At 44.1% G+C, this 66,413-nt stretch overlaps 2 protein-coding genes across 6 annotated transcripts; one reads left to right on the forward strand and one right to left on the reverse strand.

Moving 5' to 3' along the window:
* Nucleotides 1-8,127: 8,127 nt before the first annotated feature.
* FHIT (fragile histidine triad diadenosine triphosphatase) lies at nt 8,128-21,323 on the reverse strand. 5 transcript variants are annotated; one of them, XM_056523719.1, is made up of 2 exons: nt 21,186-21,323; nt 8,128-8,912 (listed from the first exon to the last, which is right to left on the reverse strand). In XM_056523719.1, exon 2 carries the CDS (start codon nt 8,662-8,664, stop codon nt 8,224-8,226), a length of 441 nt encoding a protein of 146 aa, XP_056379694.1. In that variant the 5' UTR covers nt 8,665-8,912; nt 21,186-21,323; the 3' UTR covers nt 8,128-8,223. The 5 variants fall into 5 exon arrangements, with proteins under 5 accessions (XP_056379694.1, XP_056379692.1, XP_056379693.1 ...); XM_056523717.1 differs by having other exon boundaries at nt 21,097-21,232; XM_056523718.1 differs by having other exon boundaries at nt 21,078-21,199.
* Nucleotides 21,140-52,517, forward strand: SLC25A17 (solute carrier family 25 member 17). The gene is made up of 9 exons (XM_056523716.1): nt 21,140-21,394; nt 27,100-27,160; nt 28,768-28,834; nt 36,207-36,358; nt 37,468-37,584; nt 42,128-42,273; nt 44,701-44,796; nt 47,169-47,251; nt 51,117-52,517. Exons 1-9 carry the CDS (start codon nt 21,293-21,295, stop codon nt 51,253-51,255), a joined length of 963 nt encoding a protein of 320 aa, XP_056379691.1. The 5' UTR covers nt 21,140-21,292; the 3' UTR covers nt 51,256-52,517.
* The last annotated feature ends 13,896 nt before the right edge of the window (nt 52,518-66,413 follow it).

A 66,413-nucleotide genomic window follows, 5' to 3' on the forward strand; every position in this document is an offset into this window, starting at 1 on the left:
TTGAAGCAGATTTACTGTCCTTGCCGCAGAGGCCTGGCTGTAAATTACCGTTCCTGAGCCAGCGTCGGCACCATCCGAATGATGTAACTATGTTGAGTCACAGGTAGCCCCTTAGGGTCTATTCACATTGCAGAATTTCTGCTTGCGGAACTCCGCCTCAAATGAAAGCTCAATAGACTTCTATGGGATTTCACACTCCCATTCACACTTCTGAATTCCTGCATGCGGAATTTCCGCACGGATTCCGCATCAATGCCAAAATCCGTACAAGCCAGAAACCACCCGAGGAAGCGGTAGTGGAATTGGTGTGGAAATTCTGCCAATTGAATAGACCCTTAGGCTAGGTTCCCACTGCAGAGTCTCCGAGTGCAGCCAGTGCCAATTGAATCAGTTGGCGCTAGGACTGCATGCATTCCAGACTGATTCGGACGAAAGAATGAGCAAGATAATTCTTTTGGTGGTGGAACGTCTGCTGCTGAAATTCAATAGTTGTGCGCTGTGCAGTGGAATCCCATTGCTGTCAATTGGACTATGCTGTTCTGGAATTTCTGTGTGTAATTTCTAAGCAGAATTACACTTGAAAATTCTGTAGTGTGAACCTAGTCATTGGCTAGGTTCACATTGTGGAAATTCTGGTGCTGTGGAGTCCCATTGTTTTCAATGGGATTCTGCTGCACCGTGATCACGGCTGAATTTTTCCGGCAGGAACATTGGTTACGAAAATGTTGATGCCCACCTCCACAGAAAGAATTCAACTTTATGCTGAATCTGCTCAGAAATACATTGTCATTTTTGAGCGGTTCCGCCGGTATGTTCTGCATTCTGCCATGCGGACATAGCATTAAAGTGGTTGCTCCACACTATTTGGTCACTGTCTCTACAATGGGAAGTATCGGCTCGGGCAATCACTACATGAGGTGGGTCACCACTGCGGCCACTTCTTGCAGTTGAGCTGTGTTTCCCAAGCAGGGTGTCTCCAGCTGTTGAAAAACTACAACTCCCAGCATGCCCGGAAGGCCAAAGGCTGTCTGGGCATGCTAAGAATTGTAGTTTTGCAGCAGCTGGAGGCACCCAGCTTTGAAAACACTGGTGTTGAGACAGGGACCAGAAAGTGTGGAGCATTGCGAACCAGGCACTATTAAAATGGCAAGGAATTTGGCAAGGGTGTACACTTTTTTTTAAATGTTATTAACCTAAACTAGCCAGATTTTGGCTATGATTTGACCAGGCTCTTTAACCCCTTAAGGACCAGGCCCATTTTGGGCCTCTTCTTAAAAGGGGTACTCCGGTGAAAAACTTTTTTTTTTTAACCCCTTAACGACGCAGGACGTATATTTACGTCCTGCGCCGGCTCCCGCGATATGAAGCGTGATTGCGCCGCGATCCTGCATCATATCACGTCGGTCCCGGCGCTCATCAACGGCCGGGACCCGCGGCTAATACCACACATCGCCGATCGCGGCGATGTGCGGTATTAACCCTTTAAAAGCGGTGGTCAAAGCTGACCGCCGCTTCTAAAGTGAAACTGAAAGTGACCCGGCTGCTCAGTCGGGCTGTTCGGGACCACCGCGGTGAAATCGCGGCGTCCCGAACAGCTGACCGGACACCGGGAGGGCCCTTACCTGCCTCCTCGGTGTCCGATCGACGAATGACTGCTCCGTGCCCGAGATCCAGGCAGGAGCAGTCAAGCGCCGATAATGCTGATCACAGGCGTGTTAATACACGCAAGTGATCAGCATAGGAGATCAGTGTGTGCAGTGTTATAGGTCCCTATGGGACCTATAACACTGCAAAAAAAATGTAAAAAAAAAAGTGTTAATAAAGGTCATTTAACTCCTTCCCTAATAAAAGTTTGAATCACCCCCCTTTTCCCATAAAAAAAATAAAACAGTGTAAAAAAAATAAATAAATAAACATATGTGGTATCGCCGCGTGCGTAAATGTCCGAACTATAAAAATATATCATTAATTTAACCGCACGGTCAATGGCGTACGCACAAAAAAATTCAAAAGTCCAAAAAAGCGCATTTTTGGTCACTTTTTATACCATTAAAAAAATGAATAAAAAGTGATCAAAAAGTCCGATCAAAACAAAAATCATACAGATAAAAACTTCAGATCACGGCACAAAAATTGAGTCCTAATACCGCCCTGTACGTGGAAAAATAAAAAAAGTTATAGGGGTCAGAAGATGACATTTTTAAACGTATAAATTTTCCTGCATGTAGTTATGATTTTTTCCAGAAGTACGACAAAATCAAACCTATATAAGTAGGGGATCATTTTAACTGTATGGACCTACAGAATAATGATAAGGTGTAATTTTTACCGAAATATGCACTGCGTAGAAACGGAAGCCCCCAAAATTTACAAAATGGCGTTTTTTTTTTCGATTTTGTCGCACAATGATTTTTTTTTCCGTTTCGCCGTGCATTTTTGGGTAAAATGACTAATGTCACTGCAAAGTAGAATTGGCGACGCAAAAAATAAGCCATAATATGGATTTTTAGGTGGAAAATTGAAAGGGTTATGATTTTTAAAAGGTAAGGAGGTAAAAACGAAAGTGCAAAAACGGAAAAACCCTGAGTCCTTAAGGGGTTAAATCAACTGGTGCCAGAAAGTTAAACATATTTGTAAATTACTTCTATTAAAAAATCTTAATCCTTCCTGTACTTATTAGCTGCTGAATACTACAGCGGACATTCTTTGCTGACATCACGAGCACAGTGCTCTCTGCTAACATCTCTGTCCATTTTAGGAACTGTCCAGAGCAGCATATGTTTGCTATGGGGATTTCCTTTTACCCTGGACAGTTCCTAAAAATGGACAGAGATGTCAGCAGAGAGCACTGTGGTCGTGATGTCAGCAGACCGCTCTGTGTTTCAAACGAAAAAGAATTTCCACTGTAGTATTCAGCAGCTAATAAGTACAGGAAGGATTAAGATTTTTTAATAGAAGTAATTTACAAATCTGTTTAACTTTCTGGCACCAGTTGATTTAAAAAAAAAAAAAAAAAGTTTTCACCGGAGTACCCCTTTAACCCCTTAAGGGCGCAGGACATAAATGTACGTCCTGGTGAGGTGGTACTTAACGCACCAGGACGTACATTTATGTGCTCGTGTCATGCGCGGCTGATCCCGGCTGCTGATCGCAGCCAGGGACCCGCCGGCAATGGCCGACGCCCGCGATCTCGCGGGCGTCCGCCATTAACCCCTCAGGTGCCGGGATCAATACAGATCCCGGCATCTGCGGCAGTGCGCGATTTGAATGAATGATCGGATCGCCCGCAGCGCTGCTGCGGGGATCCGATCATTCAGAACGCCGCACGGCGGTCCCTTCTCCTTCCTCCGTCCGGCTCCCGGCGTCTCCTGCTCTGGTCTGAGATCGAGCAGACCAGAGCAGAAGATGACCGATAACACTGATCTGTTCTATGTCCTATACATAGAACAGATCAGTATTAGCAATCATGGTATTGCTATGAATAGTCCCCTATGGGGACTATTCAAGTGTAAAAAAAAATGTAAAAGTAAAAAAAAATTGAAAAATCCCCTCCCCCAATAAAAAAGTAAAACGTCCGTTTTTTCCTATGTTACCCCCAAAAAGCGTAAAAAACATTTTTTATAGACATATTTGGTATCGCCGCGTGCGTAAATGTCCGAACTATTAAAATAAAATGTTAATGATCCTGTACGGTGAACGGCGTGAACGAAAAAAAAAAAAGTCCAAAATTCCTACTTTTTAAATACATTTTATAAAAAAAAAATTATAAAAAATGTATTAAAAGTTTTTTATATGCAAATGTGATATAAAAAAAAAGTACAGATCATGGCGCAAAAAATGAGCCCCCATACCGCCGCTTATACGGAAAAATAAAAAAGTTAGAGGTCATCAAAATAAAGGGGTTATAAACGTACTAATTTGGTTAAAAAGTTTGTGATTTTTTTTTAAGCGCAACAATAATATAAAAGTACATAATAATGGGTATCATTTTAATCGTATTGACCCTCAGAATAAGAACACATGTCATTTTTACCATAAATTGTACGGCGTGAAAACGAAACCTTCCAAAATTAGCAAAATTGCTTTTTTCGTTTTAATTTCCCCACAAAAAGTGTTTTTTGGTTGCGCCATACATTTTATGATATAATGAGTGATGTCATTACAAAGGACAACTGGTCGCGCAAAAAACAAGCCCTCATACTAGTCTGTGGATGAAAATATAAAAGAGTTATGATTTTTAGAAGGCGAGGAGGAAAAAATGAAAACGTAAAAATTAAATTGTCTGAGTCCTTAAGGCCAAAATGGGCTGAGTCCTTAAGGGGTTAAGGACCAGAGTGTTTTTTGAACATCTGACCACTGTCACTTTAAGGATTAATAACTCTGGGATGCTTATACCTTTCGTTCTGATTCCGAGATTGTTTTTTCGTGACATATTCTACTTTATGTTAGTGGCAAAATTTCATCAATACTTGCATTATTTCTTGGTGAAAAATTTCAAAATTTTATGAAAAAAGTGAAAATTTTGCATTTTTTTAACTTTGAAGCTCTCTGCTTATAAGGAAAATGGACATTTCAAATAAATTATATATTGATTCACATATACAACATGTCTACTTTATGACTGAATCATAAAGTTGACATGTTTTTACTTTTTGAAATCATCAGAGGGCTTCAAAGTTCAGCATCAATTTTCCAATTTTTCACAAAATTTGCTAAATCAGAATTTTTCAGGGACCAGTTCAATTTTCAAGTGGATTTGAAGGGCCTTCATATTAGAAATACCACACAAATGACCATTATAAAAACTGCATCCCTCAAAGTATACAAAATGACATTCAGTAAGTGTGTTAACCCTTTAGGTGTTTCACAAAAATAGGGGGCAAAGGGGTAAAAGGAGAAAAATCTTCCTAAAATTTGGAACAATTTCTCTCGAGTAAGGAAATACCTCATATGTGTATGTCAAGTGCGCTGTGGGTGTACTACAAGGCTCAGAAGGGAAGGAGCGACAGTGGGATTTTGGAGAGCGAGTTTTTCTGAAATGGTTTTTGGGGTGCATGTCACATTTAAGAAGCCCCTATGGTGCCAGAACAGCAAAAAACAAAAACAAAAAAAACACAAGGCATACTATTTTGGAAACTAAACCCCTCAAGGAACGTAACAAGGGGTACAATGAGCCTTAACACCCCACAGGTGTTTGACGACTTTTCGTTAAAGTTGGATGTGTACATGATTTCTTTTTTTTTTTCTTCACTAAAATGCTAGTTTTCCCCCAAATTGTTTACAAGGGGTAATAGAAGAGATGGGGTTACAAATTTTGGGGGGCATTTTCTCCTATTACACCTTGTAAAAATGTAAAATTTGGGCAAAAAACTGCATTTAATTACATTTTTTTTTCTTTCATTTGCACATCCAACTTTAACAAAAAGTCCTCAAACACCTGTGAGGTGTTAAGGCTCCCTGTACCCCTTGTTACATTCCTTGAGGGGTGTAGTTTCCAAAATAGTATGCCATGCGTTTTTTTTTGCTGTCCTAGTACCACAGGGGCTTCCTAAATGGGACATGCCCCAGAAAAACCATTTCCTTCTCTTCTGAGCATTGTAGTGCGCCCGCATTGCACTTGACATCCACACATGGGATACATACTCAGACGAGATGGGGTTACAAATTTTGGAGGGCATTTTCTCCTGAGTATGGAAATACCCCATGTGTGGATGTCAAGTGCACTGCGGGCGCACTACAATGCTCAGAAGAGAAGGAAATGGTTTTTCGGGGGCATGTCCCATTTAGGAAGTGCCTGTGATGCTAGGACAGCAAAAAAAAAAAAACGCATGGCATACTATTTTGGAAACTACACCCCTCAAGGAATGTAACAAGGGGTACAGGGAGCCTTAACACCTCACAGGTGTTTGAGGACTTTTTGTTAAAGTTGGATGTGCAAATGAAAGAAAAAATAATTTCATTAAATGCAGTTTTTCCCCCAAATTTTACATTTTTACAAGGTGTAATAGGAGAAAATGACCCCCAAAATTTGTAACCCCATTTCTTCTGAGTATGGAAATACCCCATATGTGGATGTATAGTGCTCTGCTGGCGCACTACAATGCTCAGAAGAGAAGGAGCGCCATTGATCTTTTGGAAAGAGAATTTGTTTGGAATGGAAGTCGGGGGCCATATGCGTTTACAAAGCCCCCCGTGGTGCCAGAACAGTGGACCCCCCACATGTGACCCCATTTTGAAAACTACACCCCTCACAGAATGTAATAAGGGGGTGCAGTGAGTATTTACACCCCACTGGTGTTTGACAGATCTTTGGAACAGTGGACCGTGCAAATGAAAAATTTAGGGTAACACCAGCATTTTTGTGCAAAAAAAATGTTTTTTTTTCATTTTTCCCATCCAAATTTAATGAAAATTCGTCAAACACCTTTGGGGTTACATTCCTTGAGAGGTGTAGTTTCCAAAATGGGGTCACATGTGGGTATTTATTTTTTTGCGTTTATGTCAGAACCGCTGTAAAATCAGCCACCCCTGTGCAAATCACCAATTTAGGCCTCAAATGTACATAGTGTGCTCTCACTCCTGAGCATTGTTGTGCGCCCGCAGAGCATTTTACGCCCACATATGGGGTATTTCCGTACTCAGGAGAAATTGCGTTACAAATTTTGCATTTCCCATTCACATGGGAGTGGTAAACCTCCAGCTGTTTCAAAACTACAACTCCCAGTATGTACTGACAGACTGTGCATGGTGGGAGTTGTACTTTTGCAACAGCTGGAGGCACACTGGTTGGAAAACCTTCAGATCGGTTCTGTTACCTAATTCAGTATTTTCCAACCAGTGTGCCTCCAGCTGTTGAAAAACTACAACTCCCAGCATGTACTGATCGCCGAAGGGCATGCTGGAAGATGTAGTTATGCAACAGCTGGAGGTACGCAACTACAACTCCCAGCATGCCGAGACAGCTGTTTGCATATGCTGGGATTTGCAGTTTTGCAACATCTGGAGGTCCACAGTTTAGAGACCTCTGCATAGTGATCTCCAAACTGTGGCCCTCCAGATGTTGCAAAACTACAAATCCCAGCATGCCCAGACAGCAAACTGCTTTGTGGGCATGCTAGGAGTTGTAGTTTTGCAAGATCTAGAGGGCCACAGTATAGAGATCACTGTGCAGTGATCTCCAAACTGTGACCCTCCAGCTGTTGCAAAACTACAAATCCAAGCATGCCCAAACAGTTGTCTGGGCATGCTGGGAGTTGTAGTTTTGCAACATCTGGAGGGCCAAAGTTTAGAGAACACTGTATAGTGGTCTGAAACTGTAGCCCTCCAGATGTTGCTAGGCAACTCACCGTCTTCCGTAGGATCCAGGGAGCTGCATCGCCGTTCTCTTCTGCCGCTGATCACCGCTGCCGCGATGGGTAAGTGGACTTCGGCGCCAGTCCTCGTCGGTTTCCCGTTCTGCCCAGCCTACAGTGGGTGGGCAGAACGGGGAAACCGAAAGTTAACCCCCGATCTGCTATTGGTCGTTGCTTCTATACGACCAATAGCAGGGATAGGAGGGGTGGCACGTGAGGTAGGAGTGAGTCCTATCCTTTCAGGGGGATTGTGGGTGTCTTGGACAACCCTGATCCCCCTTATTTTCTGGGTCACCGGAGACCCGTATGACCCGGAATTGCGGCAAATTGATGGAATGAATTTACCGGCTATTTGTGGCTATCACCGACATGGGGGGGTTCTAAGCAGACGGAGCAAAGAGGTGATGTTAGCCATCAATCAAGCCAAGGGGGCGGGACCACGGTCGGAACGATTAATGCTGGTAAGTATAATTTCCCACCCAGGGGACTACTTGCAAGGTGGCCGGGGGGACTTTATAACTTCATATCCTCACCATCTCTGGGGGCAAAAACTTCCCCCGGGTAAGGTAAGGATACGGATTTTACCATATATATATATATATATATATATATATATATATATATATATATATACATACATACATAGCATTTCCAAGTGTTATATATGGTAAAATGTAATGATTGGCTCCCTTTAAAGGGCCAGCACATCCCCTCTACTGCTCTCCTAATAGCGAGGGATATAAAATCAGAAATACCATTCACATTCAGCGGCTGCTTATCACATCAGTTTAATGGTTTAATGACATTACGACTATGTTGAGATACAATCTGAAATGTAAAATCTGAAGCAGAAATGTCCTTTTTTTTTTTTTTAGAAATACTTCCGGAGTTCAGCAGCTTCTGCCTCCATCTCTTCCTCAGATCTCCACTTCTCTGAAGCTTCTTCCTTGTCGTGGTCCTGCAATACCTCATAGATTGTGTCATTCTTTTTAAAATCCCCCGTCCTCCTGGGTAAGATGTGCACGTGAACGTGAGGAACAGTCTGCCCGGCCTCTGGACCATCCTGGATGGAGATGGTTAGGGAGGTGCCACCAAAGTGTTTCTCCACCACCGTGGACACGCTCTGTACTGTGCTGAAGAGGTCACTTACTTCTTCGGGCATCAAGTCTTTGAAACGTTTGACAGGCCTCAGCGGACAGACTAGGACGTGTCCCGGTACAACCGGCTTCCTGTTCACGAGAGCAAAGGACAACTCCGTCCTTAGGAAAGTGACCGTGGGCTTAATAAGATTCTTACCGAAACTCAAAGCCATGGTGGGGAAAAAACACAGCGATGCTATTGTGTACAGTGCGCGAACAAGGACTGAGCCGTTATACAATGTAGAATAAAAACTTTTTTTTTGTGTTTTTCCGTCTATTTTATATTGGTACGGCAGGAAACAGAGAGTGAGATCAAGACTTGGAAAAATCGTGCCTTAAGGTGTCCCCTATCGTCAAATATTCAAGTTCTAGTTATTCCAGAACCTGATCCGGCAACAGAATGTATAATGGTAGCTTCATTCTGAAATAAAACAAAATGTTATTTTTATTTTTAATTGATTAATCAGAAAAACTAAACCTGCATTGTGCTAGTAATTATATTACTAGGATCAGATCAGACATGTGGACTACTATCTGGGTCCCTATGGCTAGGTTCATACTGTGGAATCTCCACAAGAAAAATTCCAGCCGCATATTCCGAGTGCAACCAGCAGATTCCCCATAGACAGCAATTTCAGGCAGAGTCAGCCGAAAGAATGACTAATGACAGCATAATTTCAGGGGGGGGGGGGGGGGGGGGGAATTGCGCAATTTGCACTGTGCAGTGGAATTCCACATTTCGTCAATGGAAATCCTTCAGTCACATGATAAAAGAATAATGAGAAGAAATGCAGGTGGTGCAATTCCCATCAAAAATGCCTACACTTAAAAGGGTACTCCACTGGAAGGATTTTTTTTGTAATCATCTGGTGCCACAAAGTTAAACAGATTTGTAAATTACTTCTATTTAAATATCTTAATCCTTCCAGTATTTATCAGCTTCTGTATGCTACACAGGAAGTTCTTTTCTTTTTGAATTTCCTTTCTGTCTGACCACAGTGCTCTCTGCTGACACCTCTGTCCATTTTAGGAACTGTCCAGAGTAGGAGCAAATCCCCATAGCAAACCTATCCTGCTTTGGACAGTTCCTGAAATGGACAGAGGTGTCAGCAGAGAGCACTGTGGTCAGACAAAAGAAATTCAAAATGAAAAGAACTTCCTGTGGAGCATACAGCATAAGATTTTTAAATAGAAGTAATTTACAAATCTGTTTAACTTTCTGGCATCACCTGATTTAAAAAAAATAATGTTTTCCAGCAGAGTACCTTTTATAAAAATGCCCTCTGGGAGTGCAAAATAAGATGGTAATTTTTGTGCCATTTTAAATAAAATAAAGAAAAACAAAATTTGCTGCATTTTTTAGCTGGGAGTCAATAGGGAAATGTAACACGCCAGGTGGGTTGCTGAGAGTTGTAATTTTGCAACAACTGGAGACCCACAGCTTCTTCGGCTATGTTTCCACATACATATTTCTTTTTTTTTTTATATAAAAAGACTACATTGACTACTCTATATAGATATTACTGTAGAGCAGTGTTTCCCAACCAGGGTAACATAGTAACATAGTTCATAAGGTTGAAAAAAGACCAGAGTCCATCAAGTTCAACCTATATCCCTAATGAGTCCCTACTGAGTTGATCCAGAGGAAGGCAAAAAACCCTCATACTAGAGGTAAAAATTCCTTCCTGGCTCCAAATATGGCATCAGAATAAATCCCTGGATCAACGTTCTGTCCCTATAAATCTAGAATCCATAACCTGTAATGTTATTATTCTCCAAAAATGCATAAAGACCCGTTTTGAACTCTTTTGCAGAGTTCACCATGACCACCTCCTCCGGGAGAGAATTCCACAGTCTCACTGCTCTTACAGTAAAGAACCCCCCATCTGTGCTGGTGTAGAAACCTTCTTTCCTCTAGATGTAGAGGATGCCCCCTTGTTATAGATACAGTTCTGGGTATAAATAGATCATGGAAGAGATCTCTGTACTGTCCCCTGATATATTTATACATAGTTATTAGGTCTCCCCTAAGCCTTCTTTTTTCTAAACTAAATAACCCTAATTCTGATAATCTTTCTGGGTACTGTAGTCCTCCCATTCCCCGTATTACCCTGGTTGTCCATCTTTGAACCCTCTCCAGCTCCACTATATCTTTCTTGTACACTGGTGCCCAGTACTGTACACAGTATTCTATGTGTGGTCTGACTAGTGATTTGTACAGCGGTAGAATAATTTCCTTGTTGTGGGCATCTATGCCCCTATTGATGCACCCCATGATTTTATTTGCCTTGGCAGCAGCTGCCCGACACTGGTCACTACAGCTAAATTTACTATTAACTAAGACTCCCAAGTCCTTTTCCACGTCAGTCATCCCAAGTGTTCTCCCATTTAATACATAATCCCAGCCCGGATTTTTCCTCCCCATGTGCATTACCTTACATTTATGAGTGTTGAACCTCATCTGCCACTTCCCAGCCCAAACCTCCAACCTATCCAGATCCATTTGTAACAGTGCCCTGCCCTCTATAGTGTTTACCAATTTACAGAGTTTAGTATCATCTGCAAAGATTTCTACTTTACTATTCAACCCCTCTACAAGGTCATTAATAAATATATTAACTAGAACAGGACCCAAGACCGACCCCTGTGGCACCCCACTAGTAACAGTCACCCAATCAGAATAAGTACCATTAATAACCACCCTCTGTTTCCTATCACTGAGCCAGTTACTTACCCACTTACACACATTCGCCCCCAGCCCAATCCTTCTCATTTTATGCACCAACCTTTTATGTGGCACCGTATCAAATGCTTTGGAAAGAATCCAGATATACGACATCCAGCGATTCCCCCATGTCTAGTCTGGAGCTCACCTCCTCATAAAAGCTGATTAGGTTAGTTTGACAGGACCGATCCCTCATAAAGTCATGCTGATATGGGGTCATACATTTATTTTTGTCAAGATACTGCAAAATAGCATCTCTTAGAGAACCCTCAAACAATTTACATACAACCGAGGTTAACCTCTTAAGGACACAGGGCGTACCTGTACGCCCTGCGCCCGGTCCCGGTATATAACGCAGGGTCACGCCGTGCGCTATTAACCCTTTAAACGCGGCGATCAAAGTTGATCGCCGCATCTATAATGAAAGTAAAAGCTTCCTGGCAGCTCATTCAGGCCGATCGGGACCATCACGATAAAATCTAGCACGCGAGCAGAGGTCCCCTCACCTGTCTCCGTCGCGTCAGATCGGCGATTGATTGCTCCAAACCTGAGATTCAGGCTTGAGCAATCGACTGCCTATAACACTGATCAATGCAAAGCTATGGCTTTGCAGTGATGAGTGTAAAAGATCAGTGTGTGGAGTGTTCTAGCCCCCTATGGGAGCTATAACACTGCAAAAAAAAAAGTGAAAAAAAAAGTTAATAAAGGTCCTTTAACTCCTTCCCTAATAAAAGTTTGAATCACCCCCCTTTTCCCATAAAAAAAAAAAAACTGTGTAAATAAAAATAAACATATGTGGTATTGCCGCGTGCGGAAATGTCTGAATTATAAAGATATATCGTTAATTAAACCGCATGGTCAATGACGTACGCGCCAAAAAATTCCAAAGTCCAAAATAGCGTATTTTTGGTCACTTTCTATGTCATGAAAAAAGGAATAAAAAAGTCTGATCAATACAAAAATGGCACCGATAAAAACTTAAGATCCCCGCGCAAAAAATTATCCCTCATACTGGCCCATATGCAGAAAAATGTAAAAGTTATAGGCGTCAGAAGATGAGAATTTTTAACGTATAAATTTTCCTGCATGTAGTTATGATTTTTTTCAGAAGTGCGACAAAATCAAACCTATATAAGGTATCATTTTAACCGTATGGACCTACAGAATAAAGAGAAGGTGTAATTTTTACCAAAGCCCCAAAAGTTACACATTTTTTTGTTCAATTTTGTCGCACAATGAATTTTTTTTCCGTTTTGCCGTGGACTTTTGGGTAAAATAACTAATGTCACTGCAAAGTAGAATTGGGGCACAAAAAATAAGCCATAATATGGAATTTTAAGCGTTATGATTTTTAGAAGGTGATGAAGAAAAAAATTAAAATGCAAAAATGGAAAAACACCGAGTCCTTAAGGGGTTAAACTAACAGGTCTATAATTCCCGGGGTCACCTTTTGTCCCCTTTTTAAATATTGGCACCACATTTGCCATGCGCCAGTCCCGGTTACTATAGAGTCCCTGAATATAAAAAATAGGGGCCTGTCTATTACATTACTTAATTACTTTATAACACGGGGGTGAATGCCATCTGGACCTGGTGATTTGTCTATTTAGATTTTTTGCAGGCGGCACTGTACTTCTTCCTGGGTTAGACAGGTGACCTGTACTGGGGAGTTTACCTTATATTGCTGTATTCCACCTGGCATTTCATTTTCCTCGGTGAATACAGTAGAGAAGAATTAATATATTTGCTTTTTCCTGATCCCCGTTTATAATTTCTTCTTTATTGTTTTTTTAAAGGGCCAACACTTTCATTTTTAATCTTTTTGCTATTTATATAGTTAAAGAACATTTTGGGGTTAGTTTTACTCTCTTTGGCAATGAGTCTTTCCGTCTCTATTTTTAAGGCTTTTGTCAGGTTTTTTTTTTACATATTTTAAATTTTTCTCTATAGCTTTTTCATGTTTCTTCACTGCTGTATTGTTTTAGTAGTTTAAATGCTTTATTTTTGTCATTTGTTGCCCCCTTAACATTTTTGTTCATCCATATTGGTTTTCTATTATTTCTGACCCTTTTATTCCCATAAGGTATATACATCTTACAGTGAGAGTTCCAAATATTTTTTAAAGTTTCCCATTTAGTGTCAGTATTCTTGTTTTTGAGGACATTATCCCATTTTATATTGTTAAGGGTCTCTCTGAGTTGATCAAACTTTGCCTTCCTAAAGTTCATTGTTTTTGTGGCCCCTCGAGAGATTCCCTTATTGAAGAACAAGTTATAATGTATTATATTATGATCACTATTTCCTAGGTGTCCTTCTACTTGCACATTAGTTACTCTATCAGATCTGTTGGTTAATATTAAGTCTAGTAGGGCGCCCCCTCTGGTCGGGTCCTGCACCATTTGGGACAGATAAAGGTCTTTAGCTATAGTCAGAAACCTGTTTCCTTTATGAGATTCACAGGTCTTGGTCTCCCAGTTTATATCATGATAGTTAAAGGGGTACTCCGGTGAAAACCTTTTTTCTTTTTAATCAACTGGTGGCAGAAAGTTAAACATATTTGTAAATTACTTCTATTAAAAAAATCTTAATCCTTCCAGTACTTATTAGCTGCTGAATGCTACAGAGGAAATTCCTTTCTTTTTGGAACACTGATGACATCACGAGCACAGTGCTCTCTGCTGACATCTCTGTCCATTTTAGCAACCATGCATAGCAGATGTATGCTAAGGGCAGCATGATGGCTCAGTGGTTAGCACTGCTGCCTCGCAGTGCTGGGGACTTGGGTTCAAATCCCACTAAGGACAACAATAAATAAACCGTTATTATTATTATAACGTCAGCAGAGAGCACTGTGCTCGTGATGTCATCATAGAGCATTCCAAAAAGAAAACAATTTCCTCTGTAATATTCAGCAGCTAATAAGTACAGGAAGGATTAAGATTTTTTAATAGAAGTAATTTACAAATATGTTTAACTTTCTGCCACCAGTTGATTTAAAAGAAAAAAGGTTTTCACCGGAGTACCCCTTTAACCCCTTAAGGACTCAGGGTTTTTCCGTTTTTGCACTTTCGTTTTTTCCTCCTTACCTTTTAAAAATCATAACCCTTTCAATTTTCCACCAAAAAATCCATATTATGGCTTATTTTTTGGGTCGACAATTCTACTTTGCAGTGACATTAGTCATTTTACCCAAAAATGCACGGCGAAACGGAAAAGAAAATCATTGTGCGACAAAATCTAAGAAAAAATGCCATTTTGTAACTTTTGGGGGATTCCGTTTCTACGCAGTGCATATTTCGGTAAAAATTACACCTTATCATTATTCTGTAGGTCCATACGGTTAAAATGATACCCTACTTATATAGGTTTGATTTGACGCACTTCTGGAAAAAATCATAACTACATGCAGGAAAATTTATACGTTTAAAAATGTCATCTTCTGACCCCTATAACTTTTTTATTTTTCCACGTACGGGGCGGTATGAGGACTCATTTTTTGCGCCGTGATCTGAAGTTTTTATCGGTATGATTTTTGTTTTGATCGGACTTTTTGATCACTTTTTATTCATTTTTTAATGGTATAAAAAGTGACCAAAAATGCGCTTTCTTTGACTTTGGAATTTTTTTGCGCGTACGCCATTGACCGTACGGTTTAATTAATGATACATTTTTATAGTTCGGACATTTACGCACGCGGCGATACCACATATGTTTATTTATTTATTTTTTTTACACTGTTTTATTTTTTTTATGGGAAAAGGGGGGTGATTCAAACTTTTATTAGGGAAGGGGTTAAATGACCTTTATTAACACTTTTTTTTTTACATTTTTTTTGCAGTGTTATAGGTCCCATAGGGACCTATAACACTGCACACACTGATCTCTAATGCTGATCACTGGCGTGCATTAACATGCCTGTGATCAGCATTATCGGCGCTTGACTGCTCCTGCCTGGATCTCAGGCACGGAGCAGTCATTCGCCAATCGGACACCGAGGAGGCAGGTAAGGGCCCTCCCAGTGTCCTGCCAGCTGTTCGGGACGCCGCGATTTCACCGCGGCGGTCCCGAACAGCCCGACTGAGCAGCCGGGTCACTTTCACTTTTGCTTTAGAAGCTTTAGAAAAAAAAAAAAAGGGAAATTCTAATTTTTGGTTGTCGTTCAGCAAAAAAAAATTAAAAAAATTATCCGCCTGTATTCTGCGCGGACAATCTCTGTTGTGGCTCGTGGTACAGGTAATATTTCGTGTGGCTTGTGGTACAGGTAATATTTCAGAAAATATTACCTTGGAGGTCCTTAAGCTTGCGGCCTAAGTCCCTGAAATAATTTTTAACCTCTTAAGGACCATGGACGTGTATACATGTCCAATGGCCCTTAACCGGGTATGACGCGGGCTCCTAACTCGAGCCCGCGTCATACCGCCCGGCCCCCAGCTGATTCTTGTAGCTGGGGGCCGGCGTTAATAGCCGACATGCGGCGATCGCCTTGCCGCTGTCAAAGTTGACAGCGGCGTCTAAAGGTGCCTGTATTCAGTCCCTGGTGGTCCAGTGGGGTGGATCGCCCCCCCGGCAGCGCAATCGCGGGGGGGGGGGGGGGGACGGGGACGATCCACTGCTGAGGTAGCCTGAGGGCTTACCTCTCCTTCCACGGCAGCTCCGGCTCTCTGAATGATACAACCTGGCAGGACCAGGCTTTATCATTCGAGCGCAGAGAACACTGATCACTATGGTTCTATACAAGCATAGTGATCTGTATGAGGAATCTAATGATGATTCCTCCTAAAAGTCCCCTAAGGGGACTAAAAGTGTAAAAAAAAAAAAAAAAAGGTAAAAAAATAGTTTAACACACACACACACACACACACACACATTAACCCCCTTCCTTATTAAAAGTTTAAATCGCCCCCCTTTTCCCAAATTCCATATAAATAATATATAAACATAATAAAAATAAACATATGTGGTATCGCCGCGTGTGTAAATGTCCGAACTATAAAAAATATATCATTAAACCGCACGGTCAATGGCGTACGCGGAAAAAAATTCCAAAGTCCAAAATAGCGTATTTTTGGTCACTTTTTATATCATGAAAAAATGAATAAAAAGCGATCAAAAAGTCCAATTAATACAAAAATGGTACCGGTATAAGTAGGGTATCATTTTAATCGTATGGACCTACAGAATAAAGATAAGGTGTCATTTTTACCGAAAAATGTACTACGTAAAAACGGAAGCCCCCAAAATTTACAAAATAGCATTTTTCTTCAATTTTGCCGCACAATGATTTTTTCTCCTGTTTCGCTGTAGATTTTTGGGTAAAATGACTGATGTCATTATGAAGTAGAATTGGTGGTGCAAAAAATAAGCCATCATATGGATTTTTAGGTGCAAAATTGAAAGGGTTATGATTTTTAAAAGGTGAGGAGGAAAAAATGAAAGTGCAAAAATGGAAAAACCCGTGGTCCTTAAGGGGTTAAGGATACTCCACCTACCTCTTACATTGTCATTGGTGGCAATATGTACCATGACTGCTGAGTCCTCTCCAGCCCCACCCAGCAACCTGTGAACCCAATGTGCGATGTGCCACCGGCGATCCCGGTCTGTGTGACAGATCGCCCTGTCTGTCCCTCTAATAATAGAGTCCCCCACTACGAGTACCTGTCTGGCCTGCCCTGCTCTCCTCCCTCCCTCCTTACTGGAGCAGACACCCCCTGGCGGTCAGAGGCAGAGTCCTGCTGCAGTTCTGCTAGTTCTGAAATGACATCCCCCTCATCTGCCAACCGGGCAAACTTGTTGGGGTGTGCCAGTTCAGGACTAGCCTCCCTGACACTTTTCCCTCTACCCCGTTTTCAAACTGTAACCCAGCTCACTGCCTGACTGTCCTGCACCTCCGTCCCACTATCCTCCCCCACCTCTACCCCAGAGAGTACTTGCTCAGTGAGCAGGAGACTCCTCTCCATGTTGTTAATGCTTCTCAGTGTTGCCAGTTGCTCCTCTAGATCCAGGATCTGGGCTTCCAAATGAGCAACTAGCACACATCTCGTACAATATGCACCCTCAAACTGTTGTTCAAGGATTGTATACATTGTGCAAGATGCACACTGGACTGCCTTTTCCAACATGGAGGCAGGGATTGCAAAAAAAAAAAAAAAATATTTCAATTAAACTCCCTGAATTTAATGTCACTCTCACTTTTATACTTACACTCACTTGTATACTTCACACTCTTGTATACACACACACAATCACTAGCTCAAGCAATCGCTTAGTATACTTTCTTTTATAGTTACCAGACATCACCTCTCTCTTCCACTGCTTGGAAGTGAATGCTGAAAGCTGTCCGGCATGCTGGGAGTTGTAGTTTTGCTGGAGGCACTCTGATTGGGAAACACTGCTGTAGAGGGACGTCCACTTACTTGTCCCCTGTCTGTTCTTTACTCTTCTGTAGCTCGGCCTCTAGTGACGTCAAGGTTGGTAGAGGCCGGACTGCAGATTACAATGAAGAAAAGATAGGAACCCGGATATGTAAATGATGCTGTTTTCAAAGCGTATTTTAATATTTTTTTTTTAAAGGCATGTTGAAAGCGTTATGTAGAGTTATATATGGACATTTATCAACGGGTTTAGTCAGGTTTTCTTTACTATAATTGTCGCAAAATTGTCGCAACTGCGACTACGCGATTTTTCGTGCGACATTTTGACTGGAAAGCGAGAAAAGCAAGTTTTCCAGAAATTAACTACGTAGTAATAATTTTAAAATGGACTACGGGTAGTCAGGTATTTATTAACTGCGACAGTCGCAACTGCGCAAAAAAAAAGTCGCAACAGGGTTAAAAATTGACTAAATTTACTCCAGCTCAAACATGGAGCAGAAAAAGCTACTACCAAAGTAAAAAAAGGCAAAATTGCTTACGTGAAAGAAAATTATCAACAGGCTGAATCCAGTTGATAAATAAGTCACACATAAGCAAAAAAAACGGAAAAAATTACTAAAAAAAAAAGAATACATAAGCAAACATTGATAAATGCCCCTCATAGAGCCTACATAACGTTATGGGCGCTCAATATATATTAGCCATTTTAAGTGTTTTCTCTTTTTACTAGTTTAAGCTACACGTATGCAGAGGATTACGTCAATGACAGGCTAAGGAAGATTGTGCGGGAGTATTTTTTGTAATAAAGTTTTATTTTCAAGTGTGTTTATTTATTTATTTTTACAGGCTAATTAGCAGAAACCATCTGATAGCTGGCATCCGCTAATAAGCCAGGGTAATAACCCCAAAAAAATAGGAACCCCTCCTAATAATAACCCCTATACCCACTGCCACAGGTGTTGCGCGAAGATCAATAGACCTTGTCCACTTGGTGTTTTTTCACTCATCTTTGGCGTTTCTCTGCGGTTTTGGGCTCAGTGGCGATTTTCCAAAATGGCAGCATGTGGAGACTATGGCAGGGTTTTATTTTATTTTTTTCCACAAATCTTGTTTTTTTTCTCTCCCATAAGATACGTTCACACTACGGAATTCCACGGTGTGAAATTAACATTAGTGTGAATGGGTCTCCGCGAGATAATTCCGCCGCTGAAACTGTTCCGCGCAAAGAAAGAACATGTTCATTCTTTGCGCGGATTCTGCGAGCACTGCATAGCAGTCAATGGTGATGTCTCAGTGCCCCGCGGCCCTAGCGCCGAAGATGGATTCCACAGTGTGAACGCACCCATAGAAGTCTGTGGGAGCATGAAAACACTAATATATACCGTATTTATCGGCGTATAACACGCACTTTTTAGGCTACAATTTTTAGCCTAAAGTCTGTGTGCGTGTTATACGCCGATACACCCCCAGGAAAGGCAGGGGGAGAGAGGCCGTCGCTGCCCGCTTCTCCCCCCCTTCCTTTCCTGGGGTCTAGAGAGCTGCTGTCGGCCCTTTTCACCCCCTGGTTATCGGCGCCGCTGCCGTTCTGTCCCCCTGACTATCGGTGCCGGCGCCGATAACCAGGGGGAGAGAAGCGGCGCCGACAGCCAGGGGGAGAGAAGGGGCAGTGGCACCCATTGCCGGCGCCGCTGCCCCGTTGCCTCCCCCCATCCCCGGTGGCATAATTACCTGAGTCGGGTCCGCGCTGCTGCAGGCCTCCGGCGTGCGTCCCCGGCGTCGTTGCTATGCGCTGAACGGCGCGGCGCATGACGTCAGTGCGCCGCGCATAGCAACGACGCAGGGTATACACGCGCACACACGCACCCTCATTTTACCATCGATATCCGGGTAAAAAACTTTTTTTACCTAAATATCCTTGGTAAAATGAGGGTGCGTGTTATAGGCCAGTGCGTGGTATACCCCGATAAATACGGTGGATATATATATATATATATTATATATATATATATATATATATAAAAATATATATATATATATATATATATATATATATATATATATATATATATATACACACACACACACACAGTGGTCCCTCAAGTTACAATATTAATCGGTTCCAGGACGACCATTGTATGTTGAAACCATTGTATGTTGAGACTATAACTCTATGGAAACCTGGTAATTGGTTCTGAAGCCCCGAAATGTCATCCAAAAATAGGAAAAAGTGAGGATTAAAGAAAAATAAATAGATAAGTAATACAGATAAAGCAAATCCTTACATATAAAAGTAATAAAGATCTGCTGGGAGCTGTAACCACTGTCTATTTCAGTGTTTCCCAAAGAGGGTGCCTCCAACTGTTGCAAAACTACAACTCCCAGCATGCCCGGACAGCCTTCGGCTGTCCGGGCATGCTGGGAGTTGTAGTTTTGCAACAGCTGGAGGCACCCTCTTTGGGAAACACTGGTCTATGTAGAGGACGGGAGCTTCTTCAGGGTCCTGTACAGTACACGTAATGTCCTAAAAAAAAGGAAAATGGAGCCGCCCTCACCTGGTGTCCAAAGGAGCAGGTAACCCTGGTACAGGTAAAGAGTACAGAACATGTAATACCTCTCTGTACTGTAGGGGGCGCTACCAGACACAAGTCAGTGCATACACTTCAGTAATACAGGTAAAGGGTACAGAACATGTTATACCTCCCTGTACTGTAGGGGGCGCTACCAGACATCAGTCAGTGCGCTTTTACAACCGGACCTAAAACCGTGGTTGACCACAGTTTTAGGTCCGGTTGTAAAAGCGCATACGGCGCAAAAATGAGCTGTCCGGACCGAACGTTTCACTCCGGCCGGCTCATTGAAATGAATGACATACGGGAGCGCATACGAAGGCATACGGGAGCGCGAGGTTTTAGCTCCCCACTGCCGTATGCGCTCCCGTATGGGAGAAAACGTAGTGTGAACCCAGCCTAATACAGGTCGGTTCTTCCTGCCCTTGACACGTTTCACAGATTCCATAGTATTGTATGTTGAGTCTGGTTTCAAGTTACAATGGTCCAGAAAAGACCATTGTATGTTGAAACTATTGTATGTTGAGGCCATTGTAAGTTGAGGGATCACTGTGTATATATATATATATATATATATATATATATATATATATATAAACACCACATGGGATTAGCATTGGCGTTTCCCCCCTTATTTATTTATTATAAATCATTGAGTCACATGATGAAAGAATCACATGACCTGGCATGACAAAACCGCAGGGGGAAAAAAGATGAAAACGTTAAGACTAAAACCCACAATTTTAGAGAAAAAACACAACTGAATACACGTGGAAACGTACACTTGATCTGTGTTATAGTTTCGAGCTTATATTGGCAGAAGTAAAATAAGTATAAGGTCCCTGTTCACACAGGATTACCGGGGCCACTGCGGTTTCTAACATTTATTTTTACAGCACGAAGAATGCAGCGATTTTCCTCACCCCCAGCAGTGTACTGTACCTTCTAAACAGTGTGTGCACTCAGCAGAAAACCGCGTGTAGTAGCCGGAGGCTGTTCACTCAGGAACCGCACATCCCGGGTGAACTCACCGGCTGCAGGAAGCGCTGACACTGCGGCTGTACGGCCACAACGAGGCTTGAATCGCAGCCGCTGGAATCCGGAAGTCATGCGGTGACTGGAGAAGCTGGTGGGAACGATGGGAGACAGCAGAGAGGAGCCGGACAGGTGGATGGTGGCCGCGGCCATGAGCTCCATCCTGTCCTACGAGAACCTGGTCCATGCGGTGTCTGGAGCTGTGGTAAGTCCCCTCATAGTTTTCCTAGTCGTGGCTCATACATTGTTAGGCGTGGCAGAGACACTACACGAGTGTTTTCCAACTTGTGGCTCTGCAGGTGTTGCAGAACTACAACTCCCAGCATGCCCTGACAGCCATATGCCTTAGCTCAGTGTTTCCCAACCAGGGTGCCTCCAGCTGTTGAAAAAAAAACACCACTTCCAGTATCCTGGCACCCTGGTTGGGAAAACACTGCTTTAGTCAAGGCATGCTGGGAGTTGTAGTTTTGCAACAGCTGGGTTGGGAAAATCACTGCCTTAATTACTAAGTCAAGGCAACCTGAGAGTTGTAGTTTTGCAACAGCTGGAGGAACCCTGGTTGGGGACAAACACTGCTTTAGGCTTTAGTCAAGGCATGCTGGGAGTTGTAGTTTTGCAACAGCTGGTTGGGAAATAGAGATGAGCGAACTTACAGTAAATTCGATTCGTCACGAACTTCTCGGCTCGGCAGTTGATGACTTTTCCTGCATAAATTAGTTCAGCTTTCAGGTGCTCTCGTGGGCTGGAAAAATGTGGATACAGTCCTAGGAGACCCTTTCCTAGGACTTTATCCATCTTTTCCAGCCCACCGGAGCACCTGAAGGCTGAACTAATTTACACAGGATAAGTCTTCAACTGCCGAGCCGAGAAGTTTGTGACGAATCGAATTTACTGTATGTTCGCTCATCTCTATTGGGAAATTCACTGCCTTAGTTACCAAGTTAAAGGATAACTCTCAGCTTGCTCCCCCCGCACTAACCAGCAGTACTGGCTGGTAGTGCGGGGCTCGCTGATCAGTTTGATGCCTACCTCTTCGATTTTTGGTATATGCTAATTAGGTGCTAACTGGCACCGGCCGGGCTAACTGGCACTCTGATGTCAGCTCGTTCGGAGCGCCGCCCAGCTCATCAATATTTCTCCCCTCCCTCCGCCTCTCCCTCCTCATTACAGAGCGGGGAGAAGAGGGATAGGGGAGGAATATTGATGAGCTGGGCGGCGCTCCGAACGAGCTGACATCAGAGTGCCAGTTAGCCCGGCCGGTGCCAGTTAGCACCTAATTAGCATATACCAAAAATCGAAGAGGTAGGCATCAAACTGATCAGCGAATCTATTAGCACTGATTTTATTTTTAATTTTATTTCATTTTTATAAATTTGTGCACAATGCAAAACCTGCTGCACAAGTGCGTCTTTTTGTTGTGTAAATATGTGGCGCATTTTGCTTCTTGAGTTTGCACAAATGACAGGAAGCCCATGTAAAACGCAAGAAGAAAAAAAGCAAAAAGATCATAAACATTATTAATGCCAGGGCTGTTACTGGGGTAAGTTTTGGCATAAAAAATAATAATTTTTGCGCAGGTGATATTCAGCTCACCCTCAAACCTGAAAACGACTAATCCGGGATAGACAACATGGAAATAGGGGAAAGTTAGATAATTATGGAATCTGCAGAATGAAAACATACAGCGCACGCAGTTTTGCAGGTAAACACCCTCCCTAGGTCTCCAAACTTTGGACCTCCAGCTGTTGCAAAACTGCAACTCCCAGCATGCCCTGACAGCTTTAAAGGAAATCTGTCACCAGTTTCACCTGCACTAACCTGTTGGTACTGACAGATGACAACGGTACTTACCTTGTCCCGTTCCGTGGCGGGGATCTTCGGTAATCTCCTCCGTTAGCTCTGGGCACCCGGCTTGGGGAATGGGCGGAGCTTAGTGACATCACCGCTGCTGTTCTCTTACAGCGGGACCCAGCAGGGAGCAGCAGCGGTGATGTCACTAAGCTCCGCCCATGCCCCAAGCCGCTGCTGCTCCCTGCTGGGTCTCGCAGCAGTGGTGATGTCACTAAGCTCCGCCCGTGCCCCAAGCCGGGTGCCCAGAGCTAATGGAGGAGATTACCGAAGATCCCCGCCATGGAACGGGATAAGGTAAGTACCGTTGTCATCAGTGTCACCATTGCACTACCTTTCGGTACCGACAGGTTAGTGCAGGTGACACTGGTGACAGATTTCCTTTAAGCAGTGTTCCCCAGCTAGTGGCTCTCCAGGTGTTACAAAACTACTACTCCCACCATGCCCTGACAGCCTTCGCCTTGCGTAATTTTGCTTATTACCAGTGTTCCACAACATGTGGTTGTCTGGATGTCGCTAAACTACAACTCCCAGCATGTCCTTACAAACTTTAAGCAGTCTTTCCCAACCAGTGGCTCCTCAGGTGTTGCAAAGTTACAACTCCCAGCATGCTCCGACAGCCTTTCTCAACCTGTGTCTGTCCGGATGTTGCTAAGCTACAACTCCCAGCATGCTTTTACAACCTTTAGGGTACGTTCACATGCGCTGATTTTTTTAGCGGGTTTTCCACTGCGCATTTGAAAGTGGGCGGGCTCTTCTCGGCTGTCCGCAGCAGATTTTCTGCTGCGGAATGTACACTGCGGAAAATCTGCCGCAATCCCCATTGAAGTCAGTAGGGACTGTGGCGGATTTTCCGCCGCAGATAATCTGCTGCGGACAGCCGAGAAGAGCCCGCCCACTTTCAAATACGCAGCGGAAAACCCGCTAAAAAATCTGCACGTGTGAACGTACCCTTAAGCAATGTTCCGCAACCTATGGCTGTCCGGATGTTGCATTACTATAACTCCTAGCTAGCTGGAGGTTGTAGTTTTGCAGAAACTGGAGAGCCTCGGTTTGGAGAACATTGCTATCTGGATGTTCCAGAACTAAAACTCCCAGCATGCCCTGACAGCCTTCAGCTTCAGTATGCTTGCTTTTAAGCTGTGTTGCAAAACTACAATACCCAGCATGCGGGCATGCTAGGTTTTGTAGTTTTGCAACAGCTGAAGACATACTAGCTAATTGTAGTACAGATATTAGTTAGTACGAATATCTGAATTTGCGCTGTCTGAAACATAAGTAACGGAAAACGGAAAAATAAAGAAAAAGCCAGAATAAACATCTGTGTTACATTGTGGAGACATACATAGATATTATGGAGAGTCTTTAGAGCTGCCAGCCATGGGTCACTCATATGGCGCCCGCCTAGGTGTATAGTGTAGTGCTGGGCGGTTAGACCAAAAATTTATATCAGTTTTTTACTAAATTATGGCGGTTTCACGGTATTTAATTGTATTTTTTTTTTATGGGAATTTTTTATTTGATTTGATTTTAATTTCATTTTTAAAATGGGAAAAGGGGGAGGGATTTTGACTTTTATTAGGGGAAGGTTTAAATGATCTTTATTCACTTTTTTTTTTCACTTTTTTTTTTTTTGCAATGTTATAGCTCCCATAGGGGGCTATAGCATTGCATACACTGATCTTTTACATTGATCATTGTTATCCCATAGGATAACATTGATCAATGATTCTGCCACCTGACTGGATCTTAGGCACTGAGCAGTCATTCAGCGATCGGACACACAGGAGGAAGGTAAGGCACCCTCCTCATGTCCTCCAGCTGTTCGGGACGCCATGATTTCGCCGTGGCGGTCTCGAACAGCCCACTGAGCTAACAGGCACTGATTAGCTTTCATTTTAGACGTGGGGATCAACTTTGAACGCGTGCTTCTTCCGGCCATACGTATGTGCGAAACGGAGCTTATTGCCTATCTGTAACCCCCCCAGGTCAATGTCCCTCTCCCCAGCATGTATTGCTAGTATATTGAATAAAGAAGTCTGAAGACACGAGATTTCATTTTCCTTTGATCTACGTATCTGTATATTACCTATAGCCAGAGCACCGCCATATGTTCACACCGCCATATGTTTACACCGCCATATGTTTACACCGAAGGAGAAGAACACCTTCCACATTTCGGTCTCCGCATACCACAGTTGCCAAACACATCTATAAACTGATTTCTAAAGAGTTAATAGCACGCGGCACTGCAATCGGTGCTGCACGCTATTAGCCACTGGTCCCGGCCGTTGCTAGGTGCTGGGTCCGACCTGGTCCTGTGTTATAGAAAGGGAGAAAAAAACACACCGGTATTCGGTATGAACCGGTATACCGCCCAGCAAGCACTCGTGTAGTGTGTAATAGTAGAATTAGGGTTAAAGCAACTAACCGTAGAAAGAGAGCAGTGAGCCAGGGATATCTTTATTTGTCTTTATTTGTTCATTAGGTTAGTAGATTGGTAGGCGATCATCAGACCCACATAGCTTCATGACCCGCACAGCACACATCCGTGTCATCCGTGTCACATGATAACGCTCCTAGGGCTTACAAAGAACAACATGCTGGAGGATGTAGCGATAGAAGGCATAAAATATTTCTTCAAATAAACCTACCCGTGGGTATGATAACCCAATATAATCTCAGCATACAAAAAGGCGACGTCAGGTAGGGAAAAAAATGCAGTGTCCTAATGTTAGCTGGGAGTAATAGTGATATATATCACTAACACCTAAAATACCTGCATTGCTTCTGACACTTTATCAGGACTCAGTATCGGAGAAGACCGAGCTTTTAAAGGGGTTCTCGGGTGCTTAAACATCTTATCCCCTATCCAAAGCATAGGGGATAAGATGCCTGATCGCGGTAGTCCCCCCGCTGGGGACCCCCGGGATCATGCACTCGGCACCCCGTTTGTAATCAGTCCCCGGAGCGTGTTCGCTCCGGGTCTGATTACGGGCGACTACAGGGCGGGCGGCGTGTGACGTCAGGCCCCCGCCCCCCGTGTGATGTCACGCTCCGCCCCGCAATGCAAGCCTACAGGAGGGGGCGTGATAGCTATCACGCCACTTCCAGTAGGCTTGCATTGAGGGGTGGAGCGTGACATCACACGCCGGCGCAGGCGTGACGTCACACGCCGCCCGCTCTGTAGTCGCCGGTAATCAGTCTGATTACATCAGGATTGATTACAAACGGGGTGCCGAGTGCATGATCCCAGGGGTCCCCAGCGGCGGGACTCCCGCGATCAGGCATCTTATCCCCTATCCTTTGGATAGGGGATACGATGTTTAAGCACCGGAGAACCCCTTTAAAGGGATACTCAAGTGCTCCAGCTTTCTGAACGTTTTGTTCACAATGCTCTGACCCGGAGGCCATGATTTGATGCCACGCCCCCTCCCATAGACTTGCATTGAGGGGGCGGGGTTCAACTGCATGAGGGGGCGGGGATATGACATCACAAGCTCCCGGCGCTGTGAGCGGAGTACCCCTTTAAATTATCGTATTCCAGCGGTAAGTGGCCCAACATAGTCACTAAAAAAAGAGGCCACCTGCAGTTGTTTTTGTAGTTCTGTAGTTTGTTGTGTAGTTCAGTAGTGTATAGTTTGTTGTTTTTCTAGTTCTGTGGTTTGTAGATTTCTTTTACGTGAACGCTGCAGTTCCAATACATAATGATGTATGTGATCTTGTGGACTGCAGCTGTTACTATGTAGTTAAAATCCATCAATAGCACTACAAAAATTCTCAGTGTAACTAAGGCCTAAAGTATCATCAGTCAAACTGATGAAGGGGTAGTTTCACCCCGAAACGCGTAATTGTTTTAATGCTGTACATCAAATAAAGTTGCTGCACTTTACCACTTTATGACCTGAATGTGACTACTTCTGCTGGGATCCTGAGCGCCTGCTGCTAAGGTCGTTATTCATTTTTTCGTATCCCTAAGGCCTAAAGTAAACTTGCACTGTGCCCGTAGTATTGTAAAAATAAAAATATTTTTTTTTTCAATCCTGTAATTCTCTTTTGTAGGGCAGCATGACTGCTATGACTGTCTTCTATCCATTGGACACGGCTCGCCTTAGATTGCAAGGTAATATATAAATGTCTGTTTAATACAGCAGTGCGATATGGTATAGAATTTGTCAAGTGTCCATGCCTCAGCTGATGTATACTTTTTGTATACACTGCTTGGCATTGCCCCTGACGGTGGCCAGTGGTAGCTCCTCCTTCACTACCTCAATCACAAACTCCTGTGCCCCTTCTTCCTATCCCGCCAGTGAACGCAGGAGGCTGCAGTGAGGCCGTAGAGTAGACAGGACTGTGACGGAGAGCGATTACTGGAGATCTGAGTAAGGGGGTTGGAAGCAGTCATCAGTAGGCGGCTGAAGGAGAGCACCCTGCACTGCTGATAACCAATTGGATGTTTTGGGGCACTCTCATGGGTGTATGAAGGGGGACTTTACACCCTGTCGGGCATCCTGCCACTGCACTGCAGCCTGCCACATGTAACAACTCCGCCCAGCCAGGCCTGGGCTCCTGCTGCACCTCCTATAACCCTCCTTCCTGCTGCACCTTCTGTCATTGCTGTCACCCTCCCTCCTGCTGCACCTTTTGTCATTGCTGTCACCCTCCCTCCTGCTGCACCTTCTGTCATTGCTGTCACCCTCCCTCCTGCTGCACCTTTTGTCATTGCTGTCACCCTCCCTCCTACTGCACCTTCTGTCATTGCTGTCACCCTCCCTCCCTGCTGCACCTTCTGTCATTGCTGTCACCCTCCCTCCCGCTGCACCTTCTGTCATTACTGGAATATTCCCTTCTGCTGCACCTCCTGGCACCCTCCTGTCACTGCTTTCACTCTTCCTTCTGTCTCTGCTGTCACCTTTCCTCCTGTTGCACCTCCTGTCACTGCTTTCACCTTTCCTCCTGTTGCACCTCCTGTCACTGCTTTCCCTCTTCCTTCTGTCACTGCTATCACCCTTCCTCCTGGTGCACCTCTTGTCACTGCTGCCCTACCTCTCAAAAAGTGTGAAGAAAAGTTTATAAATATATAAAGAAAAGTCTCTCCCACCAATAAAAATTCAAATTGCCCTTCCTCTAATTTAAAAAAAAAAAATTTGGGGGGGAAAAAGAAATGATGAAATTCACATTCCTGATTTTGCTCAGTCAATGGCGCGAAAGCCAAAATTGTGAATTTTTGATCACATCCCAGAAAAATTTTTTAATAAAAAGTGATAAACACAATACTACTCAAAACTGCTACTGGTAAAAACAGCTCATGGTGCAAAAATAGAAACATCGAGCTGGTCATTTAAAAAAAATAAATAAAAAAAAATCATGGCTCCTTACATTTTTTTCGGGCTCCTAAATACAAAGCAAATTTGTCAAGCCCTGCCTAAAAATATTACTGTCTCTAAAAACAACGTGTGACATCACATCTCCCGCAGCGGGAACCCAGCGTTATAAACATACTGTTTAGAATGCCGGGTGCAGCACGGAGATCGCGGGGTCCCAGCGGTGGGACCCCTATGATCAGACATCTTATCCCCTATTCTTTGGATAGGGGATAAGATGTCTAGGGGTGGAGTACCCCTTTAGCAAATCTACTTGCTTCAGCCTGTCTTGAAAACTTTACTACAGAGTAAAAAAGTAGAAGAAAAGCTGAGAATTTGACACACTTTGTTATACTTTTTATCTTAGTGGATGAGGAGAGAAAGTCGCGCAGTACCCCAGCTGTATTGATGGAAATCATGAAAGAAGAAGGACTGTAAGTACAATACATGTTCAACACAAACATAGACTCGGTTCACACTAGGGTCATGGTTTCTATTTGTAAAAAAAACAATGAGAACTGTACCTTAACATAGATTGTAAAAAATTTGGGTATCTAACTACCACAAATACACAGATCTCCCAATCAAGTAATTACAGAGAAAAAAAAGGGGAGTGAATAAAACTTAGCTTTTAATATGTTGCTTAAAAGATAATACATATAGGCCGGCATTTATCAGTGTAGGTGTAAGTGAAGCATTTATCATTGTAGGTGTAAGTGAAGCATTTATCAGTGTAGGTGTAAGTGAAGCATTTATCAGTGTAGGTGTAAGTGAAGCATTTATCAGTGTAGGTGTAAGTGAAGCATTTATCAGTGTAGGTGTAAGTGAAGCATTTATCATTGTAGGTGTAAGTGAAGCATTTATCATTGTAGGTGTAAGTGAAGCGTTTATCATTGTAGGTGTAAGTGAAGCATTCTCTCCACCTTTTTTGTGTGCTGTAATGTGTAGGAGCACCGAATTTATTAAATGGTCACCGAGCATTTGATACATTTTGTGCAGGTCACATTTTCTGAAATTTTACTCTTCACATACACCAAAAAGCTAAGTCTGGGCTGGTGTAGTTTTAGAGACTTTTCAGTGGCTTTGCGCTTTTATTGCGCTTTTCACAAAAAGGCGCAGTTCATAAAACCCTTCAATATCATGTGTATTGCCAAAATCAGTGGATTGCAACTCAAAATCAGCAGAAAAGTGTAAACTAAAAGGCGCAAAAAAGGCGCAAATAAACCCTACTTGCGCCTTTTTTGCACCTTTTGTAGACACAAAAAACAGTCTAAAGACAACGATAAATGTCAGCCATAGAGTGAATGTACTGTGGAGCCAGACTAGTTTACTCCTTCCACCAAAAAGATGCAATAGTCAATATAGACTCACTGTTAAACACAATGGGTACCAAGTGATATGGTGTATCACAGAGTAGTATTGGCTATCCCAGAAATTAAATCCCTTATTGCTACCCGATGTGTTTAGTGTAGGAATTCCAGCACTGGATGGCCTTCAGTGCGGTGCAGGAGTCCCCCAGTGTGCCATGCTGGATAACCAAATATTTCCACTCTCTAGGACACAGCACCAGTCACAAGGTCTGGGTTAAATACAGTAAAAACAGCTTTATTGCATCAGGGTATAAAGTGCGACGTTTCGGCTCAATAGCATTTCTCAAGCCTTTCTATAGCACATTCAGGGCTGCTGATACAGTGGAGGCCCTGAATCAAATATAATAAGCAGGTCTGGGTCTCCCCCAGTTTTTTCCTGTTTAAAATTGTCGCACAGAAAGTCGCAGTCTAAATATGTGAGACTTTTTCGCATCTTTTGCTTTAGAGGATTTTTAGAACATGATGCATTCTGGTCTATTTTAGACGGGAAAATGCATTGGTGTTGAATTTATCAATAGCGACTATTCAGCAAAAAGTCGCATTGGCCGAAAGTATGCTGAAATGTCCGACCATGCTGGAGCAGGTATAAATACAGTCTAAAGCATAGATCCCGAAGTCCGTGTGCAGAATGTACCAAGAGCCGTGCGCCTTTTGATAAATTAAGCGCACAACAGACCAGTCTAACTCTCTGTAGTTTGGTCTATATTGATGCGGGACATAGACAACTTTGATAAATCTCCCCCATTGTGTTTAACAGTGAGTCTATATTGAGTATTGCATCTTTTTGGTGGAAGGACTAAACTAGTCTGGCTCCACAGTACATTCACTCTATATAGGGGTAGCTTGTAGCTTTTGGGTCCTGATGCAAAAACTGCTACAGGGCCGAATATGCCAAATATAATACTGGTATGGGGCAGTTGTGCTTTAGGGCCCCCTTAGGCACCAGGGCCCCGGTGCGAGTGCTACCTCTATTGCTACGCCCCCGTTTTAAGCAACATATTAAAAGCTACGTTTTATTCACTCCCTTTTTTTTCTCTGAGAACTGTACCTTACTAGTGAATCCTGAAGGACCATTGTGACTATAATGGGGTCCAATTTTTTTTACTGTTGTAAGTTGCCAGGCTGGGCTACAAAACTAAAATGAAGAAAAAAAAAAAACTATCATAAGCCCCAGTCCCTTTCTCTTAATACAAGCAAGTGCCTGCTCAGTCAGTAATTTCCTAAGGCCGGTCACCACAGTGGCCAACAATTGAGCTGTAGTACCAGTTTTGTGTAGTTTCGATTTTTTGATGGCTTTTTATTGCATTTTTTCTTTGATGTGATCAAAAGTCAGCAATTTAGGCAGTGGGAATTTTTTGCGCTTTCGCCATTGATCTTACACTTTAACCCCTTCCCACCCCAGGACGTATGTATACATCCTGGCGATATCCTATTCAGTGCCATGCGCTGCAGGAGATCGCCAGCTGGACCCTGCTGTCAATCACAGCCCGGGGTCCCGCCGCAGCTGCTGAGACTAGGATGGCGCTGGTCTCTGCATCATTAAAGGGGGTATTCTGGCCATAGACATCTTATGCCCTATCCAAAGGATGTCTGATCACAGAATGCGGGTACTGCACGGAGATAGTGACCTTAACCTGTTTCCCAGTAACTATAGCATTGTTAGATACTTTTTTCTATCCTGTATTTCTGTACAGAATTTCTTTCATAGTTGTTGTTTGGGATCACACATTTTCATGTGAATATCCGTAAAGCGTACCCGTCAGATCCAACAAAATTTTTTTTCTCTATCGGCTCCATTGGGGGACACAGACCATGGGTATACGCTGCTGTCTCTAGGAGGCTTGACACTATGGCAACAGAAAAGTCGGCTCCTCCCAGCAGGTTATACCCGCCTCCAGGTCACTGAGCTGATCAGTTTCAGCTTAGTGTCTAAGGAGGATAGACACTGGTCTGGGGTTCTCCTCAGACCAGGTCTTTTATTTTTTATTTTCTTAGTTAGGGAATGTGTTAGTTCTTTTATTCCTTTTTCTTTCCCTTTTCAGGTGGGGACTCAGGAACTGCAGTTCACTGTTTCCCCATTGCGAGAGGTGGCAGGCATCTTGGATGTACTGTTAACCCCCTCTCGCCAACGGTCAGCGCTTGAGGTTGTATCTCATGGGTCCGGGTCCCCTACCTCCCTGTTCGCCTCGCTATGAGCTTGGCTTGCTGCAGGTGACAATGCTGACTGAAGACTACAGTCTGAAGACTTCTAGAGGTAAGTTCTTCAGACTAAGGTGAGTATTTTTTCCTCCCCTTAGGTCATGGACTTGCAACATCTGGAGTCCCCCAGTTTTGGGACCACTAGCTCATAATTGAGCAGTGTGAGGATGGGGCTGGACATAGGATCTTTCCCTTTATTCCCTGCAGGGGGGGGGCACCTTTATTATATTGGGGAGCAGTCTTCTGAGCAGTCAGTGTGTTTAGGGGCACAGTTACAACGCGGCTGCCTTCTCTACGGGCGCCGGCGGCTCCCTAGGCCGCTCCGTTCTCCCTGGGCGCATATGTCTTTCATGTGCGCTCGGGGCTGGGAGCGGGCACCATTATTATTTCTCAGTGGGTTCGGCTGCCAGGGTACTTTAGCTCCACCCTCCCAGGCCGCCTGAGACTCAACAGGGGCGCGAACTGGCCACCAATCAGCCCTATGCGCGTGCAGGGAGCTGCAAGGGCCAATCAGCAGAGCCCTTGCACCTAGCACGGCCCTCTTTTGCTATTGGCCAGCGTCTCTCTCTCCCTCTCTCTCTCTTCTGACTGACTTTATACACAGTTTTTCCTCACAGCAGCTGCCCTGGGGACACAGGCTTGGGTGAGATTGTTAATTTTTTACTATGTCCGTGCCCAGAACTGTTCCTCCCTCTAAACAGTTAACTGGAGTATTTATTACTCATTACACCTGTAAAAGCTGTAATTCAAAAATGCCAGGTTCAGCTGAACCCACTTGTTCTGCCTGCTCCACTGCTCCCCCAGACCCCCCTGCCATCTCTGCCCCGAATGCTTTAGCAGACCCGGTGGTTTCGGCCGCCCCTCCAACCTGGGTTTCTTCCCTCTCCCAGTCCATATCCGATTTGGCTCAGGTCTCCCGTTCTGTGGTGACTGCCTTGGAGAGGTCCACCTTGCACCGGCCCTCTAGAGGGACCCGCTCCCCCTCTCCCTATGCTTCACGCTCTCAAAAGTGTTCTAGTGGTGTCACCTCTGACTCATCCCCTGGGTCTTCTGGTAGACACGGGCGATCCCCTCGTAGGTCTCGCCTCACCGCTCCTACTGGCCACAAATGTCATTCTTCCAGAAGACGTTCCCGTGGTCACCGCTCTGGCTCTCCAGAGCCGCGCACCCGGTCGGAGTCTCCCTGCTCCAGGGCTGCCTCCACTCGTTCACACTCTCCTGGAGAACTTGCTTACGAGGACCGATCGGACACAGTGGACATGGTGAACTCATTGGTTTGGGCCATAAGAGACACCTTTCATCTAGAGGACCCAGAAACTTTGGACGTTGCTCTAGAAGTTTCCTTTCATCGTGCCCAACTGGCACCCAAGGTGTTCAGCTATCATGCTGAATTTGACGCCATTCTGGAATCTGCCTGGAGGCATCCTGATAGGAAGTTTCAGGGTTCTAAGAAAATTCAAGGGCGATATCCATTCGCCAAGGACCTCATCTCTAAGTGGACTTCCCCTCCATCGGTGGACCCACCGGTTTCCCGCCTTTCCAAGGCTACTACGCTGCCGCTGGCGGATGCGGCTGCCTTCAAGGATCCGGCAGACAAGAAGGTAGAGACCTTAGCGAAGCATGCCTTCGCAGCAGCCGGTTCCTCCCTGCTTCCTACCTTCGCTTCTGCCTGGGTGTCGAAGGCCCTTTCGGTTTGGTATTCCCAACTCCGTCAGGGTATTCTTTCAGGATCCCCTACGGAGGAATTGTCGGCTCTAGCTCTTCAATGTTCTAAAGCCGGAGACTTTTTGTGTTCTGCTTCCATGCAGTCGGCCCGCTGTGCTGCCTCTGCCACCGGGAACCTGGTAGCCCTCCGTCGCTCCATATGGCTTAAAGCATGGAACGCGGATGTCGCCTTCAAAAAGTCTCTCACTGAAATCCTGTTTGCCGATTCTCGGCTTTTTGGCAAGCGCCTTGATGAGATTATCTCAGAGGCGACGGGTGGCAAGAGTTCCTTACTGCCCCAGAACAAGGCTAGCACTTCTTTCCATAGGAAGTCCTCTTCTTTTCGGTCCTTTCGGACTTTTGGTTCCAATAAAGGGTCTAGGCAGGCGCCTTCCGGGCGCACCCCTCTTGGAAGTCGGACAACTGTTCCGGCCTTTCGGCGTCCAAATCGGGAACCCGCAAACCTACTTCTGCATGAAGGGATGCTCCCACCCGTAGTTTTTTCTCGGTTGGGAGGTCATCTCTTGTTCTTTAGAGACATCTGGACCACACACATTCAGGACTCCTGGGTCAGGGACGTGGTGTCCAACGGGTACCGGATAGAATTTGCCTCCCTTCCGAGGGACCGTTTTTTTCAGTCCTGGGCCCCCCGGTCTCGTTTTCACTAGCGAGGGAATTTGGGGGGGCTCTTCAGTCCCTTCTTATCCAGGGGGTCACTGTCCCGGTTCCTTCTGGGGAACGGTTTCTGGGTTTCTATTCCAATCTTTTTGTGGTTCCCAAGAAAGGCGGTTCTGTGCGGCCAATCTTGAATCTCAAGCGTCTCAACCAACATCTTCTAATCCGTCATTTCCGTATGGAATCTCTCCGTTCGGTGGTGGCGTCCATGCATCAAGGGGAGTTTCTTTCCTCGGTGGACATCAAAGATGCCCACCTCCATGTTCCAATATTTACTTCTCAATGAGGACATCGTCCTTTTGTCCCGCTCCTTCTCATCCCAGGGAGCGTTTACTCCACAAACTGGATGTGGTACGGGCGGTTAGGACCTATCTCTCTGTCACCTCTTCCTTTGGTCAGTGCGATTCCTTTTTCGTCCTTATGGAAGGTCGTCGTAAGGGACAACCTGCTTCCAAGGCCACCATTTCTCGGTGGATCCAATCTGCTATTTCGGAAGCTTACCGCTGCAAAGGGAAGATCCCACCCTTTTGGGTTTTGGCTCATTCCAACTGTTCTGTTGGGGCATCCTGGGCCCTCCGCAACAGGGCCTCGGCCTCGCAGATCTGTAAGGCGGCCACCTGGTCGTCTTTGCACACTTTCTCGAGGTTCTACCAGGTTCATACCTTCGCATCAGCTGATGCTAGTCTGGGCCGCAAAGTGTTGCAGGCGGCAGTGGTTCAGCCATCTGCCTTACTGATTCTCTGCCCACCCAAGGGACGGCTTTGGTACGTCCCGTGGTCTGTGTCCCCCAATGGAGCCGATAGAGAAAAGAAGATTTTTTGTGCTTACTGTAAAATCTCTTTCTCGAAGGATCTGTTGGGGGACACAGCTCCCACCCTTTCTGGTGTTCCTATTCGGTTATCTGTCCCAGGGTGTGTTTTAATAATTTTTTTCTTCTGGTTCTCGGACAGTTCATGGTTTTTCCTTTGACCTGTCGGTCTCCTCCTATTGCTCTGGGACTAAAGCTGATCAGCTCAGTGACCTGAAGGCGGGTATACCCTGCTGGGAGGAGCCGAATTTTCTGTTGCCAAAGTGTCAAGCCTCCTAGAGACAGCAGCGTATACCCATGGTCTGTGTCCCCCAATGGATCCTTTGAGAAAGAGATTTTACGGTAAGCACAAACAATCTCCTTTTTTATATATCACTCAGTACCTACTCCTGACCATGTACATCTAATTTTTATGTGTCTAGCGCCTTTATTTATTTTTTTATTACACTTTTAATTTAGCTCACTAGTCTGAATTCCTCTCAAAGGGAGGGGGCGTGGCCTCACTGTGCAGGTCTCCGCCCCCTCCCTCAGTATGCTGTCTGCTCACATCTCCCCTAGCATTAGCAAAACTACAACTCCCAGCTTGTCCTCACTGACAGTAGCGGGACACAAGCTGACAGTGGGAGGATTTTTCCTCCAGCTCTGAGCCCTGCACTAACAGCTGTCAATCAAGGAAGTGTGTCCATGACATAGGTGATGATGCATGGACACAGCAGGACTAGTATGTGTCCAAGCAGGCAGGGGAGGCAGTTGTTTGACTGGCTTTTTCAGTATGAAATATTGAAAATTTCCTAATGAAAGCAATTGCAAAACCTATTGGTTTTGTATGCTTTACATGTCAAAAGTTTTTGTATCTGACAGTGCCCATTTAAGGCTCTAGATGAATATTATTTGAGTTTTCTATCTATCCCTGAATAGTATGTCTGTATTATAGTAATTGGTATAAACCTTTTACCATGAATGACTGTGCTAAAAAAAAAAACTACAAATACCAGTGATCAGTTAACTTATTATTTTTATTTTATTTTGTTTTTTTACTTTAATTCCTAGGCTTGCACCATACCGCGGTTGGTTTCCTGTCATTTCCAGTCTCTGCTGCTCCAACTTTGTCTATTTCTACACATTTAACAGTCTCAAGTCCATATGGATAAAAGGGAATGTCCCAACCACCAGCAAGGACTTGACTATTGGCTTCATTGCTGGTAAATACAATAAATGTAAATTACTGTAATGAATACCATAGCATTCCACCACCAATAATCCTTTATTTGTGGTTCCAACAAAAAATGCTGGCACTGGGATTTTTTAAGGAAATAGCTGTAGATTAAAAAAAAAAAAAAAAATGACCCTTACCTTCCTGTAAAATTAATTGCCGCTCCAGCACTGCTGCCGTCTCACACTGTACATGGAAGCATTGCCACTAATGCCAGTGATTGGCTGTGGTATCACATGAATGATGTACATAATTTCTTCTTTGCAGGACCAGCAGGGACCACCAAAAGAGTTGTGGTTATGGGTTACAAAATTACCAGGTTTTTTTTCCAGTTCCTTCTTAAAGGGTACCTCTAATCGTGCTCCTGGTAGCAGGCTATGCCCGAAAATTACTGTGCCGGTTCTGATCCTATGAGAAGAGGAGTAGAAAAGGCCTTATCAGCAGGTGCTCAGGTATCCAGTAGAGATGACACCACCAAGTTGTGAGGGTAGATTAAACAGCAGCTTTATTGTTGTACATCCTTATGATGTATGGCAATAACGCGTTTTGGGGCTATATACCCCTTCTTCAGATTGCCATGTACAAAATTTTCCGCAGAGTGAACATGCCCCAAAGGGCACACACTGGATCCTGCGGGATCTGAAGGGAAAAGAAGAGATCGAGGCAGATTAGGAGAGACGCTGCGGACGGACAGGAAATATAGACATATATAGATTTTTCTCTCCTCTTTATACATTAGACCAGTATTTACCAACAAGTGTGCCTCCAGCTATTGCAAAACTGCAACTCCCAGCATGCTAGGAGCTGGAGGCAACCTGGTTGGAAAACACTGCATTAGACATTGGTCCAGATTTGCTAAAACTGTGCAAGAATCTTGCACAAAAGAAACAGGTTAGTAACAGGAGCTTTAAAAGTATTGATGTGTATGTTAAAGGCTGTCAGGGCCTAATGGGAGTTGTAGTTTTGCTGCAGTTGGAGAGCCACAGGTTAGGGAACACTATTTCAGAACATAGTAACTTTTATATTTATGTAACATATCTGCGCTTGATATTTGGATAATGTTGTAAGTTGTCAATGTCATTTTGTTGATTTTCTTAGGAGTAGTTAATGTCCTGCTCACAACTCCTCTCTGGGTGGTAAATACAAGACTGAAACTTCAAGGTGCCAAGTTTCGAAATGATGATATACGACCCACCACATATACTGGCATTGCAGGTAAGATTCTTAGAACTATGCTTAAGCTCTTTAGACGAGCCATACAGTGGATATAAAAAGTCTACACACCCTTATAAAATGCCAGTTTCTTGTGACCTCCACTTTAAGGGCAGGGTCACACGGATCGGATACTCAGCGGATTATGCACTGCTGATCCTCCGATGACCCGACCCTAAATTGTGCCTCCAGCTGTTCCCCTCTGTGTGCTGCTGGAGGCACAATTTAGGGCCGGTCATCGGGCGGAATGCATGATTTGTTCTGTGTGACCCTACCCTTAATGTGACCTGTAAGGTGAAAATTTCAATTGCGAAACAAACTGAAATTTATGAAAAAGAAAAACTTGAACTCTTGTTTTTGCAAACTTCAGCAGGGCTTGGATATTTTTCTTAGTAAAAAAAAAGGCTTCCTTCTTGCCACCCTGCCTCATAGCCAATTTACCTGTAGAATACAGGAGAAGGTTGGCACATGTAGCACCAAGCAGTATTTGACAGAAATTCCTGCAGTTCCTTTAGTTACAGTAGGCCTCTTGGAAGTCTCCCCGACCAGTTTTGTTCTAGTCTTTTCAGCAATTTTGGAGGGACGTAAATTTCTTGGAAATGTCTCTGATGTGCCTTGTTTTCTTCACTTGATAACGACTGTGTTCCATGGTGTATGTGATGTTTTAGAAATTCTTTTGTACCCGTCTCCTGACTGATATCTTTCAACAATGAGATCCCTCTGATGCTTTGAAAGCTCCCTGGGTACCATCAAAGAGAGATACAGCGCTCCATGGTGTATTAAACGATAAACCTGTGGGGTATATAGAATATAAATTCACCGCTCACCTATGGAGTTTGTGTTTCCACATACACAACAATGGTGAGCGCGTAGAGTGATGGTGTCCACACAGTTAAACGTGGAGATCGTTTAACTGCCTGATGAAGCTGCTGTTGCAGTGAAACGCGTTGCATGATGGGAGAATAAACTACCTTGCTTTTATCCATTCGTTTGCATCACTTGTGTCCAGCGCCACGCACAGACCGGTGTTCCTCTTTGAAGCTATCCACTCGATCCCCTGAGTACTATTGCTTAGTTGCATCTCAGAGCAAAAGCCAATGTCAGGAAAATCCTACTAGAACAGCTGAACTTTTATTTGTGGTTATACATAAGTCACTTTAAATAACGGCAGGTGTGTAATGACTTCTATTTAACATGAGTTGGAATGTGAATGGTTAATTGTGAACACAGCCACGTCTCCAGTTAGAGATGTGCACACTTATACAACCAGTTATAGTGTGTTTTTTTTTCCAATTCCATTAAGGGTAGGGTCACACGTAACATATCCGCAGTATTTTAAGCTTCAGATCCCCCAGTGACCCTATAGTGTGCCTCCAACAAGCTGGAGGCACACTATAGGGTCGGGTCACCGGCGGATCTGCAGTGTGAATTAGGCTGCGGATCCATTATGTGTGACCCTACCCTACAAAAGTTCTGCCATGATTTATCTTTGCCTCATTCTTTAACATCATAAGAACCTGACATTTTAAAAGTGTGTGTAGACTTTTTATATACACTGTACTTGCTAAATAAACTATGAAGATATGAAATTACACAAAAGTTTTATACAATGCAGAACCTTATTTAGTTGCACCCTTTTTTCACATTGGTTCCATGCATTGCTTTAGAAAAAGGCAAGCTCTAGATTTTTGGAAATTCAAAGACACAAGTGAATTTAAAGGGGTACTCCGCCCCTAGACATCTTATCCCCTATTCAAAGGATAGAAGATAAGATGTCTGATCGCTGGGGTCCCGCCGCTGGCCACCCCCGATATCTCCTGCAGCACCCTGTGTCATCTTGCTGCACGAACTTCGCTCCATGCCTGATGACGGGCGATACAGGGGCCGGAGTATCGTGACGTCACGGCCCCGCCCCTCAATACAAGCCTATGGTAGTGAGTGTGACGGTTGCCACGCCCCCTCCCGTAGGCTTGCATTGAAGAGGCGGGCTGTGACGCCACGAGGGGTGGGTGCATTACATTACGATACTCCGGCCCCTGTATCGCCCCTCATCAGGCACAGAGCAAAGTTTGCTCCATGCAGCAGATGATACAGGGTGCTGCAGGAGAGATGGGGGGGGGGGTTCCCAGTGGCGGGACCCCCGCGATCAGAAATCCTTTGGATAGGGGATAAGATATCTAGGGGCAGAGTATCCCTTTTAAGGCCTTGTGCTCCCCATTAAGGACAGAAACAGACAATATTACAAATAAATATATGTATAATTTTTTTTTTTTTTTTCTAAATAGTAAAAGTTAGAATCGTCTTGATTAGAATTCACCACATTGATGTTAAAAAATATATACAAGCCTCCAGAAACCTAAATAAATAGCCTGTAGACGAAATATATATTTCCTGCTGTGATATTTGTATGTGTATGGAGGGATACTAATATTGGTGTATATATTTACTTATATTACTTTACTTATATTTTTGCTATGTTTTTTTCTTAAACGGTAACTGAGCAGCTATGGGGTCCCCTTCACGACTGTGATGCCGGAAATCCACAATAATAGGCAAATATTTTAAAGCAATACACTTTGCTAATTCAGAATAATTAAGAAGTCTCCAAAATAACAGAGCATGTTCTATGTGGTTGCCAGTGTGAAGTCTTTAAGGGGTACTCCAGTTATGTAAAATGTATCCCCTATGTTAAATGTCTTTATTTACTTCTTAATGGGGTATTCCAGCCATAGACATCTTATACCCTATCCAAAGGATAAGGGGTTAAGATGTCTGATCGCGGAAGACCCGCTGCTGGGACCCCCCGCGATCTCCGTGCAGCACCCGCATTCTATGCTGGGCTGCTGCTCCAGTCTCGGAAACTTCTGTGTTTCCGGGACTGGAGACATGATGCCACGCCCACTCCATTCATGTCTATGGGATGGGGGCTTGACCGATAAGGGATAAGATGTCTATGGCCGGAATACCCCTTTAACTTTTGTGTTGGTGATAAAACATTAGTGTTCCTGTTTTTGTATACTGTAATGTGAATACATGAAACTTTGTATATTACACAGTGCATTCAAAAAAGCTTTAGACCCTTTCACTTTATTCACATTTTGTTATGTTGAGACCTTTAAAAATATATATAGTTTTTCCCCATCATTCTTCTTTCAATACCCCATGATGAGAATGTGAAAAAAAGGATGTTATAAATGTTTGCAAATATATTAACCCCTTAACGACCAAGGGCGTAAATTGACGTCCTGGTGCTACCTTACTTAGCGCACCAGGGCGTATATTTGCGTCCTGTACATGACCGCGAGCATCGGAGCGATGCTCGGTTCATGCGCGGCTGGTCCTGGCCTGATCGCATCCAGGGACCCACCGGTAATGGCCGAAATCCGTGATTACGCGGATGTCTGCCATTAAACCCTCAAATGCCGTGATCAATACACATCACGGCATCTGTGGCAGTGCGGTCAGAAATATGGATGATCGGATCGCCCGCAGCGCTGCCATGGCGATCCGAACACTGCCATAGCGTGCACTGAGGTCCCCTCACTTGCCTCCGCCGCCTTCCACGGGTCTTCTGCTCTGGTCTGAGATCGAACAGACCAGAGCAGAAGATGACTGATAACACTGATCAGTGCTATGTCCTAAGTGTAAAAGAAATTAAAATGAATACACATATTTGGTATCGCCGCGTGTGTAAATGTCCGAACTATTAAAATATAATGTTACTGATCCCATAGGGTGAACGTAAAAAATAAAAAAAAGTTGTAGGTCATCAAAATAGAAGGATTTTATGCTTACTTACTTGCAAAATGATGGTTTTCTTTTTAATTTCCCCACACAAATAGCATTTTTTTGGGTTGCGCCATACATTTTATGGTAAAATGAGTGATATCATTACGCAAGACAACTGGTCGCGCAAAAAACAAGCTCTGATACTGGTCTGTGGATGAAAATATAAGAGAGTTACAATTTTTAGAAGACGAGGAGGAAAAAATGAAAATGCAAAAACAAAATGGGATTGTTCCTTAAGGGGTTAAAAAGAAAAAACCTAAATGCATGGCCATAAGTATTCAGACCCTTTACTATGACACTTGAATTACTCTGGCTCCTCCCATTTCTCTTTGTCATCTGAGATGTTTCTACACCTTGCTTGGAGTCACCTGTGGTAAATGCAGCGGATTGGACAGCCATGAGGTAGAAGGAACTTCCTGTAGAGCTCAGAGACAGGATTGTGTGGAGGGACAGATTTGGAGAAGGCTACAAACATTTCTGCGGCACTGAAAGTTCCTAAGAGCACAGTGGCCTCCATAATTTTGAAATAGAAAAAGTTTGGAACAACCAACGGGTCTCTAGCTAAAGCTGGTTGCAGAATGCTAAGGGAAAACTTGAATTTTTGTTTTACCACAAGGCCACAACTTAAGAAAATGTGAAAAAAGGAAAAGTGTCTAAGGACTTTCTGAATGCATTGCATATTGTTTGGTAAAAACAGCATCTTCCATTAACCACTATTTAATGTTATTTTTTTCATCCATTTTATGTTCTATTTTAGATGCCTTTCAAAAGATACTGCAACAGGAGGGAGTGCTGGCACTTTGGAATGGTACATTGCCTTCTCTGCTTTTGGTTTTTAACCCTGCCATCCAGTTCATGTTCTATGAAGGATTAAAGCGGCAGCTCCTGAGGCAGCAGGCAGAAGTAAACTTCTATTGTGTTATTGGGATTATACTGGGATTATATTTTATATATAAAATGGAGGTAAGCTGTTTGAAACTGCACTGACCATTTGGTCAGTTCCGTTTCAAACAGCTTCCCTTCCATTTATAGCCTATGTAATTCCTAATATTTTTGTAAATTGCTTCAAGTCGCTTAAAGTCTTGGCTTCTAGTTTTTTTTTTCTCTTTCCTGCAATCTACTGTTCACTTTCCTTGCTCAGGGGAAATATGTCTCTGGTAACAGAGAAACCAGACAGAACACAGGAAGTGAGGGGCAGGTATAAGCTAATGCCATTCGTGGCAGAACTTGCAAAAGTCTGGGTTGTGTAGCTGCAATCTCTGAGCCTGTTTCTGTCATTCACAGAATCCACACTGTCCCTGAAAGGTAACCAAGGCTTTCTTCTCATAGCAGCAGCAGTTCAGTGCTTAGTGTAACCCCATCCTTGCTGTGGTGCTGCTGTTTCTTTTATTTCTGCTTACACTGCACCTTGAAAACCCAGTGCATCAGTGATCCCTTTATCCCTCCATATGTCATCTGAAGTAGTGTACCACCTCCAACACAGTGTCAGCCAGCACCATGCAGGGGACTTTCAAGGGCTTAATAACAAGAACGAGGGCCCCAAAGTTGTCCTTACTCTAAAGGGTTAATCTAACTGTTACCATGTAGTAGCTTAACCCCTTAACGACCATGGCCAGATCCCGTTATGTGTAATGCTCTTAGGAGCAGAGCGCGCTTCATACCTGGCAGGTCCCGGTTGCTATCAGCAGCCAGGACCCACTGCTAATACCGGACATCACTGATCGGGCTGATGTCCGGTATTAACCCTTTAGACGCCGCAATCAAAGTTGATCGCGGTGTCTAAAACGGGAGAAAAGCGTTGCCGGTTAGCTCAGTGGACCGAATAGCTGAGAGAACAGCAGGAGGCTTCTTACCTTGTCTCCCGCCGTCCGATCGTCGCTCTGCTGCTCCGTGCCTAGGCTGGAGCAGCAGAGCACCGATAACACTGATCAATGCTATGCTATGGCATAGCATTGATCAGTGTCTGCAATCAAGGTATTGCATGTTATAGTCCCCTATGGGGGCTATAACATTGCAAAAAAAGTGTAAAAAAATTGTTAATTTGATTTAACCCCTTCCCTAATAAAAGTTTGAATCACCCCGTTTTCCCATTTAGAAATATGTAAATAAAAATAAACATGTGGTATTGCTGTGTGCGTAAATGTCTGAACTATAAAAATATAATGTTTATTAAACCGCACAGTCAATGGCGTACACTTAAAAAAATTCCAAAGGCCAAAATTGCGTATTTTTGGTCACTTTGTATACCCTAAACATTTTTAGAAAAAGCGATCAAAAAGTCCCATCAAAACAAAATTCATACCAATAAAAACTTCAGATCATGGCGCCAGAAATGACTCCGCCTACATCCCTGTATATGGAAAAATAAAAAAGTTATAGGGGTCAGAAGATGACAATTAGAGATGAGCGAATTTACAGTAAATTCGATTCGTTACGAACTTCTCGGCTCGGCAGTTGATGACTTATCCTGCATAAATTAGTTCAGCTTTCCGGTGCTCCCGTGGGCTGGAAAAGGTGGATACATTCCTAGGAAAGAGTCTCCAGCCCACCGCAGCACCTGAAAGCTGAACTAATTTATGCAGGATAAGTCATCAACTGCCGAGCCGAGAAGTTTGTGACGAATCGAATTTACTGTAAGTTTGCTCATCTCTAATGACAATTTTACACATATTAATTTTGGTGCATATAGTTATAATTTTTTTCAAGTAGTAAAACAAAATAAAACCTATATAAATAAGGAAAAGGAATGGAATGTCCAGCGCAGAAGATCGTGCAAAAATTGAAGTTACTTTATTGATAAAAAGCCATAACAGGGGTGGCTTTTTATCAATAAAGTAACTTCAATTTTTGCACGATCTTCTGCGCTGGACATTCCATTCCCTTTTCCATTGACGTGGTGTCGCCTTGCACAGTCCGTGCGCCTTGGAGCCATCGAGGGTGAGCTGAATACTTTGTTCATTGCTTCTATATAAATAAGGTATCCTTGTAACTGTATGGACCTACAGAATAAAGATATGGTGTCATTTTTACCGAAAAGTGTACTGCCTAGAATCTGAAGCCCCCAAAATATACAAAATTGCATTCTTTTTTTCAATTTTGCCCCACAAATATTTTTTTTCTGATTTCGCTGTAAATTTTGTGGTGAAATGATTGATGTCATTTATAAAGTACAATTGGTGGTGCAACAAATAAGCCCTCATATGGGTCTGTAGGTGCAAAATTGAAAGCGTTATGATTTTTAGAAGGTGATGAGGAAAAAACAAAACTGCAAAAATGGAAAAACCTGCGTCCTTAAGGGAATAATTAATTTAGCTCCTTCTCTTTTGTCAGCTTACGTCTTTTCAAGTCTTTGTTATTGGAGCTATTGCCAAAGCTATTGCCACAACAGTCACCTATCCTTTACAAACTGTGCAGTCGGTACTGCGGGTAAGTGCTGATAAAGTATAATGGCAAATTATCATTAGTATCTGTGTGAACAAAGTGAAGTGTACTGTTCTGATGTATTTACTCTGTGCATCTGTTGTGCGATAGGGGGGAAACCCATTGATAGATTTGTCTCATATTTAAAATAATAACATATAAGGGGCAAATATGCAACCCTATTAAACTATTTAAACTTTTTTATATATATCAACTGGCTCCGGAAAGTTAAACAGATTTGTAAATTACTTCTATTAAAAAATCTTAATCCTTCCAATAGTTATTAGCTTCTGAAGTTTTCTGTCTAACTGCTCAGTGATGATATCCTGGGAGCTGTGCATGATGGGAGAATATCCCTTGCATGATGGGAGAATATCCCCATGGGAGCTGGACAGGGACGTGAGTCATCAGAAAGCAGTTAGACAGAAAACAGCAACTCAACTTCAGAAGCTAATAACTATTGGAAGGATTAAGATTTTTTAATAGAAGTCATTTACAAATCTGTTTAACTTTCCGGAGCCAGTTGATATATAAAAAAAAGTTTTTGCCTGGAATACCCCTTTAAATAGAAGGTTCCAGGTATAAACTTGGGGCTCGTTTAGACTGGTGCAAGCGCTATTTTTTTTTCTCCGCTAAACTCCTGTAAAATTAAAGGATCACTGACGGACCCCATGCAAATGAATAGGGTTGGTCGGGACCCTGCAGTAGCTGTTTGCATCCGACTTGTTTCAGGGTCTGTTCGGCCCAAGAAAAAAAAAAAAAGACCAACGGACCCTGTACGGGTCAGATGCAAACGGCAATGTGAACCTAGCCTTATGTGTTGCTGTGTTGGATCAATCAATTACTGTAGGTAGTGACATTGGTTTAGTCCACAGTTGGCTAAGAGCAAGAGTTGACAAATTTGCTTTGAGGAGGTGCAGCAGGAGGAAGGGTAACAGCAGTGACAGAAGGTGCAGCAGGAGGAAGGGTGACAGCAGTGACAGAAGGTGCAGCAGGAGGAAGGGTGACAGCAGTGACAGAAGGTGCAGCAGGAGGAAGGGTAACAGCAGTGACAGAAGGTGCAGCAGGAGGAAGGGTGACAGCAGTGACAGAAGGTGCAGCAGGAGGAAGGGTAACAGCAGTGACAGAAGGTGCAGCAGGAGGAAGGGTAACAGCAGTGACAGAAGGTGCAGCAGGAGGAAGGGTGACTGCAGGGGATACATCAGCCACTTGCTATACACCGCTTGTGCTCAGGCTAACAAACACCATGGCGCAAGGATGAAATTCTTGATCCCTGGCTATGAGACAGTTCGGAGTTAAAGAGGGGAACAATGGCTACAACGAAAAAGCAATATCATGAACAAATTGTAAAAAATGTGCAGTAAGACGTGCTGAAGAATGTGAAGGAGAAAAAGCATGTAGACTAACAAATGAGAAAATATGATGTCCTGAAAACATCTTGTGAGAGCCGCCCTAAAAGAAACACTCAAACGGTCTACAATAATAACTGAACTATTTTTTTTTACAAATCAACTGGCTCCAGAAAGTTAAACGGATTTGTAAATTAATAAAAAAAAATAAAAAATTAAAACGTTTTCAGTACTTATCAGCTGCTGTATACTAAAGAGGAAGTTGAGTTGTTCTTTTCTGCTCTCTGCTGACACCTCTGTCCAAGTCAGGAACTGTCCAGAATAGGAGCAAATCCTCATAGAAAACCTCTCCTCCTCTGGACAGTTCCTGACATGGACAGAGGTGTCAGAAGAGAGCACTGTGGTCAGACTGGAAAGAACTACACAACTTCCTCTGGAAAAGTGAGGTCTAGTATTCACCCAACTACTAGTATATAATTGTGATCCTGTACTCAAAACCATTTATATCTGTAAACTGGGTGAATGCCCAGCTTAAAGATCTAAATGGTTTTGAATAAAGGATTAGAGTACTGTCTGAAAGTTTTGGTGGGACTAGCCAACTATCCAAAGTCAGGGAGGATGGGCATCGGGATTGGGCACAGCCAAGCCAAGCGTGCATGTATATGGGCAGATTGGAAGACATAACTGTGAACCAAATGAGGGTGAGACTGACTGCTATGTGTATGGCCAGTCTTACTTCTGAAAGGATCAGCTTAGCATAGTCATTAACAAGTATTAGATCTGCTAAGGCATTAGTGCTTTAATCTTTACTTTACATTTTTTTATTTATTGAATAATACAAGTCAAATGTAACATCTTAGTGTGCGCACTTTTAATGATCTCAGCAATCCCGTATGTATTATAATGAAGTATGATAGAACATGAATTACATTTTTTTATTTTTATCATAGATAAAACTCATTATTGTGTTTATGCTGTAACATTTTCCTATCTTTTGATCCTTTTAACATTTTCTTATCTGTTTTGTAGTTTGGCCGCGAGAAACTTAACCCAGAGAAACGGACCTTAGGAAGTTTGTTCAGTGTCATTCACCTCCTCAGGCAGCGGATTAGGTACGCTTCATCCATGTTTATGTTTTAGTAACCTCTGAATGAAATGAGCGAGCTGATGAAGATAGAGTACTCAGGGAAACAAAAAACTGATCTATAAAAGTGCATGCGACGCTGCAGTACTTTACACCACTATTAGGCTACATTCACATTAGGTTTCTGGCATACGGCAGCCGGATCTGTCCGCTGCCGTATCCCTGCTGCATCCCATTCATTTAAATGAGCCGAACAGGAGGGCAAGGCACGGGAATCTCGGGGGGAGGTGGGGTTTCTGCGAGTGGGGGGGGGGGGGGTTTGTTTGTAAACTACAAAATGTTCAATAAAACTTTTCTGATTTAAAAAAAAAAATGAGCCGAACAGAGTCAGATTGTGACTCCTGTCGGCTTTGTGCATTGTACAGTGGTCCCTCAACATACGATGGTAATTCGTTCCAAATGAACCATTGTTACTTGAATCCATCGTATGTTGAGGGATCTGTGCAATAATATACAAAGTTATATTCACTTGTCCCTGCCGCTCCAGACTGTCACCACTGCCCTGGATCGTCGCTCTCCATTGCCGTCATCACGTCCCTGGGGTGTCCCCGCCGCTCCGGACCGTCACCGCTGCCCTGGATTGTTGCTCTCCAGGAAAACGGTCAGCCTGTTTACCCACACTAAACAGTGGGTGAACAGACTGACAGTTTTCCTTTTAAAGGGGTCCTCCACTGGAAACATTTTCATTTAAATAATACTGGTGCCAGAAAGTTAAACAGGTTTGCAAATTACTTCTATTTAAAAATCTTAATCCTTCCAGTACTTATCAGCTGCTGTATACTACAGAGGAAGTTATTTTCTTCTTGAATTTCCTTTCTGTCTGACCACAGTTCTCTCTGCTGACACCTCTGTCCATTTTAGGAACTGCCCAGAGTAGGAGAAAATCCCCATAGCAAATCTATCCTGCTCTGGACAGTTCCTAAAGTGGACAGAGGTGTCAGCAGAGAGCACTGTGGTCAGACAGAAAATAAATTCAAGAAGAAAAGAACTTCCTCTGTAGTATACAGCAGCTGATAAGTACTGGAAGGATTAAGATTTTTAAATAAAAATAATTTACAAACCTGTTTAACTTTCTGGCACCAGTTGATTTAACCCCTTAAGGACTCAGCCCATTTTCACCTTAAAGGGGTACTCCGCCACTAGACATCTTATCCCCTTTCCAAAGGATAGGGGATAAGATGTCAGATCACAGGGGTCCCGCCGCTGGGAACCTCCCCCCTGATCTCTCCTGCAGCACCCTTTGTCATCTGCTGCATGGAGCAAACTTTGCTCCTTGCTTGATGACAGGCGATACAGGGGCCAGAGTATCATGATATCCAAAGGATAGGGGATAAGATGTCAGATCGCCGGGGTCCCGCTGCTGGGGACCCCCGGGATCTCGGCTGCAGCACTGCGCTATCATTACTGCACAGAGCAGACTCGCTCCATGTGTAACGACCAGCGATACAGGGGCCGGAGCATCGTTACGTCATGGCCCACCCCCTCAATGCAAGTCTATGGGAGGGGGCATTCATCAGTGTTATCGGTGCTCGGTAAGGGCCCTCCCTCTGTCCTCTAAGTAGCCCGGGTCGTTTTTTTTATTATTTTTATTTTAGACACCGCAATCAACCTTGATCATGGGGTCTAAGGGGTTAATGCAGGACAATACCACAAATGGTGATGTCCGGCAATAACCACAGGTTCCGGCGGCTTTCAGTTGTCAGAAGAGAGCACTGTGGTTAGACTGAAAAAAACTACACAACTTCCGGTGGAGCATACAGCAGCTGATAAGTACTGGAAGGATTAGGTTTATTAACCCCTTAATGACCACGGACATAAATGTACGTCCTGGCTTGGTGGTACTTCGCGCACCAGGACGTACATTTACGCGATCGCGCGGATGTCCGCCATTAACCCCTCAGATGCCGTGATCAGTACAGATCACAGCATCTGCGGCAATGCGCACATTAAAATAGATGATTGGATCGCCCGCAGCGCTGCCACGGCGATCCGATCATCTGTAATGGCGGATCATCTGCCTCCTTCCGTCTCCCGGCGTCTCCTGCTCTGGTCTGAGATCGAGCATACCAGAGCAGAAGATCACCGATAATACTGATCAGTGCTATGTCCTATGCATAGCACTGAACAGTATTAGCGATCAAATGATTGCTATAGATAGTCCGCTATGGGGACACACAAAGTGTAAAAAAAAAATTTGAAAAATGTAAAAATAAAAAGTGAAAAATTACCTCCCCAATAAAAATGAAAATTGTCAGTTTTTCCCATTTTACCCCCAAAAAGCGTATTTTTTTTAATAAACATATTTGGTATCGCCGCTTGCATACATGTCCGATCTATCAAAATATAATGTTAATGATCCCGTACGGTGAACGGCGTAAACTTAAAAAATAAAAAAAGTCCACAAATGCTGCTTTTTTGTCACATTTTATTTAAAAAAAATTTATAAAAAATGATTTCAAAGTTTTATATATGCAAATGTGGTATCAATAAAAAGTACAGGTGATGGTGCAAACAATGAGCCCTCCTACCGCCCTATATACGGAAAAATGAAAAATTTATAGGTGGTCAAAATAGGGCAATTTTAGATTACTAACTTTGTAAAAAAAAAAAAAAAAAAGGTTTAGATTTTTTTTTAAGCGGTACAAAAATATAAAGGTATCTAGCCATGGGTATCATTTTAATCGTATTGATCCACAGAATAAAGAACACGTCATTTCTACCGTAAAGTGTACAGTGTGAAAACAAAACCCTCCAAAATGTGCAAAATTGTGGTTTTCATTGAAATTTCCTGCCTAAAAAAATAATTTTTGGGGTTCGCCGTACATTTTATAGTAAAATGAGAGGTTTCATTACAAAGTACAATTGGTCACGCAAAAAAACAAGCCCTTATATGTGTCTCTAGATGGAAATATAAAAGAGTTATGGATTTTAGAAGGCGAGGAGGAAAAAATGAAAACGCAAAAATAAAATTGGCCTGGTCCTTAAGGTGAAAATGGGCTTGGTCCTTAAGGGGTTAAATAGAAGTAATTTACAAAGTCTGTATCATTTTCTGGCACCAATTGGTTTGAAAACTTTTTTTCATTCCGGAGTACCCCTTTAATGGGATTTAAAGAAAGCGTTTCATAATAAAGTTTTGATATTTTTCTTCATGTAAAGCTGGAAGGTGCAGGAATCTGTTATCACTTTAATGCTGTCTGTACCACAAGTCATCAGGGTAGTCTCTGACAGATTCTGCCTGCTTTACTTGTCTTCACTTATAGATCACTCCTTATACCTAAACACTGTGAGCTATCAATCAAGGCTGGGGGTTGGTGTTAAAGGGGTACTCCGACGCTAAGACATCTTAACCCCTATCCAAAGGATTGGGGATAAGATGCCTGATCGCGGGGGTCCCGCCTCTGGAGACCCCGTGATCTTTTACGCAGCTAGCATTGAGGGGGCGGAGTGGGATGTCACACGGGGGCGGAGCCGTGACGTCACAATACTCCGGCCCCATAATCGGCAGTCATTAGACCTGGAGCGAACATGCTCCGGGGGCTGATGGTAAGGGGTGCTGTGTGAAAGATCACGGGGGACCCCCCGCGATCAGGCATCTTATCCCCTATGCTTTGGATAGGGGATAAGATGTCTTTGTGCCGGAGTACCCCTTTAAGCTAATGTGGACTGCCCTGCTGACATGTGGATTAAGTATTTAGGTAGCATGAATGTGACATTTTCCCTTTAACAAAAAAATTTAAGATTACAAAAATGTATGATTATAATGCAACTGTCTTTTGAGTTTTCAATGCAATCTCTTTTTGGTTATTGTATCACATATGTTTGTGTTCTTCTAGGCGTTTAGGCTTTTTGGGTCTTTACAAAGGTCTGGAAGCAAAGCTCCTTCAGACTGTCCTAACAGCTGCCCTTATGTTCCTTGTATATGAGAAGCTGTCCACCATGACATTCCGACTTATGGGTCTAAAAGGTCACTAAGAGCCAAAATTTGTAATCAGAAGCTGTTCCTACCTCTTCTCAGACGATCGGTTTACATGCTGAACACTACAAGTATAAGTGTTTTCTTAATTATAAAGAAAAATGTTTTTAAATTATATTATATGATTCTTCTTTTGTTCTGATTCTGTTTCTTTCACTGTACAAACCAAGGCTACATGCACAAGGTGGTATTGTGCTTCAATACTTCTAAGGCAAAACTATGAGTGTGTCCGAAGGAAGAGGCGCAATTATTTCTATTGTAGTTTTTCTTTTTGAAGGTTCCAGTTTTAGTGGATTATACTAAAATAATACAAATGTAATATAAACAGTAATCTTTTTATGCGATAAAAAAAGTGCAAAAATAAAAATACTTATTAGGTGTCTACATGACCATAATAACTTGAATGGGCACCGTCAGAATCAAAACATTTTATATGCTGTATAGGTTATATTTTTTATCTCCTTTTTATAGACATCATGGCTTTTAAAAAAAAAGTAATAAGAAAATAATCTTGTTCAACTGCAGCATCAACGTTGTCCCAGTTGAAAAACAGGCTGGGACAAAGTCCAAGAAGTGAGGGCGAGACTAGTATTCTTCCGTGCTCACTCCTGTCCTATTAGACTGCAGCAACAGAGAGGAGGGGATTACAGAGCAGCCTGCAGTGATTGGATGAAGAGGCACCGCACAGCAGACTCAGGGAGAAAGTGAACACATGGTGAGGGCGGGCTCAGTTCTTGCCTCTGACACATCCCTTCCTGAACAGTGGATGTCAGCATGAGTGAGCAGCAGAACAGAGGGATTTGTGAGATAAATACAAAAGCTAGACACATAAAAAAAGATACTATAACAATATTCTATAAGGTACACCGCAATTCACAAGTACTCAAAAAAAGTATGAAAAAAATAATGACTTCATTTTAGCCTCATTTAGCCACCGTAATTGGAAAAAAGTTGCTGAAATGTGGAGAGATGAAAATGTAAAAACTCAGATATACATTAACCCCTTAACGACTAGCGCCGTAAATGTACGTCCTGGTGAGGTGGTACTTAACGCACCAGGACGTACATTTACGTCCTAAGCATAACCGCGAGCATCAGAGCAATGCCCGGATCATGCGCGGCAGGTCCCGGCTGCTGATCGCAGCCAGGGACCCGCCCGTAATGGCGGACACCCGCGGATGTCCGCCATTAACCCCTCAGATGCCGTGATCAATACAGATCACGGCATCTGCAGCATTGCGGACACTAAAATGAATGATCGGATCGCCCGCAGTGCTGCCGCGGCGATCCGATCATCCAGCACGGCAGACTGAGGTCCCCTAACCTGCCTCCCGGGAGTCTTCTGCTCTGATCTGCCTTCCCGCAGACCAGAGCAGAAGATGACCGATAACCCTGATCAGTGCTATGTCCTATACATAGCACTGAACAGGATTAGCAATCGAGTGATTGCTATAAATAGTCCCCTATGTGGACTATTAAAGTGTAAAAATAAAAGTAAAAAAATAGAGTAAAAAAAATGTGAAAAACCCCCTCCCCCAATAAAAACGTAAATTGTCCCATTTTCCCCATTTCACCCCCAAAAAGTGTTAAAAAAATATTTTATATACATATTTGGTATCGCCGTGTGCGTAAATATCTGAACTATTAAAATAAAATGTTAATGATACCGTACGGTGAACGGCGTGAATGTAAAAATAAAATAAAAGTCCAAAATTTTTTTTTGTGGTAAATCAATGTTTATTGCATAGGAAACACAAAATCAAAAACACAAGTGTCACCAATAAACAACATTGGCAATAGAAAAGTAAAGCAAGGGTAAACAGTCGCAGCCTATATGGACAGCAATCCCAGACTATACGGTATCAAGCGGCAAAAGCAGACCCCAATATCAATTCACAAAAAAAAGAGAAAAGACAAGAAAGAAGACCAAAAGTAGAACAGAAAGACGAGAAGAAGCACAAACCAAGGAAGAAAAGACAAGGGAAAGGGAGCAAGGAGGGGGAAGGCGGACAAGGGAGGACACGGGGAAGGGGGGGAATAAGGGTAAGGGATAAGGGAAGCTGCAAAGCAGACAGTGAATCAGGTAAGCCAGCGGGAGAGCTCAGGGGACTCTCTAAAAGCATCCCAGGAGCACCATGTGCCGAAGAACACCTCATTGGCATCCCGGTCAAGAGCGACCAATTCCTCCATCCTACGAAACTTGTTGAGTGTCTCCACGAACTCCAGCCTGGAAGGAGCCACAGTGGACTTCCAATGACGCGGAATCACAGTTCGAGCTGCACTCAAGATGTGACGCAATAGGCCGCTTTTAGCACAGGGAATGGAAGAGGGATATAAGGACAGGAGAGCAAGGGTGGGTGAAGGGCTAACAGACTCAGCACAGATCTTGTTGAAAAGGTCAAACACTGCATCCCAAAACATTTTAATAAGGGGGCATCCCCACCAGATATGAAGGTAAGTGCCCAATGCTCCGTTACAGCGCCAGCACACCGCTGATGCCGAAGGGAACATTGCGTGGACCCTGTCAGGGCATCTGTACCACCGTGAGAGGATCTTAAAGTTCCGCTCCTGAGACCGGGAGGACAAGGAAGTTTTATGAGTGAGGAGAAACAACTTAGAGACCTCAGCATCTGAAAGTGAAATATTCAAGTCAGACTCCCACTTCGACAGGTAAGGAGGCTTAACGGGAGTCTCCATCTCCATTCGCAGCGCTCCGTATATCACTGAAATTGTATGAGAAGGGGGAGAGGAGAGCACACACAACTGTCTATGAAGCTGGGGTCTGGGGCGTAGGGAGAGATAAAAATGGCGAAGACGTCCATACAAGAGCCATAGACTCGGGAGGGGGGAACAGGCATGAGATCATTCCCTGCCAGCGCCTGCCGAATACGGGGTAAAGAGCCCGCAGGAAGATCTAAAAAGGAGCAACGGCCAGCAGCATCAGCAAAATGGGGGTTGCCAAAGAGGGGAGTCAGAGGGCCAGGGCAGCTGGAAAGGGACCAGCGAGTCATAATAGAATCCCCATATAGGGAGTAAAACCCTAGAAATAAAGGGATGGTCCAAGCCCGAAGGTCTGTGTGTCGGGTCGACCCAAGGCAGAGCCGCCGGGTGAAGAGGAGACAGTAATTTCTTGTGCAACCCACTGCTTAGTCTGGGAATGGTGGCAGAGATCCAGGATCCTGGTGCAGACCGTGGCCATGTAATAAAGACGAAAGTCAGGGAGTCCTGCTCCACCTCTCTCCTTGCGTCTAACCAGAATGGCATGAGCTAATGTCGGGCCCCCAGGGGACCAGAGGAATTTAGAGCAAATAGACTTGAGACGCGCCAGAAAGGCGGACGGAATATGAACTGGCAGGGTCTGCATCAGGTACAGGATACGAGGGAGGATGTCTATTTTCAACGCAGCCATTTTCTCAAACCAAGACAGAGTGAGGAGGTGCCACTGTCCCAGTTCTTTCTCAATTTTGGACAATAGGCGAGGGAAATTGAAGGGGAATAGATCGTTCAGGTCCGCCACTAGGTTAACACCAAGGTAGCGGAGGGCACGATGTTGAAATTTAAATGGGAATTGGGAAGTGAGCCCAGAGAGAACATCTGGAGGCATGGATATGTTAAGCAGTTCAGACTTATGGGTATTAACCTTGAAGTGAGACAGGGAGCCAAAGACAGAGAATTCAGAAAGGATAGCCGGAAGGGAAGTGTGAGGAGAGGTGACATATAAGAGCAGGTCGTCAGCATAGAGGGACAGCTTATGGGAGGCTCCACCCAGGGAGAGACCCAGGATCGAGGGATTCTGTCGCAGCGCCACCGCCAGATACTCCATAGAGATGACATATAGCAACGGGGAAAGAGGACACCTCTGTCGCGTCCCGTTTCGGTTGGAAAATAGGGACGAGAGGGTGCCGTTGACACGGACCTGCGCCGTCGCCCCACCATAAAGAGCCATGATGGAGCGAAAGAAAACAGGCCCCATGCCAAGGGACTCCAGGGCTAAGTGCAGAAAATCCCAAGTCACCCGGTCGGACGCCTTTTCTGCGTCGACAGAGAGTAAACAGGGGGATGCGAGATGGTCTGGCGGTGGCGATGAGAGAGAGATGGACTTGTGGGTGTTATCCCGTGCCTCTCTGCCCAGGACAAAGCCGACCTGATCAGAATGGATCAAGGTGGGAAGCAGGGGGGAAAGGTGGAGGGCTAAGAGCTTAGCATAGAGTTTGAGATCGACGTTAAGCAAAGAGATAGGGCGATAGTTGCCACAGCAACCGGGTCTTTGTCGGGCTTAGGTATAACAACTATGAGGGACATTTATCAATGTTTGCTTATGTATTCTTTTTTTTTAGTAATTTTTTTCCTTACTTTTTTTTGCGTATGTGTGACTTATTTATCAACTGGTTTCAGCCTGTTGATAATTTTCTTTCACGTAAGCAATTTTTCCTTTTTTACTTTGGTAGTAGCTTTTTCTGCTCCATGTTTGAGCTGGAGTAAATTTAGTAAATTTTTAACGCTGTTGCGACTTTTTTTTGCGCAGTTGCGACTGTCGCAGTTAATAAATACCTGACTACCCGTAGTCCATTTTAAAATTATTACTACATAGTTAATTTTTGGAAAACTTGCTTTTCTTGCTTTCCAGTCAAAATGTCGCACGAAAAATCACGTAGTCGCAGTTGCGACAATTTTGCGACAATTATAGTAAAGAAAACCTGACTAAACCTGTTGATAAATGTCCATATATGTGAGCCATCAGGGACTGAGGAGGAAACGGAGCCCCTTGAGCCACAGCATTGAGTCCAACAGGGGCGTCACCAGGAGTTAACTATGTAATCTATAGAATCTGGCTGTAAACCTGTCAGGGCTGGGACTTTTCCCATTTTTAAGATTTTTAATCGCTTCCAGAAGCTCCTCAGCCCCTAATGGCGCCTCCAGCGCATCCCAGGCCCCGGAGGGCAGAGACGGCAGTTTTTATCTGCGAGGTACGCCCTGATCTTATCCCTGAGGAGGGCAGGGGACAAGTCAGCAAAGTGACCCTTAATATTGTACAAGGATTCGTAAAAAGCACAAAATTCTTCCACAATATGAGCAATGGTATGAACCTTGCCACGGGACGGGTAATTAAGGGACAACACATAGGAAGAAGAGGACTTAGGGTGCAATGCCCTGGCCAGCCAAGAGTCACAGTGTCCGCATACTCATAATAGCCCCGGTGTGTCTTCTCCTGTAAACAGAGAGATTTCTTATCAAGGCAGGACAATAGTTTCTGCCTGACCGTGGAGATCTGAGCTTGGGTGACATCGGAGTAGGCCCTCTTGTTGAGGGAGTCTAGAGATGCCAACTCAGCGAAGAGGCCCGTCAGAGCATGAGAATCCGCCCATTTAAGTTGAGCCCCATGAGAGATAAAGATACCCCGAAGGGTGCATTTCAGGGCCTCCCACTTGAGAGGAGTGGAGGTGGGATCCGAAGCATGTGCCTCCAGAAAGGTAGAGATGGTCCGGCGGACCTCAGCGCTGCACAAGTCGTCCTTAAGGAGGTTATCATTAAGCCTCCAGCAATAGGAGCTAGGAGTATGCGGAGCGACATGAAACTTCGCTAGGACAGGGGCGTGGTCCGACCAGACCATGGTGTCAATAGAACATTTGGGGGACAAGGAGAGGAGGGGGTGGCTCACAAAAATCATATCCAGCCTACCATAAGAACAGTGTGCGGAGGAAAAATAGGTGTAGTCTTTAACAGTGGGGTGTAATAAACGCCACAGTTCTATAAGGTGCCAGGAATTAAACTCCCTACGGAGCGCTGCAAAGGAGAGGGAAGACTTACCGGATGAGGAGTCTATGGCAGGATCCCAGACCCAATTGAAGTCACCACCCAATATAATCTGTGAGGATCCAGCGAATCTGTCCAGGTGAGAAAGCAGCTCAATCGCAAAGGTGACTCGGGAGGCATAGGTAAACTGTAAAAAGAGGTATCTACCGAAGGGATCAAAGAGTCCGTAACGGTGGGCTGAAAGGATATATGAAATTAATAGACACCCCCTTGGATTTGGCATCAGGGTTCTTAGAATGGTACCATATGGAATAATTCCGATCTTTAATGGGAGGGCTGAAGGGGTGGTATAAGATCTGAGGCCTCTTCTCTGGGAAATTTAGGCCCCGAACATTAAAAGAGCATACCGCTAACGTATCCATGGGGCAGGAGCAGAGGGGGAGGGAAGACACGAGGGGGGAGGAGGACGGGAACCAAGAGGAAAAATACAAGAACGAGAACAAGAACAAAGAAGGAAAAGAACAAGCAGAGGAAAAAAAAAGAGTGCCATTCAGACACTATATGGTCTCCTCATGCTTCAGCCACCTCCAGGCTGTGCAATTTAGACACTATATGGTCTCCTCATGCTGCCACAAACACCAGGCAGTCATTCAGCCACTATATGGTTTCTTCATACTGATGCCACCTCCAGGCTCTGTCATTGTATCACCATGTGACTCCTTGTTAGATTTGGTCCTTTGTACCTACATGACGGGGTCCGGGACACTAACACTTGGGAGTGTTAGGTAAAATTTAAAAATCCTAAATTTCAATTTAAAATTTCAAAATCTTAAATTTAAAATGGTCCCCTCATGCTTCTGCCAACTCCAGGCTGTGCCATTCAGACATTATATGGTGGTCTCATGCTTTCACCACCTCCAGGCTGTGTCATTCAGCCAATATATGATTTACTGATGCTGCTGGGCCTGGGACATTACCTACAAATATTTTATGGTAGCACTAGCTAACATTCTTCAATTTCAATTTTAAAATTAATCTTTTTATCTTAGAGATTGTGAAGCCCTAGTGTCTACTCATGCTGCAGCCTGCGTCATTCAGCAACTATATGGTTTAGTGATGCTGCTGGGCCTGAGACATTACCTTAATTTCCAATTCCAGGCTGTGTCATTCTACCAGATTATGGTCTTCTCAAGCTGCTGCCACCTTTAGGCGCTGTCAATGTGCAGCCATGTGACTACTTGTTAGATTGGGTTTTATAGTCATACAGTATTAGTTCAAAGTAAACACCGGGACATTAAACTTTAGAATCTAATATAAATCTTAAATTTAAAAAAATCTCTGTGTAATCTTTTCAAGACTGAGGCTCTATGGTCATCGACATCATATTACCTGTGGAATTATCACAAGAATCCAATGAAACAGCTTGGAGTGATAACAATGAACCATAACTGCTTCAACGAAACATTCACACTTTCATAGGGGGGGCGCTGAGAGGCAGGGGCTGGAACAGGTGATATATCGCCTGGCGGAGGACCGCCAGCTCGATGCTCACCAGAATGGGTACTCAAAAAATTTAATAAATTCAAATTAAATTAAAAAGACATGAAAAAAATCTCTTTATCCTCTTCAATTTTGACACCATATGGTTTCCCTTCTGCCACAGACGCTGTACAGCCGTGATTCTAATAGCAATGCTTGTAATCTGCATGTTATACTGAATAACAGTACACAGCACACTCCCTATGCGTGTTAGTAACATAGTTCATAAGGTTGAAAAAAGACCAGAGTCCATCAAGTTCAACCTATAACCCTAATGAGTCCCTACTGAGAGGCAAAAAAAAAACTCTTACTAGAGGTAAAAAATTCCTTCCCGACTCCAATATGGCAGTCAGAATAAATCCCTGGATCAACGTTCTGTCCCTATAAATCTAGTATACATAACCAGCGATGTTATTATTCTCCAAAAATGCATTCAGACCCCTTTTGAACTTTTTTTTTTTTTTTACAGAGTTCACCATGACCACCTCCTCAGGCAAAGAATGCCACATTCTCACTGCTCTTACAGTAAAGAACCCCCGTCTGTGCTGATGTAGAAACCTTCTTTCCTCTAGATGTAGAGGATGCCCCGTTGTTATAGATTCAGTCCTGGGTATAAATAGATCATGGGAGAGATCTCTGTACTGTCCCCTGATATATTTATACATAGTTATTAGGTCTCCTCTAAGCCTTCTTTTTTCTAAATTAAATAACCCCAATTCTCCTAATCTTTCTGGGTACAGTAGTCCTCCCATTCCCCAATACCCAAAACAACTTATTAGCTTCCATAATAAGTTGTTTTGGGTATCTTTTTGCTTCAAATCGTTTTGCCAATAGTGTGGCTTGGGAATGATTGGCAGTCTAATTACATCATCATGACGTCTTTTCTCATGCACTTTTTTTAAATCTGTATATGCATATAAGCAATGGTTTTATGATTGTTACCAGAGATGAGCGAACTTACAGTAAATTCGATTCGTCACGAACTTCTCGGCTCGGCAGTTGATGACTTATCCTGCATAACTTAGTTCAGCTTTCAGGTTCTCCGGTGGGCTAGAAAAGGTGGACGCAGTCCTAGGAAAGAGTCTCCTAGAACTGTATCCACCTTTTCCAGCCCACGGGAGCACCTGAAAGCTGAACTAATTTATGCAGGAAAAGTCATCAACTGCCGAGCCGAGAAGTTTGTGATGAATCGAATTTACTGTAAGTTCGCTCATCTCTAATTGTTACCATGACCTGACAAAGCGAGGGACTCGAAACACGGTCAATTCTATTCTAATAAACAAGGAAAATGTTTCCCACACACGTCTTCCGAATCTTCACTCCAGCATCCTGTTATTGGGATACAAGGATTCCTCTTCCCAGGTGCCAACTCAAGCATCCTTTTTTTCTGCCGGAACGGAAACATTGCACCCCTCTTCCAGCACCAATGAAGCTATTGAGTTAAAAGTAAAATATGATTTTATAACTTTGCAAATAGCCATTGCTTGTTCTATCATCTATCTGACCATGTCAGCAGCTCTGAGTAGTGAGATTGGCTATTTCAGAAAGACAACAGCAAGGGATCAGCAATAGGTGAGTACAGGGTTTAAAAAAAAAAAAATCCTGCCACCTTGAACACTTAAAAATGTACTGTACTTTAGAGAAAAAACATGAGGAAATTCTGGAGAGTATGCTTACCTTTCTCACTCTGTTGCATTGCTGACAGATCCATTCCCCTGGGCAGCACTTCCAGGTTTGCCACAAAGAATGGTTTGCTCAGCAGTGTGTTACCAGCCAACGATTGGATGAGCAGGTTACTCTTGATCCCAACCAAGCTAGTGCTGCCCTGCAGCTCTGAGATTGATTTAGGGGGTGGGGGGGGGGGGTGTTAAGTAACCCTTTAATCCTGTTCGGGATAAGGGGCAGATAGAATTAAAAATTCCTTTTATTTTAGCCATATACATCCACCTGTCTGCTCCAACTGCTGGAACCTCCTGCGCTATGAACAGGACTCTGAATGGAGCAACAGTACACATTTTGTAATGGCGTGCAGAGTACAGGAAAGCTTGAAAAAATGTGGAGAGGACCATCTAGGAAGGAGACAGAGAGACTAGTGGAGGACTAGGTAGGAGAGCAATCACTGTGGATAGGTGATAACTCGGAATACCTATTTAAAGAGTACCTATCAACTAATCTGTCCCTTATCCATCCCTGACTATCAGTCTTTACTTTTACCTAAAACTGCATATAAAGGGGGAGGAAGGGGGTGGCCTGGCAGGCACAACATCACCTGAAGCCTTCCAGGGCACACTTCTGCCTTTCTTCCTCTTCACACATATCTATCTAATGCCTATTGAAAAATCTAACCTTGCTGCTCCCTCCTTACTAGGACCTCGATCAGACTCAGGAGAGGCAGACCCAATCCCCTTCTGTGCAGCCCTGCGCTACACTGACATTTGGCCAGCTGGCCATGTTAGGAGCACCCGTGCTGCGGGCACAGTGCTTGCTCCCGCCTGAGTGACAGGCAGGGAGCTGCGCTGTGCTCTTCAGTGTCCCGGCTGCACTGAGAGTTAGGACTCAGTCCAAACTCTATGCGCCCGGGACATGTAGAGAAACCCCTAGTGGTAGTTTTGAAAAAAATAATAAAATAAATAAAGCTACATTCTTGTTAAAGGAAAACTGTCAGCCCGTTTACTCACACTAAACCTTATACACTGGCTTATAGTGTGGGTGAATAGGAGTCCAATGAGGGATCACTTACTTAAATATATCCAGTAGGTCCTGAGATATGTCCCCCAGAAGATCCACTGCTCAATTCACTGAATAAAAAAAAAAAACATCTGTCACTACCGACAGGTAGTGCAGGTGACACTGATGACAACGGTACTCACCTAGTCCCGTTCAGTGGTGGGGATTTCCAGTAATCTTGTCCAATAGCTCCAGGTACCTGGCTTGGGGCACAGGCGGAGCTTAGTGACGTCACCGCCGTTCTGTAGCAGCAGGACCCAGCAGAGAGCAGCGGTGGTGACATCACTAAGCTCCACCCATGCCCCAAACCGCTCTCTGCTGGGTCGTACAGCATCGGCAATGTCACTAAGCTTCGCCTGTTCCCCAAGCTGGGTGCCCAGAGCTGGAGGTAACGGACAAGATTACCGGAGATTCTCAACACGGAACGGGACAAGGTTAGTACCGTTGTCATCAGTGTCACCTGCACTACCTGCGGTACCGACAGGTTAGTGCAGGTGACAGATTTCCTTTAAGCAGTGGATCTTTTGGACATATTTAAGTAAATGACTTCACGCACTCCTGTTCACCCACACTATAGAAATTTGTTTCTAATACATTAACAAAATATTAAAAAAAAATTGTGGTGACAGGTACTCTAACTGCACTTCTGGATTTGGCTGCAAAAATTGCAGTGTTTTCAACCTAAACACAAATGAACATTCCATTTGCTAAACAGCTTCTCTCTAGGGCTGGTTGAAGGCAAGTGATGATAGAGAAGTTTTCACCCTTAGGAGACACGTTCACACAATAGACATCTGTGAATTTTTTGTTTTTATGCTGCTGGATTTGCCTGCAGTTTTAGACTTAGATTGGTCTCATTTACAGGGTGTGTGTGATGGGTTTCCCCCCAAATTTCACATTTTTGCAAGGGTTAATAGCAGAAAGGACCCCCCAAAATTTGTAACCCCATCTCTTCCGAGTATGGAGGTACCCCATAAGTGGACCTGAAGTGCACTACGGGCGAACTACAATGCTCAGAAGGGAAGGCGTCATATTTGGCTTTTTGAGAGCAAATTTTGCTCGGGGGGCATGTCGCATTTAGGAAGCCCCTATGGTGCCAGAACAGCAAAATAACCCCCACATGGCATACCATTTTGGAAACTAGACCCCTCACAGAATGTAATGAGGGGTACAGTGAGCATTTACCCCCCACTGGTGTCTGACAGATCTTTGGAACAGTGGGCTGTGCAAAATTTTTCATTTTCACAGACCACTGTTCCAAAGATCCGTCAGACACCTGTGGGGTGTAAATTCTCACTGCACTCCTCATTACATTCCGTGAGGGGTGTAGTTTCCAAAATGGGGTCACATGTGGGTGTGTTTTTTTTTTTTTGCGTTTGTCAGAACCGCTGTAACAATCAGCCACCTCTGTGCAAATCACCTCAAATGTACATGGCGCACTCTCCCTTCTGGGCCTTGTTGTGCGCCCCCAGAGCACTTTGCGCCCACATATGGGGTATCTCCGTACTCGGGAGAAATTGTGTTACAAATTTTGGGGGGCGTTTTTCCCTTTTACCTCTTGTGAAAATGAAAAGTATAGGGCAACACCAGCATGTTAGTGTAAAATGTTTTATTTTTTTACACTAACATGCTGGTGTAGACCCCAACTGTTCCTTTTTCATAAGGGGTAAAAGGAGAAAAAGCCCCCCAAAATTTGTTAGGCAATTTCTCCCGAGTACGGCGATACCCCATATGTGACCCTATTCTGTTGCCTTGAAATACGACAGGGCTCCAAAGTGAGAGCGCCATGTGCATTTGAGGCCTGAATTAGGGACTTGCATAGGGGTGGACATAGGGGTATTCTACGCCAGTGATTCCCAAACAGGGCGCCTCCAGCTGTTGCTAAACTCCCAGCATGCTTGGACAGTCAATTGCTGTCCAGAAATGCTGGGAGTTTTTGTTTTGCAACAGCTGGAGGCTCCATCTTAGAAACACTGCCGTACAATACGTTTTTAATTTTTATTGGAGAAGGGGGGTGGGGGGGGGGGGGGCAGTGTACGTGTGTATATGTAGTGTTTTACTCTTTATTTTATGTTAGTGTAGTGTAGTGTTTTTAGGTTACATTCACACTGGCGGCAGATTACACTGAGTCTCCCGCTAGGAGTTTGAGCTGCGGCGGAAAATTTGCCGCATCTCAAATTTGCAGCGGGGAACTCACTGTAATCTGCCGCCAGTGTGAATGTAGCCTGTACATTCACATGGGAGGGGGGTCAAAACTACAACTCCCAGCATGCACTGACAGACCATGCATGCTGGGAGTTGTAGTTTTGCAACAGCTGGAGGCACACTGGCTGGAAAACCTTGAGTTAGGTTCTATGACCTAACTCAGTATTTTCCAACCAGTGTGCCTCCAGCTGTTGCAAAACTGCAACTCCCAGCATGTACTGATTGCGGAAGAGCATGCTGGGAGATGTAGATATGCAATGGCTGGAGGCACGCAAGTACAACTCCCAGCATGCCTAGACAGCCTTATGCTGTTCCTGAATGCTGGGAGTTGTAGTTTTGCAAGAGTTAGAGGGGTTCAAGTTGTAAATCACTGTCCAGTGGTCTCAAAACTGTGGCCCTCCAGATGTTGCAAAACTACAACTCTCAGCATGCCCAGCCAGCAAACTGCTGTCTGGGCATGCTGAGAGTTGTAGTTTTGCAACATCTGGAGGGCTACAGTTTGAGACCACTTAGTGATCTACAACCTGAACCCCTCTAAATATTGCAAAACTACAAGTCCCAGCATGCCCACACAGCAAACAGCTGTCTGGGCATGCTGGGAGTTGTAGTTTTGCAACATCTGGAGGGCCACGGTTTAGAGACCACTGTAAACTGTGGCCCTCCGGATGTTGCTAGGCAACAACTCACCTAGCAGGACCCGGAAGCCGCCGCACGTGGGGAATCCCCACATGGAGGATCGCGATCCGGGATCCAGGTAGGGACCTTCGGCGCCGACCCTCACTGGACGGTTCCCCCGTTTTGCCCGGACACAGATAGGTGGGCAAAGCGGGGGAACCGAACTTTAACCCCCCCTTCCCCCGGTCTGTTATCGGTCGGTCGCTCAGCCGACCAATAGCAGGGATAGGAGGGGTGGCAACCCTGCCACCAAACTCCTATCCCTTTAGGGGGATCTAGGGTGTCTCGGACACCTACGATCCCTCTTATTTTCCGGGTCACCAGTGACCCGTATGACCCGGAATCGCGCAGGTCTTAATTGACCTGCGATTTGCGCGCATCGCGGTCATGGGGGGGTCTCAGGACCCCCCTCGGCGATGTGCCGGGATGCCTGCTGTTAGATAACAGCAGTCATCCCGGTCCGATCACGGCTACCGGTGACGCGGCGCTCCCGGAACCCCGCGACGTACATGTACGTCGCCGCGCGTCAAGTGACACTTCGCGGCGCCGTACATGTACGTCGCTCGTCGTGAAGGGGTTACTCTACTTCCAACATGAATTTAAAATGCAAAAAAAAAAAAAACACATTCCACGTGACCTAAAATGTCACACAAATTCTTTCACAGAATCTGCTCTGCATGAAATCTGTAAACAAAGCCTTGTGCTTACCAATCCAGTATACAAGAAGGAACAATTCTGCTTCTAGCAAAAGACACCAGAGACAGCTAATCAGGTTATATAAGATGAACATAAAAGATAATAAAAAAAAATTATAAGTTTCTTCAGTACATAGGAGCCATATATGATGTCAGAATAGCTTTGGTTCTCCAGTAGCTTTAAAGGAAATCTGTCATCAGTATCACCCACACTAACCTGTCATCCTGGGTGAAGTGGCGCATGCGCTGCAGAGTAAACCTGCCACACAAGAAGGGAGGGAGGTGATGCATAGGGATGAGCTGGAAGATGACGTAGGGGTGCCTGTAGCTCCGCCCATGCCTCAAAGACCATTTAAATAAGAAAAACAAGAATAACGGTGGAACGGCTGGACATTTCAGGACACAGTAGGCATAGTTTTGATCGGTATCGCCCACACTACAAGCCTGTATGACAGGTTAGTGCAGGTAATACAGATTTCCTTTAAGCGAACTTACAGTAAATTGGTTTGTAACAAACATGGCAGCTCAGGCATTGACTTTAGTCTGCCTTAATCAGTTCCGCTTTTCAAGTGCTTAGTTTACTTGAAAAAGGAGATAGAGATTTTACTGTAAGTAAACTTTCTCGAAGGATCCATTGGGGGACACAGACCGTGGGTGTATGCTGCTGTCTCTAGGTGGTGTGACACTATGGTAATAAAAACAAGTCAGGTCCTCCCAGCAGGATATACCCGCCTTCAGGCTCTGAGCTAATCAGTTTAAGTTCCAGAGCAATAGGAGCAGACCAACAGGTCAAAGAAAAACCCAAAACTGTCAGAGAACCAGAAGAAAAAACATAACTGAACACACCCTCGGACAGAGAACCAAAGGAAAATCCCAAAAAGGGCGGGAGTTGTGTCCCCCAATGGATCCTTCGAGAAAGAGATTTTACGGTAAGTAAACAAAAATCTCCTTTTCTCTATCGGCTCCATTGGGGGACACAGACCGTGGGACGTACCAAAGCCGTCCCTTGGGTGGGCAGATAAGCAGTCAGGCAGACGGCCGATCCACTGCCGCCTGCAACACTTTACGACCCAGACTAGCATCAGCCGATGCGAAAGTATGAACTCTGTAAAACCTCGAGAAAGTGTGCAAAGAAAACCAGGTAGCCGCCCTGCAAATCTGTGAGGCCGAAGCTCTATTCTGGAGAGCCCAGGATGCCCCAACAGAACGGGTAGAATGAGCCACAACCCTGAAAGGAGGAATCTTCCCCTTACAGCAATAGGCCCTGGAAGCAGGTTGTCCCCTGTGACGACCTTCCGTAAGGACGAAAAAGGAATCACACTGACAAAACAAAGAAGTGATTGAGAGATAAGACCGAACAGCCCGAACTACATCCAGCTTGTCTAGTAAGCGCTCCTTCGGATGAGAAGGAGCAGGACAAAAGGACGGGAGGACAATGTCCTCATTGAGATGAAAGGCAGAGACCACCTTAGGCAAAAAGGAAGGATCTGGCAGGAAAACAACCTTGTCCTGGTGGATCACCAGGAACGGAGAACGGCAGGAAAGAGCTGCCAATTCAGACA

This window comes from Hyla sarda, chromosome 6, assembly GCF_029499605.1.
Source record: "Hyla sarda isolate aHylSar1 chromosome 6, aHylSar1.hap1, whole genome shotgun sequence".
NCBI classification, from domain to species: domain Eukaryota; kingdom Metazoa; phylum Chordata; class Amphibia; order Anura; family Hylidae; genus Hyla; species Hyla sarda.

What these genes read in the sequence shown, in the direction of transcription:
- FHIT (XM_056523719.1), bottom strand. Translation starts at nt 8,664, where the DNA reads ATGGCTTTGAGTTTCGGTAAGAATCTTATTAAGCCCACGGTCACTTTC.
- SLC25A17 (XM_056523716.1), top strand. Translation starts at nt 21,293, where the DNA reads ATGGGAGACAGCAGAGAGGAGCCGGACAGGTGGATGGTGGCCGCGGCC. An exon ending in ATGCGGTGTCTGGAGCTGTG is followed by an intron (nt 21,395 to 27,099) that starts GTAAGTCCCCTC and finishes TCTCTTTTGTAG; the next exon opens with GGCAGCATGACTGCTATGAC. An exon ending in CTCCTCAGGCAGCGGATTAG is followed by an intron (nt 47,252 to 51,116) that starts GTACGCTTCATC and finishes GTGTTCTTCTAG; the next exon opens with GCGTTTAGGCTTTTTGGGTC.